This window comes from Pantherophis guttatus, chromosome 8 (assembly GCF_059756535.1).
Source record: "Pantherophis guttatus breed Tessera chromosome 8, ASM5975653v1, whole genome shotgun sequence".
Lineage (NCBI taxonomy): Eukaryota > Metazoa > Chordata > Lepidosauria > Squamata > Colubridae > Pantherophis > Pantherophis guttatus.
The window spans coordinates 12,343,724-12,415,812 of record NC_142070.1 but is presented as its reverse complement, the minus strand read 5'-3'; the positions used below and the strand labels follow the sequence as shown (position 1 = coordinate 12,415,812).

Here is a 72,089-nt window from a genome sequence, read left to right as displayed (position 1 = left end):
ATCACATCTCTGATGCAGCTTTATTTTTGAAATGTGCAACCAAGGACAATATGGTTGACTGTTCTACAGTGGGTCTATGACAATTCGCCACGGCCAACTCATCATGGCTAACTTGCCACGGCCAACTTGTTGCAGGACAACTTGCTGCAGGACAAGAGTTACACTAATAGCAAAGAATTGGTGGAATAGAATCAGTAAAGAAAGGATGCGAAAGGAGAGACAGAATAAAATGTAAATGGCAAAAATTAAAATATTTTTTATTTATTGTAAATAATTAAATAGAATTGTTGAAATTGTCCCACGGTGAGTTTTCCCATGGCGAGTTGGCTGTGGCAAGTTGTCCCACAGCGAGTTGGCCGTGATGAGTTGGCTTTTGCGACTTGGCCATGGTGAGTTGGCCGCAGCAAGTTGGCTGTGGCAAGTTGTCCCATTCCTACCTCATACATTTGTAGGCATTTGCACAGGGGTCACTGAGAAATCCTCTCCACTTTTACTATATGTATCATCATCATTTTAGCCATTGTCTATCCACTGTAGGTTGAAGGCCTCGTCTACATGTTTCCAACCAATACCGTCCTGAGCTTTCTTTTGTCAGTTGGGCCCGCAATACTTGCTGATGTTGTCAATCCTTCTTGTTTTAGGTCTCTTTCGTGGACACTTTTATCAAGTGGGGATCCATTCTATGACTGCCTTGGTCTACCTGCCATCAGTTCTCGCTATGTGACCAGCCCATTTCCACTTCAATTCTTTTACTCTCTTGATGATATTGTACACTTTCATTTGTTCTCTAGTCCATGTGCAGGTCTTTCTATCTTGTCTTGTAATGCCGAGCATGTATCTTTTCATGGCTCTTTGCACCATTCGTAGCTTTTGTGTCAATTGTGAGGTAAGTGTCCATACTTCACCAGCATATGTTAGAGCAGCTAGCCCACACTGATTGAAAACTTTTCTCTTCAGGCATAGGGGGAAATTGAAGAGAAAAGTATATATGTGTATAATATGTATTATATACCCTGTTTCCCCAAAAATAAGACCCAACAAGAAAATAAGCCCTAGCATGATTTTTCAGGATGCTCGTAATATAAGCCCTACCCCAAAAATAAGTCCCAGTTAAGATTGTCAGCAGACGGAGGCGGTTAGTACTGTATTTCCCCCAAAATAAGACGTAACCAGAAAATAAGCAATAATGCATCTTTTGGAGCAAAATTTAATATAAGGCCCAGTCTTATTTTAGGGGAAACAAGGTACATATATAATAGCTGTTCTGTATGGAGGCAACTTTGTGATTGAAAGAATTGTCACAGCTATGATGGAGGTGGCCTTGGGTTATTTAGCAGAATATTCCACTCTGATCCTGATAGACTTTAACTCCCAATTCCTTCATCAAGGATGAAACATAGAATGACACACCAGTTGGGGTTGCTGGAAATGTATGTCCCAACACAGCTGGAGGATATCAGGATGGAAAATGTTTCTGCAGATCTTTGAACAGCCAGTGCCCAGGAGAAAGAGTAGCTTTCCTGTCGGAAGAAAATGTGTGCCTTTGTGCCAGTGCCTGTGGTTTACTTGGCAGCAGTTTCGGAAGTGGTTTGTCCTTGTGTTTTGCCAAGTGTCACGGCAGTGAACAAGTGCCTAGACCATTGTTCCTTTTGGATCCAGAGACAATAAGCATATCAGTAAATAAAGGAATTTTGTTATTATTAAGTAAAAGCATAACACAAAAAGCAAACTTTATCAAGCAAGATGATACCAAACTCTCTTACAAGCTGCCAGGAATTCCATAATAATGATTCATTTCCCCAGTGCCCAACATTCATCTCCCTTCTCCTTTATTCAGTAAAGAAAGAATAAAACAACCAAGCAGGTTACGTCAGAATGAGCTCCAAACTTCTAGACTTTTCTCAATCTGAGGGATAAATCAAAACATATCACTAAACTCAAAGTAACAATGGTCTTCCTTACTGCCATACACCTTGCCTTTTTCCTAAGGCTAGAGGCATTGCACCCAAAGCAGGGCTAGAACTCAAGGCCCCATTTCTAGCCAAATGCCTTGACTACTACACCAAACTCTACCCTCCAATACTATACAGGTAGTCGTCGACTTACAACAGTTCATTTAGCGACCGTTCAAAGTTACAGCAGCACTGAAAAAAGTGACTTGTGACCATTTTTCATATTTACGACAATTGCGGGCATACCCATGATCACATGATCAGAATTCAGATGCTTGGCAGCTGGTCCACAATTTTGGTAGTTGCAGTGTCCCAGAGTCAGCTTTTGCGACCTTCTGACAAGCAAAGTCAGATTCACTTAACAACTGCAGTGATTCACTTAACAACTATTGCAAGAAAGGTCATGAAATGGGGCAAAACTCACCTAACAAATGTCTCACTTAACAACAGAAATTTTGGGCTCAATTGTGGTCGTACGTCGAGGACTACCTGTACTTCTGAAAAGCTTTCATTTAAGTTTTTCAAAAGTGTCTGAGTACTTAATCTGGTTACAGAACCTGGACTGATTAGGGTTTGGTTACGAATCACAAATCAGGTTTTTAAAAAACAAACCGGATGACCTACTTATGGGGCTCCCCCAACAGTTTTTACAGAACTGTAGACAAGTGAACATGTTAAATGCATAAGAAGTAATCACATAAAATACCTTCAGTCAAACAAATCTTAATCAAGCATAAATTTAATTAAATGTAATTCATTTCCTGGCTCCACCCACTTTTGAGCATGCAACCTCAAATTACAACTCAGGGACCATCTGCATCTTTGTGTTTTAATCTGTTTGACAGTTATTTCTTACTTGTTCCTTAATTACTCAGGAGCTGGCATTTTCTAATCAGCTGATGTTCCCTCTCCAGTAATATACATCTGTATTATTGCGAAGCTACTTAGCTGCCTCCACAGGCCATGTGAAACACACCCACAGTGCAGGATTTGACATGTTTTGGTATTACATATTCATATGAAGTTGCCCTATACGTTTTTAGATGTTTTTTAGGGCACACTCAAGATGCTTTTGGGCAACATCTGCCAGAATTCCCTCACAGAATGGCCTAAGAAAGCTTTAGTTCAAGAGATTGGGAGTACATGGGTAGATATGTAACCATGGCACACGTAAATCCAACCAATTGTGCTTAGCTTAAAAAAATGACTAAACAAATTATGCTTATTAAACTGTGCGTACCCAAGCCATGTCTAAAAGAGAGATTCCGAAACCTGAACATTATCATCTGTTTTAAGATTTATCATCTTAATCATCTCTGAACATCAGCATTAAAAACAGCAACAAGGAAAATGGACAGTAGATGGCTCAGTTGTAACACAGAATAAAATAACTCATGTTTAGGGATGCTTTCCATGCAAAGCTTAATTATACTTTGCGAGTTTTAATTTTGCATGAGTACTGTACAAACTAGTCAAATCTTAGAAATGCCTTTTAAGAGCAAGGAAAAAATAATAGCATTAAAAATATTATTATTTGGGAACTCACTTTCTGGATTTCAATTGAATGAACCTCGATGCCTTTTGAAAGACATTACCTGCAAATATATATTTGATCACTCTCTCCCTCTCATTTTTGTTGCTATTAAAAGCTGAGTGACTAGTAAAGATTTAACAAATGCAGAAAGAGACTTATGTATAATCTTCCTTCAGTACTTAAATAATGTAATGGCCGAGCCAATTTGCTTCATCTTAATTTCTTTGTATCACAATCTTGAAGATTTCACAAACTTCCACAATCAAGCCTCTAAATGAAATTACATCTCCTGTAGCTCTTGTCCAGCTAGTTACTTTTGAAGATAAAACATCCTGACTCATGCAACAGATAAGCAACAAACTTACTGATCTGGCTTATAGATTTGTTGATCCCTGATCCCCATGTGTAAGATTCTGACACTTGAAACCTCACACACCTGTAGGATTGGGAAAGACAGGATTAATATAGCCCCCACATGGCCCTATGAAAACAGACAAGTACGTAAGAGTGTAAGCAGAGCTGGTATTCAACCAGTTCGAACCCGCAGCAGAAATTGTGGGTGGGCCTGCCTACCCGCCCCGGCTCTATGCTATTCTATTTAGGCAGGTTTTTGAGGCCGGGCGCATGTGTGGAAGGCGCGTGCCCCAGCAAAGCTCATGCGCAGAAGCCCAGGCGCACACATGGACATGTGTCTCACATTTGCAAACTGGTAGGGAAAGTAAGTGAATACCATCCTGGAATGTAAGAATTATGTTGATGGATTGGACCAGGGGTGAAATCTAAAATTTGTTACTACCAGTTCTGTGGGCGTGGCTTGGGGGGGGTAATGTGGATGGGCGTGGCCAACTTTTTTTTTTTTACTTTGAAAAGCATTTTTTCTACAACCTTAAGAGGTTGCAGAAAAAAATGGTTTAAGAAGTCTCTGACGATCAGGCAACTCAGCTGAGATAGCCAGAAGCTTTTAAAGGTTTTTTTTTTCTACACCCTCTTCTGCCGAAGAGGTTATAGAAAAGATGCTTTTAAAAGCCTCTGACGATCCCAGCTGAGCCACGTAATCATCAGAGGCTTTTTTTTTTTACTTTTAAAAGCATTTTTTTGGCCGAAGAGGTTGTAGAAAAAATGCTTTTAAAAGTAAAAAAAAAACAGCCTCTGATGATCGCGTGGCTCAGCTGGGCTTGGGGGGTGGGGGGCGCAGGGATTTTTGCTACAAGTTCTCCGAACTACCCGCCACCATCGCTACCGGATCAGGTGATCTGATCCGAACCGGGAGCATTTCACCCCTGGATTGGACTATTGACCCATTTAGTGCAGGAGTTTGTTGTCATAGTGGCCAACCAACTGCACAAGAAAACCCACAAGTCTCCCAGAAGCTGGCTTTCAGAAGTCATCCCACTGCCGTCAAGGCTATGAGCCATAGATTGCCATGACTTTCATGAATTGATCTAACTTTTTTTTTTAAGCCAATCCAGCTGGCAGCCAACACAGCATCTCAGGGTAGAAAATTGCAAAGCTGAATTATGTGTTGTACAAGAAATAATTCTTTTGCCTGTTCCGATTCTTTCAAGATTCAATTTCATTAGGGTGACCTCTGGTTCTAGTATTTTTGGAAAGAGAAAAAATAGCTTCTCCTTGCCCATTTTATCCACAGCACAACATAATTTTGTTTATCTCAATCACGTTTGCTCTCATTTCTAGACTCCCAAGAAGCCAGCTGGTAATCCTTAATATTTATCCGTAGTGTAAAACAAACACCTCAAGCTTCTTGCCTTTTTAAAAATCATCTGTAATAAGCAAAACATGGGTTTATGATTTAGTCTAATAATGCTGATTAATGACTGCCTTTCCCTTTCTGATCAGAAACTTTGATTGGCAAGGAAAATGCTGAAATATGATTTTTTTAAAAAAAGATCACATATGCACATCATAACCACATTTCTCCAAAATATCACTCAGATCATAAATTAAATGAATTCCAGGTACCTGGCACCAGGACTCAACCTGCCAAAAATTTCTAAAGAGGAGGATTCAGTTTGGAGTTCACTGCGGGGTTACCTGTAAGACTGATGATATGAAAAGACACACAACATTCTCATCAGATAGCCAAAGGGAATATTACCATTTTCCAATTTGCTTACTTTAATTTCAGAATACTCTTCTATTAAACTGAACTGGGGGTGTGGAGAGGGGAATGGCTCAGCATACATGTGCCAACATTTATTTCGGTTAAGAGACTAATCAATAGCTGGCGTGCTACTTTGGTACAGGTTATGCAGCCTTAGCAAATTGCAACACAATACCATCTTCTTGTTGGCCACACAGAAGGACTAATTCATGTAGTTGTTTGGGAATAAAGCCTATTGGAGCCAATAAGGCTTTCTCTCCGTAAACTTATCTACATTGATCTGGGAAAAGTTCAAATTCTTTTAAAAAATATTGCTATAGTACTATGTGTAATTTATTGATTATAGCGTCTTTATTATTTTTTCATAAATGAGACAATTTTTTCCCACAGCAATAATCCTGTAGGGTGGTTGATCTGAGAGACAGTAAGTGACCCAAAGTCATCTAGCCTAAGACAGCACTAGAACTCATCATCCCCCAGTTTGTAGCCTGGTGTCTTAACAACTGGTGTGGCAAAGACAATCCTTGTGATCACCGAGCCACCATTTCTGGGTTGCATAAATCCAGACTACCGCTAGGTGCTACCAAAGGGATTGAGATTTATATCTCTCTTTGCTGCCATCTGGTGACCATTTTGGAATTTTGCAGGGCAGTTATGGTCACCTTACTGTAAACAAAAGTACTTGCAGAGAAGCCTCCAACTCTGTACAGTACAATTACACCTAAATGTACTCAATCAACCAACCATCATTTCAGCTGGTGGTATCACCCAGTTAATCTTGTGCGAGTTCAGAAGCTAAACAAGTTTGATTTGGTTTGTGTTTCATTGAAAAACCATAAGATACCATAATACCAGAGATACAGGTTAGACTAGAAAGAAGAAAGCAGTGGATAATTACTTCCCTACTATTGCCAGGAAAATTACATGGACGTGAAGTCACTAGGCATTGTCTTAAAAGTGACTGTACATTTACCATAATCTGTAAACAATGGAGTAAAACCAAATCCAGTGGCAGTCTAGACCGGGGGTCACCAACTTTGGCCACTTGAAGACTTGTGGACTTCACCTCCCAGAGTTCCTCAGCCAGCTGGCTGAGGAACTCTGGGAGGTGAAGTCCACAAGTCTTCAAGTGGCCAAGATTGGAGACCCCTGCTTTAGAGAGAGCCCCAATTTACTGCTATACTGGTTTAAGAAACAAAAGACTTGCTCTGTCCATCTTCCTTCAGCATCTAGAGGCCCTCTGGGGAATGAAGATTTCTCTTAGGCTTTGCCTCTAACAAGTTAGAAGAAAGAAGAAGAAAAGATCATTGGAGGAGAGATGATGGGGCCAGGGATACCAAACCCCTAGGACTGTGATGGCGAACCTATGGCACAGGGATATAAGATCAAGACTCATTTCTCCTATTTCCCAGAAATTCCCTGGTTCACCTGATATGTTCAGCCTTTATTTCCTACTCCAGGACGCAGACCCCAATATAACTCTAAAGGTGGCAAAAAATTTTGCTGCAGTCGTGGCTGGAAAAAAACGGGAAAAGAGATGGGTAAGCCCGACGACAGAGGATCACTAGTATTGACAGTATAGATTGTATTTGAGGCAGTAGATGGTGTACTGTCCCATGATCTATCCATAATTGTAAAATATGCTCCCTTTCTTTGTCTATTTTAATTTGGTCTCTGACTGCAATAAAAGCTTACTTACTTACTTACCTATGGCACAGGTGCCACTGGTGGCACGCGGAGCCATATCGGCCACACGTATGTTGCCCTAGCTCAGCTCTGACGTGCGCATCTGATTTTTGGGCCTTCCGGGCCCACCAGAAGTTGGCAAATCGGTCATTTCTGGCCTCGGGAGGGGGGGAAGGCCCGTTTTTGCCCTCCTCAGGCTCCTAGAAAGCCTCTGGAGCCCAGGGAGGGCAAGAAACGGGACTTCCAGTCCCACCGGAAGTCGGCAAATGGGCTGTTTCCGGCCTCCGGAGGGCCTCCGGGGGGGATGGGGAAGGCTGTTTTCGCCCTCCCCAGGCTCCAGAGGCTTTCTTGGAGCCTTAGGAGGGCAAAAACGGTCCACCATGCCATCGCGTGCCAAAAGTGGGGGGAGCGAGGGGGGGCACTTTGAATTATGGGTATGGGCACACTCGCACATGACCCACCTGCACCCCCTCCGCTTTTGGCACACGATGGCAACAAGGTTAGCCATCACTGCCCTGGGATGTGTCGAAGCAGAGAGTGTCATAGCTATCCCCCTCTCAGTCTTGTTTGCACTATTGGCTACAATTGTGTAGGAGTGGGATAATTGGCTGGCCAAGCTTCTGATGGACCTGGACATTTTAGCAAAGCAGGCTTAACCAGGCAATACTCCTGGGAAGACCCTCTCCCTTAGAGTTCTTTGAAGTCTCACTCAGCCAAATTTCATGAGCTGGCTTAGAGCAGAATTTAAAAGTTTGCGGTATTATCTTGCAACAGTTTGCCATGGACTTTCTGAAATGTCTGGACACTGATAGTAACAGTAGGCAGAATTGCCTGGCACAAACCCACGGATACAGGACCCCCAAAATCAGTAGCCTAGTGGAGGTCCTCTCCTGCCCACTACAGGCAAGAGTAAGAAACTGTAGCAGTGCTCACTTCATCACATATTTCATGGCACATGAATCACAAGCTAGGGGAACCCATTTTAGCCCTGTTCATGGGACTATTATTGCATGAGTTGGCATCCTATGTAAACCCAGATAATTGGTTTCATTGAATAAACCATGCTTAAATGTCCAATAAGGCTGTGGAAAGTCTGGATTTGGGGGTCATGCGATCACCTTTTGACAAGCGAAATCCACATGGAAGCCAGCTTCGCTTAACAGCCCTGTTATTATCCGCTGCAGTGATTCACTTAACAACTGTGGCAAGAAAGATCACAAAATGGGGGCAAAACTCACTTAAAAACATCTCAACAACAGAAATTTTGGACTCAATTGTGGTCATAAATCTGCTACATGTACAGAGTTGAAAGTTCAGCCTTGGAAAGATGCCTAGATACAGAGATGTTATCAAGTTTCTACTGGGTTTATTCGTTTCCCTATTTTGTCTTTCTCCAGAACATTTTTTTTCTTTCATACCCTGGTTTTTCCATGGTTAAAAGGGCTGCTGGTGGCTCAGCGTTGCACAAACTCAGGCTGTGTGGTTTATGATATGTTGTAGGGACCTAGAAATGGAAGAAAAGCCCTTGGCCAGTGTGTTTACAGTCATGCCTTCCCCACTCGAGTTCTGCCCCACCCAACAAAAACAACAGGGTGCAAAATTAACAACTTTCCCAGCTCCAATCTTGATTCAACCACATTTCATCGGTTTCCGAGGGAGAGGTAAATAATCCTTCCTTTGCACCGTCCTCCGTTTCCAGAGCTTGTACGCATAAATTCCTCCTTCCCAGACATTAGGCACTCCAGGCTGCTCTTGTCCCCAGGGAAAAGCAATTAAAAGCCGCCGAGGAGAATTCTACTTACATTTCCAGTGGTTTTGTTTTCCAAAGCTATTTTGGGCTCACTGCCCGACTGAACAGTTTCAAAGTTCAATGCCTGCTCAAAAGAGCCTTTTGATAGTACTCCAAGTTCTATCTATTCCATTGCGGCGGGGTTTTTTCCCCCTTCCACCACAAGGGGGCGAGCGCAGCTCAAGAATTTCCTGTGAAATACTTCCCGGTTAACTGTCGGCCGAAAAAAAGTCTTTTTTTCTGTTCAAGCGGCAAATTGTTTGTACTACAATCGACCGATCACCCTTTAAAAGCAAACTGCAGTCCACCGTAACAGGCTTACACGCAGCTTACGCGATAGAAAGCTGCTTGGCGAATGAGGCGGCGGAAGGAACAATCATCCTGGAGATTAGCTGAAAAATGAAACATCGTGATATACTTTTAATTGTGGAATAAAATCAAGACGGCAGTAGCGCCCCTTAACACGCTCAGAACTGCCCAAGCAGACTTCTAGTCATTCTGTCGCTCCATTCTCGATCTCTAATATTTGATTTCGCTTTTTCAGGATTACCTGAAAAAACAAGACAATAATGATCTTTTATTTACTTACTTCTTTTCGGACTACAGTAACCATCAGCCACCCCTGTCAATTCGACTGTGCTATCGAATTCTCGCGGCTTAATTTCGAGGAAAAGAATTTCGAAAAGTAACTTTCCTTCCTTGAAAAGAACTCGGAGAAGTTTACACCTTCCCTGCTCCTCCGATGAATTCCTTTCAACCCGGACCGGGTGGACTCGCTGCCCTTTAAAGGCTGATTCCCACGTGTTGTTTGTCCACATTTCTCTAATTTTGCCTTTTTTCGGTCCTCACGGAAAAGTGCCGTGCGTTCCCCGGGGCCGATCGGGAACTGTACCAGCTGTCCTTACACGCGTTCAGACTCCGGTGTAACTAACAAAATGCACGTGTGGACGCAGCTCGATGGGCGATCTTTCTTAAAACATTAGCTCTTTTTCAAATCCAAAAGCTTCTCCCTGGCCATTCCTTTAAGGACATTTTGTCAGGATGGCGAGGAGAACGAGGGTACATCCCAGACAGTCCATCTCTCAGCTCTCTTTCCCCAAACGTGCCCGTTCACCGGGTCAGCCAAACACGAAGCGGCAGCATTCGAACGACCTGCCGAGCACGGATACTTTTAATGTTGGCTTAGTTCCTTGGTGGTTTCACGTTTTAAGCCCAACCGGTTCGGTTACAATATCCCGAGAGAAGCCAGGATTAATTCACTAGCAAGCAGGATTTAAACGTGTAATTTTTTATTTTTTTAAAAAAAAAAGGAGGGTTCAAGTTGACTAACTAGTATTTAAAAAAAAAAAACCCAGCGCGCCTTCAGACGACGAAGTGTCGCGGTCTGCACCACGAAGGTTAACGAAATGGGCTGAAACTCTTTGATGGGCGTCTTTTTCGGCTCCTTCTTTTAAAGTCATTCGCATCACTTTCTCAGCGATGGCCACGGTTTTATTAGCCCAGGCAAGTCGAGGCGAGCAAACAAAACGATTGCTCTCCATGGGTGGCAGCCCCGGCCCGTTCTTCTCAATAGGGGGCGCCTGTTCCCTTTGCCAGGGTCCCCCTTTTCCTAACTGCTTTCTTTAAGCCGTGTCAGGACCGTTGGGGGTCCCCCCCCCGTCCCCTTGGGAAAAAAATTCTGCCCATTCAGATCACTTCAAACGGAGTCCCATCTCTCAGACACGGATGCGCCGCACTTCGACGTTAGATCCCCCCCCCGAGTTTCTCATCAATGAAGGTGACGGGGCAGGAGTGTTTCGCTTTGGGTTTTTAGGGCTTGTGTGAACAAACCGAGGTTAAGCACTCGGCATTGGGGGAACCCAGTTTTAACTTTATTTGCGTAGCTCCTAAATTCGAGCATTAACCAAAGGCTTCGAAACGAAGCGCGGCCGCAGTTCATAAACTGAGCAGGAAAACAGGCCTAATCCGGAGTAGATAGAATGTGGATTAGATCGCACGGCAAAGGTATTCTTTGAGCTTTTTTTTTTAATTTGATTTATATGCCGCCCTTCTCCGGAGACTCAGGGCGGCTTACAATGCGCTAAGCAATAGCCTTCACACTTTTGTATATTTTATACAAAGTCAGCTTATTGCCCCCACAAACTGGGTCCTCAATTTACCTACCTTAGAAAGGATGGAAGGCTGAGTCAACCTTGAGCCTGGTGAGATTTGAATTTGCAGTAATTGCAGGTAGCTGGTGTTAATAACAGTGCTTTAGTCTGCTGCGCCGCCAAAGCTTGAGCCTATTTTTTTAAAATAAAGTCATTTGTCCCTTGTGGCTTTATGAGCAGGTCTTATAGTTTGTGGGAATTGATAGCCATTACTTACTTCCCCAAATCTGGGGTGGTTTTCCACTTCCGACTTAGCCTATCCTACAATTGTGATTTCCTGGTGGTGTCCTTTTCCAAATATCTCCTTCCTGCCACAGCTATCCTCTTGTACTTTCCCTGGAGCTGTGCTGTTGTTTTGGTGTGTGGGAACAACAATGCAAATATAGGCCGACCTACACACACACACACACACACACACACACACACACAGCAAGCTGACTGAAAATTAAATCCTCCTCCTTCCCAGTCCGGGTGCCCTGTATGGGTTTCCGGGAGTTTCTGTCACTCTGGTTGGCTTCACTTCTTTGGAAGATTGTCCAGTTTCCCACCTAGGAAATGAAACGTGCATTGTTGGTGTGTTTTTTTTTTCCACACTGATTTGCCTGCACATATCCTGGACCTGCAACCTGCCACAGTCGTTGAAACGGAAAAGATGACTCCACAAAGAAATTGGGGGGTTTGCCTCCAACCAAGAAGTGGTGGCTTGCCTTTGGATTTTCTCAACCTGGTCTGGTCTTTCTTAGTGGTCTTCCATCCACCCAAGGCCCGATTAGCAGCTCAGGAGAAGGAAGAAAACAGATTGGATAACGAGATGGTCCCAGCATTCTAAACCAGGGGTCTCCAACCTTGGCAACTTTAAGCCTGGAGGACTTCAACTCCCAGAATTCCCCTTTGCTGGGAGTTGAAGTCAGCCAGGCTTAAAGTTGCCAGGCTGGGGGATTCTGGGAGTTGAAGTCCTCCAGGCTTAAAGTTGCCGAAGTTGGACGCTCTTGTTCTAAACTATAAACTAGACATTTCTTAGCCAAAGATTTTTTTGCAAACGCGGCCTCTTTTGTTCCTTTTCATCAGCTTTTATATAATTTTCAGACTCCAGGTTCCAAACCTTCTCTCCTCCCCCCCACCACCCCTCAAGCACCAGGAAGAGCCTGATGGCTCAGCAGACTAATAGCCTGTTATTATCATTCAGCTGCCTGCAATTACTGCTAGTTCGAATCTCGCCAAGGCTCAAGATTGACTCAGCCTTCCATCCTTTCTAAGGTAGGTAAATTGAAGACCCAGTTTGTGGGGGCAATAAGCTGACTTTGTATAACTATACAAAAGGATGAAGGCTATTGCTTAACGCACTGTAAGCCGCCCTGAGTCTCCGGAGAAGGGCGGCATATAAATCAAATTTTAAAAAAATTAATTTCCCCCTCCTCGCCGATTAAAATGCTCATCAGTCGCCTTCCCGTCCAAACGGCCAAGCGTCTCTTGGAAAACCCTCCGGCCCAGTCTCAGCTGCTAGCAACCTCGGGACTCGCCTCTTGTACAGCTACTTCCCGCCTAGTAGGTGCTGTTAAACCAGCAAATCACCTCCGACTCCGTAAGAAAGAGCTTGGAGTAAGATGCACTGAAGTGGGCCCGGCCCTTTTTCATTTCGGGACTTTGAGGTCGGGGTCGGTGACGAAGCTTTGGAGGGGGGGCGGCCCAACCTTTCCTTCGGGGCCAAGAAAGGGGGATTTTTTTCCAAGCCTTTCGAAGCCGCGGAGAATTTGGAGATGAGGGGGCTGCCGGCCTTCTGAACTGGCCTCCCTTTGACCGCAATGTTTATCAGGAAGCTGACCATCATCATCATCCTCAGGATGGACCGACTGCAAAAAGAATAAACGCAGTCTTCTGACCTTCGTTTGCACAATACGCATCATCCAAGACGGAGTGGGTGGGCATGTTTTGTAGTCCAATATATCTGAGGGGTCTAAAGTTGGGATATGGGGGGGGGGCGCAAGGGGAGGTAAGGTCTTACTAACTAAGTGATCACCGGGTACCATTGCGTCAATTTTCAGGGGTAATTCAAAGCAATGATTCGGAAAGGGAAGGGAAGGGGAAGGAAGGAAGGAAGGAAGGAAGGAAGGAAGGAAGGAAGGAAGGAAGGAAGGAAAACAGTCCTAATCCTATTTTGTGATCCTAAACTGCTTCTAGTGATGATGATGATGATGATGATGCTAATAATAATAACACAGTTGACTGAGTTTCATGTTTAATGAATAATAATAATAATAATAATAATAATAATAATAATAATAATAATAATAATAATAATAATAATAATTGCACAACCCATCTATCTCTGAGTAAATTGCTGCGGCCTCTGTTGGAATCCAAAGCGCCACCCCCTTCCCCCTTTCTGGGGGTGTTTGAATAAAGCTTGCGGTAAAAGCACCTTGGGGGTCGAAGCAGGAAGGGGGGGCGATCGGAGTCCGGGAGCGTCTTCCCTGCCTATCACAAGAGTGCTAGAAGCTGCCAAGGGACCGGAATCCTAATTTCGCTTTGCCTTCAAACCCAGCTGATCCTGCAGCGCCGCCGCCGCCGCCGCTGCATCTCGAGGAGGTTCGCAGGTTAAGCAACTCCTCCGCCGCAGGTTGCTTTGCACCGGCCCAAGAGACCCAGAAGCTTCCTTGATTCCTGGCTAGAATCGGAGAAAGCAGCGAAACGCACCAACAAGCCACTTAAGAGTGAGAGGAACTGCCTAATTGAATTCTGCAGGATTTAAAGCAAACAAACAAGGCAGATATTCCACAGGTTTCTTTTTCTTAAGGCGTGGGGGGGTGCCGCAGTAAAAAGAAATGCCCCCCTCCCTCTCTAAATGATTTCTGCTTACCGTGCAACCCAAAGCAACGAACGCCAGTTTAGGGAGAATTTTAGCTTGCAGTCTCAGGATGAAAGAGCTTTTCCGCCCTTAACCCTGGTTCCTTGGACTCCATTTAATAGATTTGCCCTGCGAGACGGACTTCTTAACTTTAAGCAGATGGACTGATTTCCAACCCCCCCCACCCACCCCCACCCCAAAGGGCCAGGCTGAAAGGTGGTTGGCTACGTTCACACAATGCAGTTTAACTCCAAAAGTGTTTTAAGGCAATGGCTGAATTTCCCACACTCTCAGCCCCTTCCCTTTGCTTTGTTATGGACATGCAGTGAAAGACGACAATCTGTCGACCCTGCAAAAAAAATAAATAAATAAAAAATAAAAAATGGATAAGATTTAGGAGTTACCGTGACCTTGTTCATTCAACACGCTAAACAAGCAGGAGTTTGTTTAACCACCAAGATTTATTAAATATCAAAGTATGGTAAGCCACAAACAAACACAGAGTGATTTATATGCTCGGGTTTCCTTCAGTTTAGACCAGGTGCCTTCCATATATATATAATTGTACTTCCAGGCAGAATATATATATATATATATTCTGCCTGGAAGTACAATTTCCAGAACTCTCAGCCAGTGTGGACTTCGGGAATTGTAGTCCATGGATACCCGGAAATGATTAAATTAGGAAAGGTTGCAGTAGGACCCCCAACTGAGGAGGAAACAGAGAGCTCCAAACTTTAACAGAAAAGCCAAATATAAATGGGTAGGTTAGGGTAGAGTAGGGTAGGGTTGGGTAGAGTAGAGTAGGGTAGGGTAGAGTAGAGTAGAATAGAACAGAATAGAATTGAATTCTTTATTGGCCAAGTGTGATTGGACACCCAAGGAATTTGTCTTTGGTGCATATGCACCAAAAGACAAGTACAACACTTAATGATATTGGGGTACATAAATTTACCTGGTCAGTTTAGGAAAAGGGCTTAGGGCAGATATCTTAAAAAGAATACTTTTCCATTTTTAGTTTATTTAACCAGATATTTTGTGGGTGAGGTGACTTTCTTGGCCCAGATATAAATGGGGCCGCTGAGTTATATTTTCTCCATTTGTCTCTGCCAGGGCTTTTTATCCCTTCAACCAAGGCCAAGGGAAGCCAAACTCCAGCTTCAATGAGCCTGTCGGGGAAATCACCATTTTAAGGGAGTCTCCAAGGGATGGCCTCTCCAGGTTATTAAGCCTAATGTGCGTAAAGGGTCTCGGAGGCTTAATTGGAGAGCTATCCGAGGAATGCCACATTTCTATCCAAAGTAACAGTAACAGAGTTGGAAGAGGTCATCTAGTCCAACCCCCTGCTCACGCAGGAGACCTATACTAAGGATTCGAACCTCCGACCTTTCTGATCGATAAGCTCAGCGTCTTAGCCACTGAGCCACCTAGCCAGGCTAAGTGTTGCACGAACCCAGTATTTAGCCCCCTGTGCTTAGGGTTCAGAGTTATAACCAGGGTCAGAATAAAGGATCAATTGAGCGATTCAAGGTTCAGTTAAGCACAGGTATGTTCATGGCAACTACCCCACCGTTCAAAAACACAGCTTGGAAGTCACTTCGGCTTTGGCCCGAACTGTTGCAGGGAGAGAGAGAGAGAGAGAGAGAGAAAAGAAGCAACTTCGATGAATCAAGAGTCAGCTTTATTAATTTATTTAATTGAGCTTCTAGCGGGGAACAAAGGATCCGATAAAGTCATATTTTTTTTCTTTCTCCCTCCCTAAGTGTATAACAGAAAAGGCGACGCTCTCAAATCCCCCCCACCCCCACAACCCCGTTCGACTTGTTCTTTTCCCCCTTTTACTGCCATCTTGTAAACTATGATACATTGTGTTTATTTTAAAGCAAGTTTCAGTACATCTCGATGTCTCTAGATCAGGGGTGAAATCCAGCAGGTTCTGACAGGTTCTGGAGAACGGAAATTTTGAGCAGTTTGGCGAACCGGTAGCGGAAATTTTGAGTAGTTCAGAGAACCGGCAAATACCACCTCTGGCTGGCCCCAGAGTGGGGAGGGAATGGGGATTTTGTAGTACCCTTCCCCTGCCTCACCCACCAAGCCATGCCCACCAAGCCACGCCCACAGAACCAGTAGTAAAAAAGTTTGGATTTCACCACTGCTCTAGGCGATGTAATTAAAAGCAACTGTAATTAAGATCGTACTGCCAGAGAAGAAGCTTAAAAGAATTGGAAATTGGAAAATTGAAAAAATTGAAAAATTGGAAAGAGAAAGGTCAAAACGCTATCTAGCTAGAGACTCTTATTGTCTCTAACGCGTTTTGATAGAGGCGAGTTGCTTTCCCTAACAGCGATGCAAGATAATAATAATAAAAAAAGCTCATTCAAATCCAGCAACGAATTGTTAAAGAGCGCCAACAGCTCAAGTCACTCGGGGCGCCCGGCGTTCAGTTCTTTCTCCATCCGTGCTTGCAACACGCGAAGCTTTAAGTGTTTTGCATTTGTAGACCGCTGATGTTACTCAGCCGCCGCTCGTTCGGCCCCCGGGGCTTGAAGAAGGGGGGGAAAGGGCTTCGAGCTATTGACTTCAAACTCTCTTCGCCTCTTCGTCTGCAAGCCGGATTCCTGGCCCCCTTCCTTGGGGATCTCTTCAATCCACGGATGCTTCGAAACGGGAGGCGAAACGCGTTTCGGGAAAGGGAGGACCACGGGCCAGCCAACCCGGAATCCTATCCCCTCCCCCCTTTTTTTTAGGAGCGAGGCCTCTCTCGGACCGCCTGGCGTTTCGATTTGAAAAGCAAACTTCGTCATGGCTGGTTTCGAGCCTCCCAAATCTTGTCTTTCGAAGGAAATGGGTGGGTCGCGGGAATAGAGAGGGCAGTGGTGAAATCCAAATATTTTTTACTACCGGTTCTGTGGGCGTGGTGTGGTGTGGCTTGGCGGGCGAGGCTTAGTGGACGTGGCAGGGGAAGGATACTACAGAATCTCCATTCCCACCCCACTCCAGGGGAAGGATACTGCGAAATCTCCATTCCCACCCCACTCCAGGGGAAGGATACTGCAAAATCTCCATTCCCACCCCACTCCAGGGGAAGGATACTGCGAAATCCCCATTCCCTCCCTACTCCTGGAGGAAGGATATTGCAAAATCTCCATTCCCACCCCACTCTGGGACCAGCCAGAGGTGGTATTTGCCGGTTCTCCGTACTACTCAAAATTTCCGCTACCGGTTCTTTAGAACCTGCTGGAGTTCACCCCTGGGAGAGGGGAAGGAAGGGAGAGAGAGAACCCCGGGGAAGGGGAGGGAGGGGACATGGTGATGCCAGGGCAGGTTTTCCTTAATAAAACCAACAGCTGGAATAAAAAAAATCCCTGCCTTGCACAAACAGCCCATCAAACGCCAGCAGGCTGATGCCCGGGGACTGACTGTGTTTAGCTTCCTTGTTGTGATCGAAAGTCTTACACACAAGCAAGCACGAAACGGCCGAGAGGAGAACGGGAGGAGGGGAAAGTGGGGGCCGGGGAGGGGACCCCGGGAAACTCCGCTCAGAAGGCGTAGCGGTGGGAAGGAACAGCTTCACCGCCCGGCCGGCGCGCAGGGTAGACCAACGCCGCGGATGGGGGCGGTGGTGGGGGAGAATCGTCGAGCATCTCTAAGTTTAACAACAGCAGCGCCTCCGTCGAGTCTTTTTTTTTCTCTCTCCCCCTCCGAGCGTCAAGGCGGTTCAATAGGAAACCTTCGCCAGCCCTGCTCTCTTCCCCAAGGCGGTGCAATCTTGGGCTGCAAGAGAGCCGGAGTGGGTTGGGGACGATGGGAACTGGAATCCGACACCAAGGATGGGGTGATCGGTCTTTTGACCTGCCGGAGACTTTGAGATCTGATTGGCAGGAAGGGGGGGGACAAAAATGGGGGGGGAATAGATGACCTTTTAGGAGGGACTCCGATTTCGGTTTTCACTGCCACGGGGCAAGTCCCCTTCCGAGCTCGCTCGCTCTCCCTCCCTCTCCCCCCCCTCTCTCTCTCCCCCTCTCTCTTCCTCCCTCCCTCTCTCCCCCTCTCTCTCCCTCCCTCTCTCTCCCTCCCTCCTTCTCTCTCACCCTCTCCCTCTCTCCCTCTCCCTCCCTCTCTCCCTCCCTCTCCCTCTCCCTCCCTCCCCCTCTCTCCCTCCCTCTCTCTCCCTCCCTCCCTCCCTCTCCCTCTCTCCCTCCCCCTCCCTCTCCCCCTCTCTCTCCCTCTCTCCCTCCCTCCCCCTCTCTCTCCCTCCCTCCCTCTCTCTCCCTCCCTCTCTCTCTCCCTCCCTCTCCTTCTCTCTCTCCCTCCCTCCCTCTCTCTCCCTCCCTCTCCGAGTCGTCCCCAAATCTGTTGCAGTTTCTTGGCGCGCTCTGTATGCAAATGAAGGGTCTGGTCCGGTCCCGCCCCTTGGCTTTAAGGGAGGGGGGGCAGGGGGGAGCCGGAGATGCCGGTTCGGCTTTCTGCGTCGCCTCGTCTTTTCTTCTGGTTCCACGTTTCTTCTCTCTCTCCCCCCCCCCCCCGACGAAAAGGCAGGGCCAATAGGAGGCTGGGGTCCGGCTCCGTCCCTCCCTCTGCTGTTTTATTGACACCTCCTCAAAGTTCTCTCTCTCCCCCCCCCTTCCCCCTCCCCCAGCCGTCTCCCCCTCCCACTAGCCAAAGGAGAGGGGGCGGGAGGTGGGGGGGAATTGAAAATGTTTTATTACCTCTGAGTGGTTGTTTGGGATCTGTCAGAGGAAGGCGAGCCGCGGAAAGAGCGCGCCACGAAGGCAAAGACGCCCCGCAGGAGCCCAAAGAAGGCGGCGGAAAGGTGAGCCGCGCGATTCCCCCACCCCCATCCCCCCAAAAAAGAGGAAAGCGGGAAAAAGCCAGGAGCCAAACCGGAGAAGACCCAAAAAAAAAAAAAGGGATCTGCCCAGCCAGCCGCAGAGGGAGCGCCCGGACCCGCCTTGCCTGCCTTTAGGAAGGAGGGAAAGAAAAAGAAAGAAAGAGAAAGAAAGAAAGAAAGAAAGAAAGAAAGAAAGAAAGAAAGAAAGAAAGAAAGAAAGAAAGAAAGAAAGAAAGAAAAAGAAAAGAGGGTAGAAATTCTTCTACATGTCCGAAGATCGGGGAGATTTTCTCCGCAGGCGACCCGGGCTAAAGGAAGAAGAGGGGGAGGAGGAGGAGGAGAGGCGCCGCTGCTGCTTTCTCTCTTGGGATCAAGCGATCGCGTCCGGAGGGAGCGCAGGATCTCCGAGCAGAACCCGAGAAGGGGCTCTCCAGCCGCGGAGGAGGGAAGCGGCGCCCAGCAGAGTCCGTCCGCCCGAGGCTCGGAGCCTTCGACGGGGCAGATTTCCGCGCTCCACCACCCGCCAGCCCGCTTCATTCTTGCCGCGCCGGGTGAATGCCGTTTTTCTTCCCCGGGAACTTGGCTCTGGTGTCCGTTGGCCGAGTGGCTGGCAAGGGAAAGATCCGGCCGACCCGCCCTTCGCCCTGAAAGGGGCCAGAGAAGAGCCCGAAAGAGGGAAGCCACAAGGCGGACTTTACTCTCCCCACTCTCCGTTGATCCCGCCGGTAGATCTTCGCCTAGAAGTTCCGATCCTTCCACGAAAGTTTCCAGCCCCTCCGGTACCCCACTTCTTTGAGGGCGCCGGCCAAAGTTTGGAAGAGTTTTTACCCCGCTTTATTTATTTATTTTCGGGGACGGGATAGTGCCTCCCTCTCGGGATCCCCCGAAGAGATCCTTTCTCCTTCAAAAAGATCCACTGAACTCCTCTCTCTCTCTCCCGACAGCTTCCCAACCCGATCCGAGCAGGATCCTTTCCCGGCTTCAATCCTGGTTTTCTTCCAAAATCAAAGGGAGGATTTGAGGGTGGGGTGGGGGAAGACACCCCTGAGCCCAAGGAGAGGCGCCCGACTCGCTTCTCTCCCCCGCCCTGCGCGAAACCGTCTCGGCTTCCAAACTCCGGGGAGCCTTTTCCCGAAGTTCTCTTTCCCACGTTCCTCAAACTCCTCTCGCTCCAGGCAGGCGGGCCTTTTTTTTTTTCCTATTCCGACGTCTCTGCTTCAGTCTAAGAGAAGCCAAGGAGAAACTGGGCGCTCTCTCTCTTTTTTTTTTATTCCCCTCCAAGCTTGGACAGGGAATAGATAGATAGATAGGAGAGAGAGAGACAGACAGACAGATATATAAATAGATAGATTAGAGAGAGAGAGAAAGAGAGAGAGAGAGAGACTGACAGGCAGATAGATAGATAGATAGATAGATAGATAGATAGATAGATAGATAGATAGATAGATAGATAGATAGATAGATAGATAGATAGATAGATAGGAGAGAGAGAGAGAGACAGAGACAGACAGACAGATAGATAGATAACTTTCCCTTTTAATGCTGGCCTCCTGAATCCAGTTTAGTCGCTCTCACTTTCTTTCTCTCTCTGCTCCGGGCAGCTCAGTCGTTCACCCCCCACCCTTTCCTCCCCCCCAACCACAGCAGAACACGCTCCCCCTCACCCCACTTTCCTATACCCCCCCTCCCCCCTCCCGCCATCTCTGCCCTTTTTTGGAGAGGGGGGGGGGAAACCTCCCTTGGCGCCTAGACGCCGTCCCAAGAAGGCTCGGCGGCTTCTCCGAAGAGGGACCCCTCCACTCCACTCCACCCCCCCAGGTCCAGTTCCAAGCCCGCCCTGCCTGGGCTTCCCGTCCTGGGGATGCTGGCGGTGGGGCCGATGGATGGCACCCCCCGGCAGAGCGCCTTCCTGCTCAGCAGCCCGCCGCTGGCCGCCCTGCACAGCATGGCCGAGATGAAGACGCCGCTCTACTCGGCAGCAGCAGCAGCCGCCTCCGCCGCCTACCAGCTGCCTCCCCCGGCCGCCTCTGCAGCCAGCGGACCTTCCTCCCTCTCCTCGGCTCCTTCGTCGTCGTCTTCCTCCTCCTCCTCTTCCTCGGCGTCCGCCTCGCCTTCCCCTCCGCTGGGCTCCCCGACCGGCCTCAAGCCCCACGGCGCGGGGGCTCTGTCGGCGCTGGGGTCGCCCCCGCAGCAGCACTCGGCCGCCACCCCGCACGGCATCAACGATATCTTGAGCCGGCCGTCCATGCCGCTTCTGGCCGCCGCCTCCGCCTCTTCCTCCGCCTCCTCCTCTTCTTCCTCCTCCGCCTCGCCGGCCGCCGGGCTCCTGGCTGGCCTGCCCCGGTTCAGCAGCCTCAGCCCGCCGCCCCCGCCGCCCCCGGGCCTCTACTTCAGCCCCAGCGCCGCTGCAGCCGCCGTGGCCGCCGTGGGGAGGTACCCCAAGCCTTTGGCCGAGTTGCCCGGCAGGACGCCCATCTTCTGGCCGGGGGTCATGCAGAGCCCCCCTTGGAGGGACGCCCGCCTCGCCTGCTCGCCCCGTAAGTATCGCCTCCTCCCTTCCCCCCACCCACTCCATTTGGGACCCCTTTTGCCTCCCCCACCTCCTTCCCTCCAAGCCTTGGCCCTCAAACCCTGGCTGGGGAGGCTGGCATCCCGGAGGGCTCCGGGAAAGGAAGGCTGAGCCGCTTTAAACCGGCTCTCCTTTTGGTCGGTTCTTTTTATTTATTTATTTATTATTATTATTATTATTATTATTATTATTATTATTATTATTATTATTATTATTATTAGTAGTAGTAGTAGTAGTAGTAGTAGTAGTAGTAGTAGTAGTAGTAGTAGTAGTAGTAGTAGTATAGTATTAGTATTATCATCATTATCATATATGCCTTCTCCGGAGACTCAGGGAGGCTTACAATGCGTTAAGCAATAGCCTTCATACTTTGTATATTTTTACAAAGTCAGTTTATTGCCCCCACAAACTGGGTCCTCAATTCACCCACCTTAGAAAGGATGGAAGGCTGAGTCGACCTTGAGCCTGGGGAGATTCGAACTTACAGTAATTGCAGACAGCTGGTGTTAATCACAATGCTATCAGTCTGCTGCGCTACCAGGGCTTGCTTATTTATTGGTTCGATTTATATGCCGCCCTTCCTCCGGAGACTCAGGGCGGCTTACAATGCGTTAAGCAATAGCCTTCATACTTTTGTATATACCTGCTTAGTAGGGCTTTTTGGGTCCCCCCTAAGCGGTGTTCTTGTTTATTCAAAGTCAGCTTATTGCCCCCACAATCCGGGTCCTCATTTTACCTACCTCAGAAGGATGGAAGGCTGAGATATTTGAACTCGCAGTAATTGCAGGCAGCTGGCAGCTAAGTGCTACTTAACAGCACTTTAGTCTACTGCGTCACCAAGGCTCTTGCCTATTTTTTAACCTCCAAAGCGGTTCCTTCTACCCACCCCGGGATTCATGATTGTGCTACCCCAATTCTGCAGGGAAGAAGACTACACCCCCCCCCCATCCCACCGTCCTACCTTTGCTGCTCTCCTTGGACATTGGGCCCACCCCACCCCACATCTGCCCCCTCTGCCCAGCTGTGCCTTCCCTACCAAATCCTTTCCCTGGGCCGGAGAACCTGGGTTGGATAGGGAGGTCGTGAGTTTCATTCTCCACCCCTCCCCTGCATCCCCTCCCTTTCCGAACTCCGTAAAGCAGGGGCCTCCAATTTTGGCAACTTTAAGCCTGGAGGACTTCAACTCCCAGAATCCCCCAGCCTGGCAACTTTAAGCCTGGCTGACTTCAACTCCCAGCAAAGGGGAATTCTGGGAGTTGAAGCCCTCCAGGCTTAAAGTTGCCAAGGTTGGAGACCCCTGCCGTTAGAGGACTGGTGCCCTCCAGCTTCTTTGGACCACAACTCCCACAATTCCTAGCCCTGGGCTGGTGGGGAGCTTAATGGGAGTTCCCTGCCCCACCGCTGGAGGGCAGCCGCTTGGCACTCTCCGCCACTCTGCTACTTTGCCCTTTTTCCAAGTTGAAAGTCGGAGCTTGTCTGGGGGGAGCCCAGGCCGACAATCCAGGGCTGGCCATTCGCTCGAGAGCCTTTGCCCTCTTTCTGGCTTCGACCTGCTGCCCTCTCCGGATGGGTTGCGTTATTTTGAAGGCGGGGAGGGAGGGTTGGGGGGGTGAATCATGGTAGTTGTAGTCCCAGCCATGCTAGTAGGCGGGGAACAGGCTCTGCTTTGAATCCTACTCAGTGCCCCCCACCCTCCCACCCAACTCTGCAGGGGAGAAGAGCGAAAAGAATTTAATTTAATTAATTCAATTTATATGATTTATAAGAAAGAAAGGGCCTTGTGGCTCAGCAGACTGATAGCATTGTGATTAACACTAGCTGTCTGCAATTACTGCAAGTTCGAATCTCACCAGGCTCAAGGTTGACTCAGCCTTCCATCCTTTCTAAGGTAGGTTAAATGAGGACCCAGATTGTGGGGGCAATAAGCTGACTTTGTATAAATATACAAAAGTATGAAGGCTATTGCTTAACGCATTGTAAGCTGCCCTGAGTCTCCGGAGAAGGGCGGCATATAAATCAATTTTTTAAAAAAAAAACGCTCTCGGAATAAAAAAAACCTGGGAGTCATTCATTCACACGTGAGAGCAACTGGGATCCAGGCGCTTCAAAAGAACCGCTGCCTTCAGAGGTCGTTTAAAGTCTAAGCAACCGCTAGAACCAGCAAACCCTCCTCGTAGCTCCCCTCTCTTGCTTTCCTCTTAAAGCGGGGCGCCTGGGGTTGATGCTTCATTTAGCAACGGAGCTGCCTCCCCCGATTCCTGCGGCTTCTTGGCCAACCCTTCCCCGGAGTCGTTTTAACGCCCCCTTGTCGTTTTAACGCTTCTTTCCCCTGGCCTTTAAAGAGCGAGGCTCAAGTCCCAAACTCTCCACGAACATTTGGAGAAAAAAGAAATTGGTCCTTTTCTGGCTATTGGGGTGCTTATAGGCTGCTTCTTCCACCCCCCACCCCCCACGAAAGCATATCCAGGAGGTGGGGAGGGCGACGCACTGAACCCGGCAGCCCCATCCCTTCCGTGGGGGGGGGGAGAGACTCGCTCCGAAGCCGGTTCCTTTGAAAATTCGTGGGGTTCACATTCTTGAGTGAACTTGGTTACGGTGGCTTGCTATGAAGGCCGGCCGCCGGGGCGCTTTTGTTCTGGCTTCCTTTTTAAAATCCTTTTCTTTTTTTGGTGGTGGTGGTGGGGGGGGGGGAAGCAGTGGAAGGGGAAAAAAGGAGACCCCCACTGCAATATCTTCTTTGCCTCAAGCGAGAGAACTTCCAGTCCTAATGGAAATTTAGACATCCGTCTCAGTTGAGGGGCCAAATGTTAGTATTTTAAGTAATAAGTCTGGCTCTTTATTTAGTCACATTTTCCCTCTAAGGGAAAACTCCGGTCTTTAATATAGATAGACCATTTTTCCTTTCCTTTCCTTTCCTTTCCTTTCCTTTCCTTTCCTTTCCTTTCCTTTCCTTTCCTTTCCTTTCCTTTCCTTTCCTTTCCTTTTCCCTTTCTTTCCCTTTCCCTTCCCTTCCTTTCCTTCTTTCCTTTCCTCTTTTCCTTTCCTTTCCTTCTTTCCTTCCCTTTCCTCCTTTCCCTTCCTTTCCTCTTTCTTCCTTCCTTCTTTCCTTCCCTGCCTTCGTTCACTGCCTTATCTTCTTCATCTAGCCCTGTAATATTTTTCTAAAAAAACTTCTTAAACCCTGAATGCCAAATCCAAAAAAAGGAGGTTTCTAGTAGTACTCCCCCCCCCCCCCGCAAACTAACAATTCTTGCGAACTTCTTACTCCGAAAAGCTGTTCCGGATATCTTCCGTTTTCGGGTGTTTTTTTTTTTTTTTTGGTTGTTGTTTTTGTTGTTTTGCCCCCGAGACAAGGCGAGTCGAATAGGCATTTGATTCAGCAACGGAGCGAGGCCCAAACCCATCACTGCTGTTTCACAAACGGCGCCGGTTGCTTCAATTTCCGAGTGCTGAAATTTCCCCTTTCCCGTTGAGCAAAAACGCAGCACTGGGCGGAATATATACATATATTTTTTTGCTGTTGTTACCCTTTTGAAGATTCTGTGAGAACCTCTCGCTATCTCCGACCTTATATTGTGGTCCCTTAACGTGGCATCTTCCCCCTTTCCCTTTTTCCCCCTCCCTTAGATCAAGGCTCCATTTTACTGGATAAAGACGGCAAAAGGAAACACACGAGGCCGACGTTTTCCGGCCAACAGATCTTTGCTTTGGAAAAGACTTTTGAGCAAACCAAATACTTAGCTGGGCCGGAGAGAGCGAGGCTCGCCTATTCGCTGGGAATGACGGAGAGTCAAGTCAAGGTGAGCGGTTTGTGCGGGCAAAGCAAAAAAGAGACACACACAGAGAAACGGTCCCGATTCAGACGTTCGTTCGCTCGCTCGCTCGCTCGGGGCGGGCAAGGCGGCTTATGGTCGTTCACAGACCGTGGGGGAGGTGGGCGCCCTTTAGTCCTCTAGTCCTGGGCAAAAAACCGAAGGGGACTGCGCTCTTAAGTCGTGATAAAGAAAATTAAAGTCCGGTTCGTGGATTTCTTGTACAAAACACCTTAGGCAAAATAGCGATTTTTAGATAGATAGATAGATAGATAGATAGATAGATAGATAGATAGATAGATAGATAGATAGATAGATAGATAGATAGATAGATAGATAGATAGATAGATAGATTCAGCTCTTCCTGTTTCTAACTCACTTCCCCAAACTGTCTCGAAATTAATGAGAAAAATAAATATTTTCGCCCCAGCCCCAGCCCCCCCCAAGAACACCCCCCCTCTCTCTCATACACACACACACACACACATACACATACCTGACCGTTCCTTCTGTCCAGGTTTGAATCAGCAGGATTCAAGCGTTGTGAAAATGAACGGCTGGTAAAATAACCTTTATGGATCTGTGTTGATGAACTAAGCTGGAGAAGTATGTTGAAAAACAGCCGATCTGCAAGACTGGTTAAAAACCAAGATTGAATTTGCATTTAGTAGCGGGGTAAACTCAACCTAATGATCAAGTAAAAGAGGCTAGGAGCTTAGGGCAGCTTTTTAAAAAGCGCAAGGGCTAAAAGCAAGTTCCAGAAGGGTACCTGGCTGTGTAAATAGGAATTGTTTGGCATTTTGCGGTAACTATTCAGGAGTAGGTGTCAATGAGTGACCCTCAAATCCTATGCACCCACACACAAACCTAGGGCAATCCTAAACTCTAGGCCTTTTTAAAAAAGTGGAGAAGATCTAGCCAGGTGTTCTTTTATTTTAAATCCTCTGCCCAGCGTTCCCCGACTGGATTCGTTTTCTTTCTCTACTGGCCCATTGAAGTCGATGACTCAGAACTGGAACAAGGCAGGGAAGCCTAAGTCAAATTTGGGGTTGTGTTTTAACTGGTTCTTGTAGTGAATCTGGAATGAAAAATATCCACTCTATCCGATCCCTTCAAACACTCAGCCATCGCTTGGGTGGTCTCCCTTCTCTATGCAGATGCTCCCATCCATCTCCCAACCTTTGAAGGGGACCCACACTTCTGTAAGAAGGCTGTGATAGGGTTGTCTTGTGAACTGTGGACAGTCAAGGCCAACGCTGCGAGAGGCACACCAACTTGTGCGTTAGAGTAGTGTATTTGGCAATGTGTTCCTGCGTTGAAGACCTAACTCTTCTCTTCCCCTCCCCCCCAATCATCATTGACTTAAGAATCCCCGAGACATCTCTGTTACTCTTTGGTGTAAATTTGTTCATTCTTACCCTCCTCTGAAACTCCTGAGAAATGCACCCTGAAGACAAATGTATTGAATTTAGTAAAGCCTAAAAGGTTGGTGGATTAAAATCCACCTACAGTTGTAGTTGAGCAAGAACCCTCTACTTCTCTAAAGCTGAAGTCAGGATAAACAGAACCATTTTAAGATGCCCTTGGAAACCATTATTTCCCTTGCCTTCGCTGTGTAGTAATGGGGGAAAATATTCTGTATCTCAGTGCACTTCAAGGTTTGTGATTATTTCAATTGTTCATTCATACTGCTGGGATTTCACAAAAGCAGAATTAAAGCCAACTTTTCTGTACAATTATGGGCATGCATATCTCACACACACACACACACACAAATTGTGTAGTATACCTAACAAATTCAGACATTTTTGGAAGAAAATTTCCTGTTGTACTTTCCATATGTGGAAATAAATCTTATCAAACTCATTACAAATTTTGTTTGGGGGGGGGCATCTCCAGGACTAAACTTTACCTTATGTTGACCCCAGCAAGGAGCAAAACCTAAGTAATCATTCTCTTTCCCCCCACTCTGTTTTATAATTCCTTTATAGGTCTGTATAAAAAATAGACTGTTATAGCTGCCCTCCTGTATATTCATGTGAATATAAGTGTTCCCTACAACGGAATCATTTCTGAGCAGACCAACAAAGGTTTACACTGGAAAGCTGCAAATTAATTCAGTTTTTCATTTATTTGGAAGGAATCATTTTTTAAAAAAACTTCTAGATAGCTGTAGGAAATAGATCCAAATTTGAGGGATAGAAAATAAAGCTTAACCAGTCCAGCTCTCTGACCAGTTCATCTGTTTCTACTCTTGATGTTTTGTTAAAATTCAGTTCTGATTATTTACTCACTTTTCAGATAGTCAGTCACTGAGTCAATCTTTCTAGTAGAAGCATATAGGATTGTACTGAGCATAAAAGTGTAAATGGGGCTGTTTGGATTGGGTACTTCTGCTTGTGGGTATTTTCGTTTTGCAAGTGGGAACTCGGGAGAGCTTTGCAACTGTTTGAACAAGAAGGACCTTTTCTCTGGGTGAAAAGAACTAAATGAAGCATAGAGGTCGATCTAATTTGGTGGTTGCTCAGTTCCTTGAATTGATTTCAGCAGAAAATGAAATCTTGTCTGATGGAGCAACTGGGAATGTTATAAGAATAGCAAATCTTTTTTCTTTCTCTCTCTCTCTCTCTTTCCCTTTCTTTCTTTCTCCTTCCTTCCTTCCATCCATGAAACCAATGAATCTTTTTACAAGCTGTTTCTTTCTGGGTATTCAAATGGATGAGGTGGGGGGGGAGGGGAGGGGGAGGGAAGGGGAAGACTCCCTTTTACAAATTGTCACTTTATTCCAAAAGTTATCCAGAGACCCTCATTTGTCACTGTAAATATGTGGGAAAGGCTTTGAATAAATGACTGCTTTTTCCACTGATAGCAACATGCCTCACCATTTAGTGCAGTGTGTTTGAGGAGGTGGGGGTATTTTTTTTTTTTAAAGGGTGCATTGTGAATCGGATGTTAATTTGCCCCACGTTTGAACAAAACCGTCTGGTCCAGAATGGGAAATGAAGGTTTCATATGTGTTTTGTTTCTTAAGTCCACCAAGCGGAAAATGCCACACTTTTTGTTAGCACTGTGTTTACTCTGAGTAAGTCCCGTCCGTAGTGAAGGTGGTTTACCACAGAGCAGGAAATTTTAGTCTGGTCTTGACATTTGTTCAATACCTTCCATCTGATCTCAAACTCAAGCTCCAAAAAAGTTTGGTGCAGAGCTCATTTAGGCGGCCTTGATGTCAGCAGGAATGAAGTGCAGTCAGCTCTTATTTGGTTGTAATTTTAAAGTTTTAAAATTATATATTTATATATATATAAAAAATTTGGCCCTCCTCCACTGTCCATAGGAAGTTTTTGTCTTTCAACAATAAATACTATTTTCTGTATTTAGCTTTGTCCTACGGTATAAGAATATATTGAGTGGCCTGTAATAATACATGAAGAAATAACAAATTAAATCCCCAAAAGGGCGTGTAAAAATAAAAGGCAAAAAACACAGCACATATGTCTATTTGGAGCAAAGCCTCGTTATATCTATATGGTTTTCTGCCCCAAGTCTCCAGTTTTATGAGTTTCTTACTGACAGTAAATAGCTTTTCCTTCTAGGGGGTTTCCTCCCGAGTAAACAGCATCGCTTCTCGCTTCAAGCAGCCCCGAAAAGTTGCACTTAGACTCGGTTACATTTACTTGGATGCAGTTTGTCACAAAATGAAAACCAAGGGCTATCTCCGTGCATTGCGTTAAACCATTACTTAACCCAATTGCAACAAAGCGTGTACGGTTTATTTAGCACGGAGTATGAATGCAACCGGTTGACTTTATGGTGTGCAAATGTATTCATCTAATTTCGAAGTCATAAGGGTGGAGGAAAAAAAAGGAGAGTAGCAACTTGTTTGTTTCCACCCCGTTCTGCTTGTCTAGTCTCCCCTCCGGCCATCTGGCACTTTTGACTTAACCAACGCTAGGTTTCCACTTTCAATTGACTGAGAGGTGAGGAGGAAGCAAGAATAAATGAAAGAAGACGCATCTAGAGATCAGGGAAGGAAAGCGGGAGGGACAAAAAAAAGGGGGGGGGTGGAAGAGAGCAGGAAGGGGAGAAAGAAGAAAGGAAGAAGGTAGAAATAACAGGTTGTAGCAGGGAGAAAAAGAAAAGGAATCTAAAGGCGAAACCAGTCCAGCAGTCTGTGCAAAAAGTTAATTGAGTCCGTTTGGGCTGCTATTGTTGCCATTCTCCACACAGTGGGGCTGCTTTAATTTCCATAACTATATTGGGATTAATAATTGCAAAACTTTGTGTGTGTGTCTGTGCAGAAGGACGATTCACTTTAACTTCCTGGGGCTTTTTTTGATTTTGAAGCATGCCCTCTCCCACACTTGGCTTTTCGCTGCAAATACTCCCTTCTAGCGAAGGACTGTGGCCTTGAGCAACAGTCTACACAGGATTATAAAAAACTGACTCACACAATCTTGTTAAAAAGAGGATAAAATGCCGGGAAGCCAAGTCCAGATACAAGGATGGGGAAAAGTATTGAATTGGTGAAAGGCAGCTTCATCTTTTTCTGCCTGCTTTCAATGCTGGGTTCCATGCAAGGCAAGGCTCAGCTACTACTCAATCTTTACAACAGCCGTGTTACTCAACCAAATGCTCTCTCTTAGCTGGGTTGGCATGCCCTTCTCCTGTTGTGTGTGGATGGTGGGCATTGTAATGAACCCATCTGAAAGACACTCGTGCAGGAAAGAGCTGTTTGGCAGCATGGTCTCAACTGTCTGAAGTTTTGGTGGCATTTGGGAAAATGGGAGGTAGTAAGTTGCAGGGAATGAATATAATAAGCAAATGCGGCTCAGTCCAGGTAAAGTTTTATTCTGTGTGCTTTTGCTAATACACAGGTCCTTTCAGCTCAATAAAGAGTTCTTCTTCAGCAAATATACTTAGCATCATAAGCAGACTCTGACTACGTGTTGGGTGTGAGATAATTTAGCCTTGTAATTCATCCTTTCCTTGAGCATCAGCCTCGCTGAACACAGAAGGGAATGTTTAGGATGGCACAGAGGAGGCTGTCCTTGCTAACTGTGCTACAGGTAGATCTGACCTAGTCAGATGTGACTACTTAGTGATGATGTGGGGTGGTTCAAGAGCAGGACATGGTTTGAAGAGACAATGAGAATGGATTCCAGGCGCAATGTCTAAATGTGCTTTCTTGATTGCGGAGTGAATTAAGTAGTGGAATCTTACACCAAAGCTTTGTGATGGTAGTCAGGATGCTCTCAGAGAAGATAATAGTGGTTGAGAGGGGTTGCTAATAGGAAGAGCAATTATATGCAGCTAGTTTTAAGTGAATCTTTGTGGTGAGAGTACAGTAACTTCTACCGCCACGCTCCTATTAATGGCTCATTTGCATTTTGATAGTTGATAGACTCGCATGATTGAAATCCAACTGACAAATATGAATGGTTAATTGCACTCATATACCCAATTACTTGGGAGTAGGCTCTTTTGAGCATAATGGGCTTACTACATTCACTGCTGTGAACTGTAGCAATGAGAATAGTCAATTAAATAGGGGGTGTAAAAATAATTTTGGTGAATATAAATAATCCTATATGATGGACTGATTTAACAGCAACCTGTTGGCATTAAAAGAGTGGAAATCATAGTGTTCAATCACATTTCTTTGAAATAGCTAGCTCCATTGCTTTAATAGGACCTCTGAGATTTTGGAGCTTAGTAGTATCTAATCAATGAATAGATTTAATTCCAGGATGATGGTGCAACCCTGGAAGGCCTGAAGACCTGTCCTTGGGATAGATCATTCTGGAGATAGTCTATCTATCTGGTTGCTAAGAGTTGACATCAACTTGATTGTATATAAACAATTGTATATAAACAGTCAAGTGTCTAATCAACTAGACTGAACTCAAAATACTACGCAAATTATTTCTGGGCGATATTTGAACGGAAGACCACCAAGAAGTTTTCAAGGCTGTAAACTACACTGGAAGTTGGGGAGGGGGGGGGAGAAACTCCTTTCATATGATTGTCAAGAAACATATGAACACTTCTGGGCTTGACTTTATTTTTATTGGTCCAAGAGAAAGTGAAAAAGTTATCAGAATGTATATTACGTTGGAGATGAGCATATCACTGGACCATTGATATGGCACCGTACAGCCAGTAAACCTTAATGACACCAACATGATGGCAGTTATGTGGTATCATCACACAGATGCCACTGAAGGCATGTGGCATGACACTTGGTTCCTTCCAGGACATAAATTGGCATTCACATAACATTTGAGAGAGAAAAATAGATGCAGGAGTGTATGTGCTCATGCATGAAATAAATTTTTGCTGGATTGGAGAAACACAATTAAAATTGCATCAAATGCAGGATAACTACTCTGGGGATATCAGTGATAATACAGTAGTATCTATATTGCCATAGGAACTAACACTAGTTACTGCAGTAATGCAGAGTGGAATTTAGTGCAGAAGGCAAAAGTATAATAAGCCCTATTGTGCAAGATGCACTGAAAAATGAAAGTTAATGCAAATTTTCCTTTTGTACTTTTCCACTAGTTTTGCATGGGAGGATGTTTGAAATGATTATGTTTAAGTTTTTAACAGTAGTAGGAGAAAAACCTATCATGAGCCTGTTATAAATGTGAGCGTAGTGAAAAAAAGGATGTTGCAGCTACCACTGTCTTAGAAAAGACATTCTCTTTTGTGTGTGTAAAAAAAAACCATGGCTCCAAAACAACTCTAAAATAATGATGCCAAACAGATCTTAAAACTGACTTTGTACATATTTAGAAGTGTTTATATATTATATAAATATAATATATATTTAGAAGCAGACTTATTGAATCATTGATATTTTAGGTAGAAATGGTTTATTATTAGGTAGAAATGATTTATTATTGGTTCTGATAGGTTTACTTTAAGCCTGGCTAAATCTGGATTCAACCACACAGCTAACTACAGAATTATTTCCACTCTACCTGAAATGAGATGGAATTAGACTGTCCATTTTTCAGTTAAGTTGATCTGGATCATAAAGCCAGTTGGGGGTGAAGAGTCTTTTTGTCCTGTATTTCCATGAAACATTAAAAAAATGTACTATCACACTAAGAATTGTCTGCTGGGTATAGTTTTTTTAAAAAAACACCCTCTAGAATGGTGGCCACAATAATGTGATCGCAGCTCATTCTGTTTTTATGACCTTCAGTTGTAACCATCGTAGCCATCATACTAACTTTTTTTACAGGCACCACTGATCACCACCATGACAATTTTTCAGTAAATTGCATTTTTGGACAGCAAACCTTTTGGACTGCCAGTCCTACAGCTTGGAGCAAATTCTGTCAATCTCAATGACATTAACTCTGAAATAACCAGCTTTAGAATCTAGTTCTAAAACTAGTTTATACTATATATCAAACCCAACTACCACCATTAAATTTAATTTACCCTTCATAGCTCTATTTGAGAACCTTCTATCTATTATGCCTGGGCAGGAAAGCTGGGACTGTGGAACAGACAACATAATTTAAAAGTAGTTTTTTTTTCCATTACAGTAATAGAAAAAAACAATTACTTCACAATGATTTGACTATGAGAACTTCTTCAAAATTAGCACAAAGGAAGAAGACAGGCTGCCTGACTGCAGGCCAATTTTATTTATTTTTTTTAAAAAAGATTTGTATGGCTGCCCACGTTTTATAAAATTAACTCTTGGATGACTAACAGCATATAAACGAATAGCAAAATATCCCAAATTAAAAACCTTATACCACTAAGCATCGTAACAATACCATCATAAAACCACAAATGCTGGGCTCTCCTGCCCTCCTGAACTGATAATACCTGAGAGAGAAGTCAGATCTTCAGAACACCTTGGAAGGTGAGATGGGTAGTGACGCCCTGAATCTCAGGGGAGGCTGTTTCACAAAGCAGACACAGCTATGGAAAGGCCTCAGTTCCTAGATCCCCACAGATAACTGCATTTTAGAGAGGAGACATGGTTTGGACCTGTAATAGTATGTGGGAATAACCTTGGCAAATAAGGGGAAGAAATACTGAAAAAAGGCAGGAAGGGGGAACCCAGAGCTGCAAAATAAGCAGAGGGGGAAACTTAGAAAGAATCCAACTGAAGGAAGTAAAGAGATGGTGGGAGATTTGTACTTTCAGACTTGCAAGATTCTCTTAATAGAGCCCTATAACAAAGTAGAATTAACTCATGTTTACCTACCTGTGAATAGGTAGATGTCCACAGAAGGAAGCAGTCCCAAAGATAACTTGGCCCTATGCCATGCATGCCAGACCCTTGAATTGGCCCCGACTTTCAGTTGTCCCCCTTCGTTAATGTGTCCTACACAGTCAGTATGTGTACCCAAAACAAGACATTTTCCATGGTGTGTTTATGGAGATTCAGGGTCCCCTCAGTCCAAATTGGAGGAGTATGCAGTACATACTTGCTTGCAAAGCAGTTACAGCAAATGGCTGGGGAATTCTGGGAGGTGAAGTCCACACATCTTAAAAGTTGCCAAGTTGGAAAAACACAGAGTTATCACATTCTTGGGATAAGCTATGCGATTCCAGGAAAAGTTGAGGTATGTTAAGAGGTGCAAACGTGTGCTACATTTGCGGTCCTGCAAACATTTGATTTGAGACCTGGTGCCTTCCTGGAGGATATGAAGACCCCCTTTTCAATACATGTACACAAATTAACGATGCTATGAAAATAATTTCTAAAATCAGGCTTTTTCTTTGAAAGGTGTGCATATCAATTTTATATACTAGCCTTCTTTCAAACCAAGTGTAGGCATATGTAATTCCTTTAGAGAATGGGCTTCACTTTGGTAATTTCAAAGAAATATCCATGTTTTCTGGAAATAAACAATAGAGATGTTACTTCTTTGGAGTTTTTTTCCCCTCCTTTACTATCTAGTCTACAGCTCTGCAATTTTCCAGTGTTCTCCCATCTCTCCAAGCCCACCTTTATAGAGCCATTCTCGACTGGCAACTGTCAGAAGTCCCTGCAATTTCTTTGGCAAGGTTTGCCATTGTCTTCTTCCTGGGCCTGAGAGAGAGAGAGACTGGCCCAAGATCACCCAGCTGCTTTTGTGCCTAAGGCAGGACTAGAATTCACAAATCTCCCAGTTTCTAGCCTGGCACCTTGAATCACTACACCAAACTGCTTCTCATATCATATTCAACTAGAAATTGTGTATTATCAATGCCTGGGGTTTTTATATCAGGGTAAAAGCAAACAGATAATGGTCTGGAATAAAAGTTTTTCAAACTTGGCAACTTTTACCATAAGATACATGGACTTCAACTCCCAAAATTCCCCCCACCTCAAATGCTGGCTGGGGGCTTCTGGGAATTAAAGTCCAGAAATAATTGTGTATTATCGGTGCCTGGGATTTTTACATCAAGGTAAAAGCAACTAGATTATGGTCTGTAATAAGAGTTTTCAAACTTGGCAACTTTAAAGATGTGTGGACTTCAACTCCCCAAATTCCCCCCACCCCACCCCAAATGCTGGCTGGGGGCTTCTGGGAGTTAAACTCCACTTATCTTAAAGTTTATTTATTAAATTTATATACCGCCCTATTCCTAAGTTACCAGGTTTGGGGGGAAAATCCTGCTTCTTCTGGAAGTAATTAGAACAATTACTACCAACATGCCTTCCATTGAGGACCTGCAGGAGTATACTGCAGGAGTCAAAAAGAGGGCTGTGAAAATATCTACAGACCCCTCACATCCTGGACATAAACTGTTTCAACTCCTCCCCTCAAAATGACGCTATAGAGCACTGCACACCAGAACAACTAGACACAAGGACAGTTTTTTCCCAAACACCATCACTCTGCTAAACAAATCATTCCCTCAAAACTGTCAAACTAGTTACTAAGTCTGCACTACTCTTAATCTTCTCATCGTTCCTATCACCCATCTCCTCCCACTTATGACTGTAACTTTGTTGCTGGTATCCTTAAGACTTATATTGACTTTTTCCCTATGACTATCATTACGTGTTGTACCTTATGATTCTTGATGAATGTATCTTCTCTTTTTATGTACAATGAGAGCATATGCACCAAAGACAAATTCCTTGTGTGTCCAATCACACTTGGCCAATAAAGAATTCTATTCTATTCTCTATTCTTTCCTTTCCTTTCCTTTCCTTTTTTTCTATTCTATTCTATTCTATTCTCTATCCTTTCCTTTCTCCTTTCCTTCTTTCCTTTCATTCTATTCTATTCTATTCTATTCTATTCTATTCTATTCTCTATCCTTTCCTTTCTCCTTTCCTTTCCTTTCCTTTCCTTCTATTCTATTCTCTATCCTTTCCTTTCTCCTTTCCTTTCCTTTCCTTTCCTTTCCTTTTTTTCTATTCTATTCTATTCTATTCTATTCTATTCTATTCTATTCTATTCTATTCTATTCTCTATCCTTTCCTTTCTCCTTTCCTTCTTTCCTTTCATTCTATTCTATTCTATTCTATTCTATTCTATTCTATTCTATTCTCTATCCTTTCCTTTCTCCTTTCCTTTCCTTTCCTTTCCTTTCCTTTCCTTTCCTTTCCTTCTATTCTATTCTATTCTCTATCCTTTCCTTTCTCCTTTCCTTCTTTCCTTTCCTTTCCTTTTATTCTATTCTATTCTATTGCTAGTCTAGTCTAGACTATGTGAAAATGCCGCCGAGTGCTCCTCTCGTTTAGCACCGAGTGCGAATCCTCCCAAAGCTTTGAAACCCATCTTCTTGTGGGTTTCTGGCCTTGCGAATAGGAGAGGAAGTAAATGCCGATCCGGATTCACTCCTCCGAACGGGATAGCTGGGAGCCGGGCAGAAACTCTCGAGCGAAAACGGGGGGTTCAGACAGCAGGCCCTCTGGTTCTCCTTTTCACCGGCCTTCTTTTCTCTCTTTCCTCCTTCCAGGTCTGGTTCCAGAACCGGCGGACCAAGTGGCGGAAGAAACACGCTGCCGAGATGGCGACCGCCAAAAAGAAGCAGGACTCGGAGACGGAGCGGCTGAAAGGCGCCTCGGAGAACGAGGAGGAGGACGACGACTACAACCGGCCCCTGGACCCCAATTCGGACGACGAGAAAATCACGCAGCTGCTCAAGAAGCACAAGGCGGGCGGGCCTAGCGCCGGCCTGCTGCTCCACGCCTCAGAGAACGAGGCCTCCTCCTAAGCGGCGCGGGGGGGAAAAAACGCCGCGCGGCCGCCAAAAGGACGAGCTCCACAGAACCAGTTGCTTTTTCCGACCAGAGAAAGAGGAGGAGGAGACCGGGCGCCGGGCGGCCCCCTCAGAGCTGCCCCTGCCCGGATGGGTATCTTGAGGAAAATTGAGGCGGGGGAGCCTCGACGGACAGGCCCGGGGCCTAACGCCGCCCGGCTTTTCCCGCCAAAAAGGGACCCGCTACTATCCCGAGTGCGGCCGAGGCGCCTCTTTATTTGTAAATAAAAGCCACCGGACTTTATTCTACACAGCGAATATTTAAACCTAATAATCTTTTAACTCCCGGCTAATTCGCAAGTCAGAGCGTCGGCGCTCGGGAGACTCGCGCCTTGTTGAGTCGCCACCTCAGCCTCCGCTCCTCAAACTCTTATTTTTTTTTTCTTCTTCCTTCGGGGAGTTTTGTGACTTTAAAAAGCGGCGGTTTTTTTTCTTTCTCGTAGTAGCCCCATGAGTTTTCGTCGCTAGTTTAACTCCCAACTTTCCACATTTGGGACGCGAATGATCTGCACTGCGAAGGGGCGTGTGGGTTTTAAGGGAAATCGGGGAGGTTTAAATGTCATTGGTTTCCTTCAGCAAAACCTCTGTCTTTTTTTTATTATTATTATTATTATTATTATTATTTTTCCATCGGGAGAATGGGCAAGCTTTTAGAGCAACGCAGGAACTTTCGTGAAGAAGCGGTCTGTGTGTAACCTGGACATTAAAAGGCCTCGGTTGCCATTTCAAATTGGAATACCTGAGCCCTGGTCTTTCCCTCAAATTGACTATATTATAGGGCAGTCAAGCTCCTTCGGAACAGCTGTTTAAAAATGTAACCTAGATATTGTAGTTTAAAGCTCCTTTTAATTTTCTCTCTAAATGAGTCCCGCCAAATGAATAACACCTTACATACATACATACATACATACATACACACACACACACACTGTGGGGGGAAGAATGCTTGATTCTAACTCTTGTATTTTGCTTTAGAAAGCAAGAAGTAAAGCGAGAAAAGAGGAAACCGAGCATTCGGGATAAAAATCTTCCCTTTTGCAAATAATAATAATAATAACAATAATTGCAAGTAAACTTTTACGGTTGGTTTTGAAATCCCGAATTCGCGCGCCTGGTTGGATAGAATTTGAAATGTGGAATGTCGGGGTTTATTTTTTATTTTTTAAATGAAACGTGTACATTGCTTTCTTATATTATTATTTTTTTTCTAAAGCTAATAATGTCGTATTAGCCTTTTAGCCTTTGATTAATTTATACGAAGACATTTCAAGTTTCGTGAACAAAAACAGCCCTGCCAAGACCAGTTTTAACTCAATGCACTTTGTTTTTGTTTTAAAAAGGAGGAATCAATTTAAGTCAGTTATATTCACTTCTGTTGCCTGGATGAAAAACTGAAGGGTGCAGAAAATGTCTCATCCGAGATGAAATAAAATTGGTCATAAATAAATCAATAAAAACTCATTACAATCGATCATTTTAGTTACTTTATTACCAAATACTGTACAGGCAGTTCTTTTTGGGGTTTTTTTCCCTCTAAGGCTAAACAGAAAGGTTTTGAAAATATGAATTATTTTAAAATCTCCACCTCCTTTTGGATCTATCTATCTATCTATCTATCTATCTATCTATCTATCTATCTATCTATCTATCTATCTATCTATCTATCTATCTATATAGAATTACACATTCCTTTAAACAGAGAATAAAAAACTTCCTGGTTCCTCTAGTTATTCGCACTTTGCTGGGTGATTTCGGAAGGATGGGTTCCTAAAAAACGAACAGGGTTCTAGACAATGCGAGAAAGAGAAGGAGGCAAAAGGTGGGGGGGGAAACGAAAAAGAAGAAAAAAAGAAATGAAAAAAGAAATGAAAAAATAAAAAAGGTTGCGAAGGGGGGAAAAATGGAGAGGGGAAAAAAAAACCCAGACGAGACGAATTAAGCTGCGTTATCACGAGACACGAAACCTAGACGGCTTGGCTAATATTGTTCTGCGAATAAAGCACCGAAACCCAATTCAGCCAACAATGTGTTGGCCCCGTGGATTGTTCCGACTTGCTTCGGGTGGTTCGTTCAGGGTTCGGAAAACCCTGGGGACCCAGATAATTGACTTGATTGGATAAACTGGGGGGGGGGGGGCACGTCTTCCGAAGTCAGCCAATGATATTTGAGAAAAACAGCGCCCGCCTCTGCTTGTAATGTATAAGAGGACACGATTAAAAGCAGACCCTTTAAGAATAGCGATCCACACGGTTTATATTGTCCTCACTTCCTACCCTTTCAAGGCAGTGGCTAAAAGCCCCATAAATTACAAGTCTATCCTGTAGGCATCATGCAGTCTAATATCTTAAAATATCCTCCTCCCTTAAAAAGAGACGATTCTTCTGTCTAATAATAATAAAATCTACAGCTCACAATGGTTTCCTGCTTTCAAGATTTAATGATGCCCACATGTTAGGTGTCTACATTTGCCAGTTTGCATGGATAACTCAAATGGAGAGTTCATGGCCAGTGGCAGTCTACCTTGAGTCTATCAGAAGCTATCATGTGCAGGCATGCTAAAGAAGCGAAGTATTGGAGTAGATGGAAGACAATCTAATCTCCATGTGGTTTCTATTTTGTTCAGTTTCTGAATTAAAAGTGGCAAGAATAAACTGCCTTAGAAAAGGGGGATGCATGGTTCGCTCAGCAAAATTAAGGTTGAGTTAGGAATTGAAGCCCATTTAAAATATTTTTTTAAAAAAAACTTGTGTATGTACCTCATGTTTGCCTTCAGCAAATGATAAAACTACCATTTTAAAACTACTTCCTCCAGCAGCAGAACCCAACAGGACATTTTAACAACAAAATGTTAAACTAGATTTTTTTTTTTTTTTGGCATTTGGGTATTATGATTGAACCCCTCAATCAGACATACCCTTCCCAATAATTATGTGTGTGATCAGGATAGGGATGAACACACGGAATAATTTAACAGTCTTCCAAGGTACAAAAACTGTGGCGAGACTCAGAGATTGAATAAATCCTATTTAATAAACTCTTCTAACAAGCCATTTCAGATGTTGTAATTTTGGGAAGAGATTGAAGATGCTTTTTTTTTTTACAAGCACTTTTGCTTTTCATGAGGCTGTAATTCCCAGAGTTCTTTGAAATAATGAACTTTAGGGAGGTTATTGTTAAAATTCTTGCTTTAGACATGCCCCAGAGGGCTTTTCGTTGTGTTTGTGTTGTTGTTTTATTATTAGCAAGCAGTTCCTGAATCCCAATATTCCAGATTGTGCCAAGTTTGTTTTGGGCCTCTGAATCATCCAGTTTTCTGTGTGATTCAACACAGTTTAAATAACAGTCTGTGGGGATTGCGATTCTTTTAATTTTGTACTGCAGTTTCTCTTGCTGTAGCTATACAATTTGGAGTCATGTTCCTTCTTTAAAGAAACCAATGAGCAAACTATTTTACCCATACTCCAAAAGCAAGCAGAACAGACAATATACTTTTACTTTTGTCTTGAAAATTGCACACCTGTACAAATCCATTCTTAGAGATTCTAAAATCAGTTTAGTGATATGCCACCTTTCCCAGAATTCAGTGCTACCTACAAACTTTGAAACTATCCAGCAGTATTTAAGCCTATTAGTTAACATCCAGAAATTAAAAACCAAATTGTCAGCAAATTGGGAGAGTAAAAGACTGTTTTAAAAAAAAAACAACCTCAGCCAAACAAAGTCAACTACTGGTAGCACTGATGATGTAACTTAGTTTGGGTAACTTAATGTCTGCAAAACAACAACAACAACCAAGCTCAGAGAACACCAAGGACCCCTCAAAAAAATCCTTTCCTCAGTCAGGACTCTCAATGCCCTCTGTATTTATGGGAAGGGGAGGGTGTTCACTATAGAATCTTGATACCTTATGTACTTCATGCAAAGTTAAGGTCCTGGGAGCACGGCAAAGAGTTGGACACCACACTTCAAGAAGGACTTGGAAAAGTTGCAAAAGGCTCAAAAAAAATGGCAATAAAGTTCATCAGGGAACTAAAAGCTAATTCCTGTGAAGAGAGCTCGTGTCTTTAGCCTTGGAAAATGACAACTAAATCACAGCATTCTTCAAATACACAAAAGGAAGGCGCATACCACGTTACCCGGAAAATAAAACCCTGTCTTATATTTTTTTTGAACCCTGAAATAAGCGCTTGGCGTTATTGCCATACCACTCAGAAGCCCAACTGGGCTTATTATCAGGGGATATCTTATTTTGGGGGAAACCGGATAGAAGGTGGACTTATTCTTACTCATACCAGAATGCGTGGCTTAGATTTAAGACAGAGAAAGGCAGATACCAATTAAATGTTAAGAGAAGCTTCCTAATACTATAGTTAAGAGCTGGAATTAGTTACCCTACACCAGGGGTGTCCATCTCGATTTCATTGAGGGCCGCATCAGGGTTGTGTTTGACCTCAGGGGCCCGGGGAGGGGCATGGCCAGGGTGGGAGTGGCCAGCTCAATGTCACTCATTGAGGCTCTAATTTTGGCCACAGCCCTCCTGAGCTCCGTGTTTGGCCTTGACGGCCTCCTGCAGCCCTCTGTCCACATTTGTATTTGGCCCGCATGCGGCCTCCCCGAGCTCCCTTTTTGCTGGCAGAGGCACTGCAGGCCAGTCCTTCACTGTTTCCAGGGTGGGCCTGCGGGCCAGATATAAGCACCTTGTGGTCGGATCCGTCTCATGGGCCTTGAGTTTGACACCCCTGCCCTACACTGTTGTGGCCCGTCAGTGGCCTGTGCAGATTGTAGCTGATTCCAACAACGAGGAGGCTGGTGTGGTGCTGCGCCACCAGCCTGTACAGCTGGCGCTCAAGTCGGACAGTGAGGAGGCTGGAGAAGATGTGGTGCCAGAGGCAGGGATTTAGCCAGGGCCTTCAGAACCTCCAGAAGCTCCTTTAAGTGAAGAGGATGAAGAGGAGGAGCCTCTTCTCAATGCACGGGCGCGCAGAGCTGCCAAAAGGCAGGAGTGGCTTCTCAGGAGGAGGTCTCCTCGAGAGTAAGGCTTGGGGCTAATTGGCCACTCCTTTAGCCTATTTAAGGAGGAACGCCGATTGCAGCAAGCTGTAAGGAACAACTTTAGTTCACTCTCCTTCGCGGCTGGATTCTCTGCAAAATTGCTTCTGGGCTTCCTGCCAACTCTAGTAAGACTGTGATTACCTTATCTTAGAATTCTTGTAGGCTGTTAAGAAAGTTCATTAACAGCCTTTGCTGGAAAAAGACTGAGTTATTTGAGTAAAATAAGCTTTGTATAATTTTTGTGTGTGCTGCGTTCTTTGGGGTCCGTAGCTGGGGCAGAACATACACAGATATAAAAGTTCCCTCCATTCATATGTTCAGGCAGAGACTAGACAGCCATTTCCCAAGGATTCTTTACTTTGGATTCCTGCAAAGGACAGAAGGGTTGGATTGGATGACCTGCCCATCCCCTTCCACTCCAGGATCCTGCGATTTGTGAAAGGGAGTGCACTAGACATATTTTAAAGGGTGGTTTTCCTACTTCAAGCCACACATAACAGCAAGGCGTGACTTGTTTCTCTTTTCCTATTTTCATAATATTCCCGTGCTAAATTTCTGCCACTTTCAGAAGCTCCAGAAATGAAACGAGCAGAACCAAACACATTCCATGGGGAAGCAGGAGTGGGGATTTTATGGCTGCCCAACTCTGGCAAAACTACAAATCCCAGCAAACCCCCCATCCCCCCCACCCCATTAGTAATCATGCTATTGGGGCTATTGGGTAGTTGTAGTTCGGAGACCTCAGGAATATCCCAATCTCTTACAGGCTTTGAAAGGATGTCTTCACACAATACATAAAGAGGTTAGAGGCAGGGGTGAAATCCAGCAGGTTCTGGAGAACCAGTAGCGGAAATTTTAAGCAGTTCGGAGAACCGGCAAATACCACCTCTGGCTGGCCCCAGAGTGGGGTGGGAATGGGGATTTTGCAGTATCCTTCCCCTGCCACTCCCACCAAGCCACACCACACCCACCAAGCCACGCCCATAGAACCGGTAGTAAAAAAATTTGGATTTCACCACTGGTTAGAGGTAGTCCTCAACTTACAACCGTTCGCTCACTGACTGTTTGAAGTTACAACAGCATTGAAAAAAGTGACCCCATAACCATTTTTCACATTTCCGACCATTGCAACATCCCCATGATCAAGTGATCATAACTCAGTGAACTCAGACACCTGGCAACTGGCTCATATTTATGACGGTTGCAGTGGCCCTGGGGTCATATGATCCCCTTTTGCAATCTTCTGACAAGCAAGGGAAAGCAAGATTCACTTAACAATTGTGTTACTAGCTGCAAGGATTCCTTTAACAGCATAAAACAAGGCAACAAACCCTCACTTAACACAACTTAGCAACGGAATTTTTAGGCTCAACTGTTGTCGTACGTTGATAATCCACTCGATTAATTCATTTTCTAGATTTGCACAACGCATTGCACTGAAGCATATGCTCACCGAACGGATTAATCTACACAAAATACTTAACACAACCCTGCCCCCACTCAAAACAACAACCACAACAAAACCCCAGCAGAAGCTTGGGGGATATAATAATATTACTATGCTAAATTAGGAGTTATTATATAATGTTATAGTAGAATGTTATTTTGAAATGTATAGTATAAGGGAGATATAATAATATTATTAGAAAGAAAGGGTCAGCATATGGGGGATGGAGCAAGGGGATGGTAAAGTATTATATAATCTGTTATGAATTTGGGTTGTATCCTGAAGAAGCCACAGGGGGAGGGGAGGGCGAGGGGGGGTTAGGGAGGAGGGGGGGGGAAAGGGGGAAAAATTTGTATTTGAAAAACTTTTTCAATAAAAAAAAAAAAAACCCAGCAGAAGCCAACAGTAACCAAATGTAAATACGTTGGCAAATGCAGTGAGCAGGGTCTTATACCAGTCCTGTTTATGCACATTGGGTGAATGCCATCAATATGTAATTGGGATTGGTTTCAGCTACAAAAATCAGGCGGCCTTAAAGAACCCATTTTTGTGGGTGAAATAAAGAGGGATAAAGCTGCTCATCATTAGGAAGAGCGGGGTTTTTTTTGTTGCATGAAACACAAGAATGAACTTCTAGTTTTCCTGTGAATATATATTTTTCACTGGTGGTTGCAGAAAAGAAATATTCTAGATGAAGAACAAAAAAATAAAATCAGATGTGATTTTGCTTGATTTTGTTCCGTAGATAGATTTCTCAACTTTGGCTACTTTGCGATGAGTGGACTCCAGCTCCCAGAATTCCCTGGGAATGCTGGCTGGGGAATTCTGGGAGATGGGGTCCACCCATCGGAAAGCAGCCGAGATTCAGAAATACAGGGCTAGGCTATCAGCCAAAACAAACCCATTGTTTGCTGTAATAGAAAAGAGATTCCAATTCAGGTGTCATAATAAAATAGTTTCCATGCCACTGGCTTTAGAAACATGGGGAGGAAATGTGAGTGGCTTTCATAAGATTTATCATTTCATCTTGAATCATTTTTCAATGGTTTCTGACAAAACTCAGAAATGGAATACTGTTACGTTCTGTTAAAAAAAACAACAGAACCGCCAATCCAGGAGACATAAATTAGCTGGAGCTGGTTTTTCGAATGTTATGTTATGTTATTTTTTTATTTTTTTATTTATTTTTAATTTGATTTATATGCCGCCCTTCTCCGGAGACTCAGGGCGGCTTACAGTGCGTTGAGCAATAGCCTTCATACTTTTGTATATTTATATTTATACAAAGTCAGCTTATTGCCCCTACAAACTGGGTCCTCAATTTACCTACCTTAGAAAGGATGGAAGGCTGAGTCAACCTTGAGCCTGGCGAGATTCGATCTTACTTTAGTTGCAGACAGCTGGTGTTAAATTACAGTGCTTCTGTCTGTTGAGCTCTCCAGGCTTGGATGTTATGTTATGTTAATTTTATTTATATACCGCCCTTCTCCCGAAGGACTCAGGGCGGTGTACAGCCAATTTAAAAACATAAATATACAGACATCATCATTAAAATAATTAAAATCAATTAAATAGTTTTGGCCAATTTAAAACCCCAAGTTAAAACTCCGATTTAAAAACCACTTAAATAGACAGTCCCATCTGTCAGAAGAGCAGGGTCTTAAGGGCACAGCGAAAAACCCGGAGGTCAGAGATTGTACGTATTTCCGGGGGCAGTTCGTTCCAAAGGGCAGGAGCTCCCACTGAGAAGGCTCTCCTCCTGGGTGTCGCCAGCCGGCATAATTTGGCCGACGGCACCCTGAGGAGTCCCTCTCTGTGGGAGCAAACTGGTCGGTGGGAGGCTATTGGTGGCAGAAGGTGAACCCGTAAATACCCTGGTCCTCTGCCAGGGTATCTTAGAATCAGATCCTAAGACTAGTTTTGATATCAGATGACGGAGAATGTGGTCATTGAACCTGTAAGAAAACAGGCCAAAGCTCAGGCTATGATTCCTTATTCCAAAATAATTTAATTGAAGTGCCTGAGAATATTGCAATTTCATTGAAATTGCTCTGGAAGAGACCAGTCCCCTCAGGAATATAGGTAGTCCTAGACAAGTGATGGCGAACCTTTTCGGCAACGAGTGCCCAAATCGGAAAGTGCATGCATGTGTGTGCATGTGTGCGTGCCGGAGCGCCGGAAACCGAAAGCCCAGGTGGCTGATGTGCATGCGTGCGCAGGCCAGCTGTTTTTTGGGTTTCCGGCACGTGCATACGTACCAGCCAGCTGGTCTTCGTGCACACTGGAGCACTGGAAACCTGAAGATCAGCTGGCCGGCGCATGCATGCCTGGTTTTTGGCCATTTTTGATAGTTTTTTGGACCATTTTCAGGGCTGTTTTCACGCTGTTTATGGACCCAAAAAAACGGCCCAAAAACAGCCTGTTTGCCAGACCATTTTTGGGCCATTTTCAGGCCGTTTTTCAGACCATTTTCAGGTCATTTTCAGGCCATTTTCTGGTACTCCGGCTCTCGTGAAGACGACTTGGAAACCAGAAGGGCTGCTGGTGACGGTGCATGTGCCCACAGAGAGGGCTCTGCGTGCCACCTCTGGCACGCGTGGCATAGGTTCACCATCAAGGTCCTAGACTTACAAACCATTCATTTAGTGATTGTTCAAAGTTACAATAACCAACTGGTTTTCGTATCCATGACTGTTGCAGCAATTCCATAATCACGTGATCAGAATTCGGGCACTTGACAACTGGCATTTTTTCACAACAGTTGCCGTGTCCTGGGGTCATGTGATCACCATTCATAATCTTCCCAGCTGGCTTCCAACAAGCAAAGTCAATGAGGAAAGCCAGATTCACTGAATGACATGATTCACTTAACAGACTAGACTAGAATAACTTTATCATCACTTTGAATGTATACTAATCGGCATGTCAGCACTTCAAGCTGCATTTACTCTAGTGCTGACATAAGAAGGAGAAGCGGAGGTGTCTGGAAAGGGACGTTTGACTTTTCACCTACTTATTTTCCCTGGAGATAATATCCCCTAGAAGATGGGATGGGAAGGGGGAAATTCCTTTGAGCTGGAGCAGTAGATTAGGGGTAGAGTGACTTGGAAGATGGCCAATGAGTGCAGAGGAGTGGGGAACAGAAAGGAAAGGTTTTGGGTCTGGAAGTCAGTGTTGGCTGCGATGAGTCGGAGTTAGAATGTCGTGCTTAATAAATGGAAGTTTTTCATCAAAGACTTCGTTTGAAATGCAATTTATTTGAGACGACCTCGAAACCTGACACGGCATACATTAAAATGAAATTTCGTTGCATACAGCTCTCAAAGGGTCACTACCTCCAATATATATTACATAAAAATGACAAAATGAATAAATGCAAAATTATGCATATATCCACATATATTATATGACAGAGAAACAACACAACACAGTCTACTTTGGATGTATACGTGTGCATAGCGATAAAAACGAATCTTGCGAGTTTACCAGACAGGATGGCATAGGGAACAAAGCTGTTAACAGAATCTGGTAGTCCTGCTAGAAATACTTTGAAACCTCCTCCCAGAGGGGAACAACAGAAACAGACCGTAAAGTGGGTGTGTGGGGTCTCTAACAATGCTTTGAGCTCTAAGCACATAGCTCTTATAAGCAATATCCTGAATAACAGGAAGCGAGCTTCTTATGATCTTCTCAGATGTCCTCACCACTCTCTGTAAGGACTTTCTATCTGAGGTACTGCTACCACCGAACCAAAAAGTGATGCAACTACAGCCAAAAAGATCATAAAGGAAATTTGGGGTTCAATTGTGGTCATAAGTCAAGAACTACTTGTATTTAGATTGCCATGGATCTAGAAATAGCCCCCCACAAGGGTATTTTTTACATCTATTGTTTTTAAAGATGGCTGATTTCATTATGATAGTTTTATTTAAGTGCTGTTTTTCTTATAGACTGTTTGGGCGTCTTTCAGTCAAACACACTATATAGGAGAATCAATTTAACTCATCAGAAAGACCATCATTGTTGGGGTCCCACCATGGTTGTCTCTAAGTACAAATATATCTACACATCTTCCCCTTGTCATCCTCCAGGAGTTCTGTGTTTATCTGTTTTTCCTGTTCAACCAGACACACCACTAATCCTGCTCAATCTGGGAACGAGTGAGCATTCATCATGGCAACTACAACACAGCATAGCATATTCTCAACCTTCAGAATGTATGTGGTCCCTGGACAAAAATAGGAAGTTTTGAAAAACAGAAGTCTGGTTTTGGTGGGGATGGATAGGAATAGAATGCTGCGGATTAAAATTTGTTTCGGAGTTGTGCCAAAAGATACTCACTCCGACGGTCTTGCTCAGAAGGATCTCTCGGCTCTCTCTGAGAAGCATCACTTTATTTTCAAGGACTGCTTATGTGAAGGACCTACTCCATTTAAGTAATGGGCCATCACTGTCTGACCTTCAGCGTGGGCAGGATTACTACTCAGCAAATGCTCAAGGGGAGTTAATAAAATTGCAGCCATTTGGTTAAACTGAAGGTGACAGACATCCAAACCCTTATTCTAGAAGCAGCTTATTCTTCCAGCAAATGACTCATTGGTGGAGAGACAAAAAGGGAGGAAGAAATACCTGTCTGTCTGTCTGTCTGTCTACCTAGATCCCTATCTGTCTGTCTGTCTCTCTATTTGTCTGTCTACCTACCTAGACATCTATCTATCTATGTATCTGTGCAGAGATGGGCTTCACATAATTTAACAACCGGTTCACCCAGAATCAAAAATATGCGCGAGCGTGCCTTGCACACATGCACACTGCGTCAAAAACACAGCGATTGTATAGGACGGGATAGCTTCACTCGCTTGTGCGCCTTCCACACAGGCGCGCTATATCAAAAACACGGTGATTGTATAAGACGGGATAATGCCGGGGCAAGTGGGCGGGCCTAGCCACTGGCCATAACTACCAGTTTACCCGAACCGGCTGAATCCCACCCCATATCTATCTATCTATCTATCTATCTATCTATCTATCTATCTATCTATCTATCGATCGACCGACCAACTGACCGACCTACTTACCTTAATTATCTATCATCTCTCTCTCTCCCCCCACTCTCATCCTAAGTTTAAAGGAGGCCAGGTAAGATAAACAAATGGCTAGAGTACTCCATAGATATTCATGTCCTTCAAGTTTTTGGATTCTGATCCAGTGAGAGCTAGCTCTGTGTAGAGCTAGGCTTATTTACCTGTGAATAAACCCGCTGAATATAATGGACTGAACTTCAGAATAGACATGGATAGGGATGGGCTCTTACTAGGGAATGGAATAAATTGTATTCATTTATTTCAAGGTTCAAAGATAAGGGTGGTAAAATGGTATTCATACTGACTCCCAGATTAAGTTCTCTTTTGTTCTTCTTGTGACAGCACTTGGTCGTACAAAAAAATAAAAAAATAAAAAAAAAATAGCCAAAATCCCATAAATTGGCTAAATCTGAAGACATTTTGTTCTTCTCATATGAAATTTCCAGGGTGCGCTAGGCACAGTTTTATGAATGTTGACAACTTCATGCATTTTGATGTTATGTATTTATTGGTTTATCAGAGTTATAGGGCCACCCATGTCTCATGAAGTGACTCAGAGTGGCGTACTATAAAATCTACAATTAAAAAAGAGTGGTTTTGGAATGAGATGGGCAGCAAATAAATGTGATAAATAAAAAAAATAAATACATGAGACATTCTACAAACCAATGAACGTTCTTGAAAAACAATAAACATGGACAGAACAAGAGGGAAGATATAACTTGTCACACAAAGCTAAATAACAGTTGGATTTATTTATTCATGTCTGATATGGCTTTTCTCCTTACATAGAAAATTCCTATGACATTTTTTACTCAAATGAACCTGGAGCTATCTTTGAATGACTACAATAAATAACAAATCAAATTCCCCTCCCCCAGAAAATATATAACGGTAATCAGGGGTAGGATTGAAAAATTTTAGCAACTGGTTCTTAGCCCAGTTGCTGGGTGGGCATGGCCATGGGGGCATGGTCTACTTGGCCTCCTGCACCATGGCGGGGAGGGGCGTTTTCACCTTTCTCAGGCTCCAGTGGCTTTCGTCGAGCCTCCGGGAGTGCGAAAACAGCCTCCCCCAGGCTCTGGATGCCAGAAATGGGCCCATTTTCAGACTTCCAGTACTTCAGGTAGGCCTGTTTTTCGCCTTCCCCAGGCTCCGGATGCTTTCTTCAAGCCTCGGGGAGGGTGAAAACGGCATCCCCTGGGCTCTGGAGGCCCCTTGGAGGCTGGAAACGGGTCTGTTTCCAGATTTCCGCAATTTACGGGAGGCCCGTTTTTCACTGTCCCAGAGCCTCTGCATGGGCCCTGCACTTACCTCGCATCCAAAACGGGCTGTGAGACTCCTGGGAAGGTAGGGGCGGGATGGGTGGGATGGGACGGAGCCAGCGAGTCCTTGCAACTACCGCTTCAGTGAACCAGATGTAAAATTAGCATCTGGTTTGCCCAAACCAGTCCGAACCGCCTGAATCCCACCCCTGCCGGTAATTGGTTTGGATGGACCAATAATAAAAGCATCACTAAGAGGCTATGATTGAAGGGTGTGTATTTTTCCTCCTGTAAATCATCAGCTTCCTCCTCCTTCTCATCAAATCAAAGTCTTTGCAATTCAATCTGCAGACTTAATTCCCTCCAAATTTAGGTCTGTATGTTAATCACATTCTCCTATTTTCTCCTCTGCTGTTATTGATTCTATAAAATGCTTTCCAATAATAGCTCAAATTCCCAAGTTTCCCACTGTTTCCTGTTGCAACGTATTGCTGGATAGTTTTTAAATTTCCAAAGGTTCTCCTCCCATCAATGAACATAGAACAGATGTTATGCCCAGCTCATCAATATGCCCCATTTACATGCTCTGCTGATTTGCACATAGAATAGTGGCCCGCGTGGTACTGTTCTTACTGGTGCATATCATGTTGATTGCAAGGAAGGGGATTTAATGGAGAAATACTTTTTTTGTACATTGAAGGTCAATTTATGCAGGTATATCCTGCCTATTGTTCTACCATCTACTCATTTTGGTAGATTTTTCAGGGAATTTTGCATTCTGGAACATTCAAGCATATAAAGGACATTTTTTTGGTAGATGTGCTGCAAAATCTGGTTCCTCTTAAATGGGTAGATTGACTCTGATTCAGGACTGGGCTGCTGGGGGTTTGCAGGGGTTCGGGAGAACCGCTAGTTAAGATTCTGTGCAGTTTGGAAAACCCCCATATCCCACTCCTAGCTGGCCCCGCCCACCTCACCCCTATCCTCCCAGGAGTTCCCACGTGGCCTGTTTTAGATGCAGGTAAATGCAGGGCACGCATGGAGGCTTGGGGAGGGCTAAAAACGGGCCTACTGGAAGTTCGGGGAGGCCGGAAATGGGCCCATTTCTGGCCTCCAGAGGGCCTCCAGAGCCTGGGGAGGCCATTTTTGTCCTCCCAGAGGCTCGAGGAAAGCCTCCGGAGTCTGGGGAGGGCAAAAACGCTCCCCAGCCATGGTGGAGGAGTCCGACTAGGCCACGCCCACCATGGCCACACCCACCCAGCAACCGGGCAGAGAACCCCTTGCTAAAATTTTTGAAGCCCACCCCTGCTCTGATTGGATCTTGACGCTTCATGGAGAGTTGGGATGTATCCATCACCGTTTTTATCATAGAAAAACCATCCTAAGCTAAACTAAACAAGAGCCTGAAGATGACAGGGTTGTGAGCCTGTCGAAACATTGCTAGAAAGAAAAACTTTTAAGGTACTGGTAGGATTTTAGCTAAGGTTTTAAAGGACCTTGCAGAGTGCTCTGTAAGGATTTTTGGAAGATTTTAACCTAGGATTTTAACCAGAATTTTAAACATTTTAACTAACTTATTTAACATGACGCGGGAAAACACCCGAGATTTTAATTTTTTGCATACATATATATATATATATATATATATATATATATATATATATATATATATATATATGTCTTCTTAAGTTTTCGCGGGTGTGCATATGCAAAAAATTAAAATCTCGGGTGTTTTCCCGCGTCATTATATATATATAATAAATATTTATATTTTGTTATATATATATATATATAATAAAAATAAAAATAAAAATAAAAATCATCCAAGGCTTCTCATCGCAATGGCAGGTGGCACCGAAGTCATTGCATTTTGTCTTTAAATCTAATGCTTTTAAAAATACCGTATAATACCATCTAATATCACCCAGCAATCCATGCTGAATTTGGTTTTATTGCCAAACATTGATATTTTGAAGAAGATACAGTCCATCAATTCACAGTGATGAATTCCACCCAAAGGATTGGTTGATTAATCTCCAAGAAATTCCTTACCCGTGACAAATAAAGCTGAAGAAAGGATGTTAAAAGGAATACAAAACCTATTGTTTGCAGTTCACAATGCAAAGGAAGATACAATAGCCATCAAATGTATGGCACTTTTGCTCCCAGTCAGATTATTATGTGTTTTGCTTGAAATAATACAAATAACTTCCTTTTTAAACTCATTGCTCATTGGACAGGTTGCCAACAGTTTACCTCCTATTGTTAAAGTTACCTTTGTCAGGTTTAAATTCCAAAGTTTCCCTTAAGGACCAGGAAGGGTGACAGGAAAGTAGCATTTTAAGGACATTTCCTTTGGGTGACAGAATGTCTTGGATTGGTCAGGGCAGCCATTTTGCAAATGAGCAACTTTTCCAGCTATTTTGTGAGAGCATCTAAAACAGTCTTTCTCAACGTTGGCAACTTTAATTGGGAATTCTGGGAGTTGAAGTCCACAGGTCTTAAAGTTGCTAAGGTTGAAAAACACTTGTCTAAAATATCCTCTCAGGATTCCAACTGTATTCACTAGTCTGAAACCTCAATATTTGTTTATTGTGACCTATATGAATTTGTGTTAGTTTACACAATAAACAATTACTAAACCGGAAGAGTTTAGAATATCAAGACGACTAGATGACAGGGGTTGCAGCCAACTGTGTGAATGTGCTTAATTCACTCGTTTAACAAGGCCTAGTTTAATTAAACCTAGTGGCTTAACTCACGCAACATGCTAAGCTTGGTTATTATTATTATTATTGTTGTTACAGGATGGCTTAAAGTATTGTGTCAACTCAGCCTGTTGGATTAGTTTGGGTTTTTATTGGCAATTTACCTTCAGCAGGTTCTGACAGGTTCTGGAGAACCGGTAGTGGAAATTTTGAGTAGTTTGGAGAACCGTAGTGGAAATTTTGAGTAGTTCGGAGAACCGGTAGTGGAAATTTTGAGTAGTTCAGAGAACTGTAGTGGAAATTTTGAGTAGTTCGGAGAATTGGTAGTGGAAGTTTTGAGTAGTTCGGAGAATCAGTAGTGGAAATTTTGAGTAGTTTGGAGAACCGGTAGTGGAATTTTGAGTAGTTCGGAGAATTGGTAGTGGAAGTTTTGAGTAGTTCGGAGAATCAGTAGTAGAAATTTTGAGTAGTTTGGAGAACCGGTAGTGGAAGTTTTGAGTAGTTCGGAGAACCGGCAAATACCACTTCCGGCTGGCCCCAGCGTGGGGTGGGAATGAAGATTTTGCAATATCCTTCCCCCAGGAGTGAGGAGGAAATGGGGATTTTGCAGTATCAATCCCCTGCTACGCCTACCAAGCAACACCACGCCCGCCAAGCCACGCCCACAGAACCGGTAGTAAAAAAAATTGAATTCCACCACTGCTTCAGCATAGTCATTTCTTATTTTGCAGATAAAGGTAGAGCGGTGGTACAGTGAAAGGGCAGAATTCTGTATTTTATTACAACTTACAGACTATCGCTTTAGGAATTAGCTAACGTCACAACTTTACTTACCCTAAATGAGCAATTTGCATTTTTTTTCAGTTTATGGATTATTAAAATCCCATCCACATTCATACCTGGCAGAATTTTCCAAAGCAGCTTTCAACTTGATAAATATACACCTATACAGATCATTCTTGACATACAAGAGTTCATTTAATGACCATTTGAAGTTACAACAGAACTGAAAAAAGTGACTTTATGACCATTTTTCTTATTCTTATGACTGTTGCAGCATCCCCATGGTCACATGATCAAAATTCAGACAACTTGGCAACTGACTCATATTTATGATGCTTGCAGTGGCCCGGGGTCATGTGATTGCCTTTTGCGACCTTCTGACAAGCAAAGTCAATTAAAGGAAGGCAGATTCACTTAACAACTGGGTTACTCACTTAACAACTGCAGTGATTCACTTAAGAACTGTGCAAGAAAGCTGGTAAAATAAGGTAAAACCCACTTAACAAATATCTCACTTAGCAACCGGAATACTGGGGTCAACTGTGGTCATAAGTCGAGGACTACCTATATAGGGAAATGTATATACACCATAAACTGTATGAAAGGGAAATTACCTATATATGCACTAGGGAAAACATGAGATGTCTTAGAAGGCATGTCCTTGAAAAACTGTTTCCACGCAGACTGTTCAAAAACATAAAATTCACCAGTGGAAGGAGAAAAAGTCCAAAATTAATGTTAGAGGAAACGGGAACGAAGTGAAACCAACGTGCACTGATTTATCCATCACTGTGGCAGGCTCATTTCTTTGTGGCTGACTAGTAAATATTTGGTATTTCTCTGCAATTTATCAGTAGCAGTAGGCTTCAGAAGAGGCAAAGCTTAAACAGTGATGGTGCTTATAGATCCCAGATCGGTTCCAGCATATATTACTGGGATAATAAAGAAGAGGAGAACTCAAAAGAAGAAATACTTTATTCCCAAATTTGTCAGGTGTAAAGAATCAACTTTGTAAAGTTGTAGCATAGAAGATTTTTTTCAAACCCATACATAAGAATCTGGTCAATTAACAGCAATAAATTGGCGCTAGATAAGAGTCAATAGAATTCAAAGGGAGGATGGCCTTGGATCTCTTGTGGCAACACAGGAATTCTAAACTGATGGTGTGTTTGACTCTGACCTCCCATCTCTGCCTGCTCTTCTACAAAACTAGCTATGATGATCCAGAACAGGGGTGTCAAACTCAAGGCCCGGGGGTCAGATTTGGCCCACGGGGTACTTAGATCTGGCCCATGGGGCCACCCTGAAAACAGCAAAGGACTGGCTCGCGGTGCCTCTGACAGCAAAAATGGAGCTCTGTTTTCGCTGGCAGAGGGTTGCAGGAAGCTATCACAGCCAAAAACGGAGCTCGGGAGCCTGTTTTTGCTGGCAGAGTGCTTGGGCCACCACAGGAACCCCCGACATAAATGAGGTTGAGCTGGCCACACCCACCCCAGCCACACCCATCCTGGCCCCCTGAGGTCCAACACAACCCTGATGTGGCCCTCAATGAAATCAAGTTTGACACCCCTAATCCAGAATAAAGGCTGTTGTAATCCAATTTTCCAACAGTGCACCATCTTGGAAAAGGCCAGTTATTTGAATTAGCAGTGAGTTCCCAAAATTTCACCAGAGCTCTGGAGGCTGGGGACCCAGTGAATTGTCCAGCCTTTCCCTAATCCTCACAAGAAGGTTAAATGCAGCTCTTAGCCCCTTATTAAGTACTATTAGCCTAATCCATGTAGGGCAGTGGTCCCCAACCTTTTTGGCTCCATGGACCAGCAACAGCAGCGGTGATGAGGGGGATATTTTCACGCACACAACCTAATTCCTGCATACGTGAATGAAACTTTGCACACTCACATGCCGCTTGTGCGGCCTGATTCCCAACAGGTTGCAGACTGATATAATTGTGGCCTGGAGTTGGTGACTTCTGATGTAGGGTATTTAAGTGAGGCTGGCTTACAGTAGTTTCATCAATATTATACTGTATATTTCATAAAATCCAGGGGTAAAATGCTACCGGTTCGCTCCAGTTCGGGCGAACCTGTAGTGATTAAAAAAAAAAAAAAGCTATTGATTCGGTTGAACTGGTAGTTAAAAAAAGCTGTGGCACGTGATTTAACTTCGCTAGAAAGCAGGATTTCCTGCTTTCTAGCAAAGCTAAACTGCACTGCACAGTTGATTCTGCCTCCCCTGCTATTCTACTTACCTTCCCAAGCCTCCTTTTGGCTCATACTGTGCCTGTGTGTGCCTGCTCAGCATACACGCTTGGTGTGCACAGTGCACATTTGGTGCTCAGTGCGCATGCGCGACCAGCGAACTGGTAGCAAACCAGTTTGGATTTCACCATTGGTAAAATCCCTTACTTTAGAAGTTTCTCCCTCCCTCCTTCTTGTTCCACGCTTCTAATTCAGCCCCACCGACTCTGCTTTTTAAAATATTTATTGGCAGGCTAGCAATCAATTTTCAGTGGGTATTTTAATTTTATTTTTTTTTTAACGGCAAGGAACCTACAGAAAAATCTTCAAGAACAGTTGCCCAAGCTTTAATGAGCAAGGCCTGCATTTCCCACCACTCCAGCATAGTAATTGAGCAGATCTATTAACTTGTTACACTAGATTTGTTTAAAGAGACTATTACACAGTCATTTAATCAATTTGTTACACTGAAGGTCCTGACTTATGAGACACTTGCCGTATGATTCCTTAATGACTGAATTAATTTGTTTTAATAAAAACCAACATTGTGTACAAGCACATTTCGAGAAATGAAAATTTGGAGAGCAGAACAGTCCAATGCTTCATTTGATTAGATTTCTGCTCCCCTTCCCAGGGTCCCTCTAAAACCAAAGTTGTCTTCTTTAGCTGGGTGGCATAGGGGCACATTTTTCTTTTTTATAGCATCATTAATTTAATATGGATCATTAGTTCTTTATACACATACATGTTCTGACTAATGTACCCAATGAATAATGCACCTAATGTCCTTAGGGCTCAAATGCATCACATCATAAACAGAAATGGCTTGGAAAATAAATAATTATCATAAATAATCATCAGCGTAACAGCAATTAATATAAGACCCTCCTGTTCTTTCACGCCTTGGTGCACTAAAAAGCTTGTTTTACACACCCAAGACTCCTACGCCGAACGCAAAGCAGAGATGCTCAGCAGAACCCAAATGGATTTAAGGGGGGAATTAAAGGTAAGATGAAGAGTTCAGAAAGAAAATCGGTTTTGCTCCTGATAGAATCTGACGCCTCCGGGATAAATGTAAATAAACACCCAAGGAGGCTCAGAAATAGAACTTGACGATATTGATTATGCAAAAATAATTACCACGTTACCCAACTTAATGCACTATGTTAATGCAGTTCATCAACATGTTTATTTATTTTTTAGTCCCCCCTCCTCCCAGAAGAAAAGGGCTAAAAAAAAAGATCCATGGGACCATTTTTGAGAAAAAAGTTTTGGCATTGCGGAGATCAAAATAAGAGGGGGAAAAATTCTCATCTGCTGTGTTCATTCTAAATGCACAGGGAAATGAAATTAAGCTTTGCTTGCTTGTTTGTTTGTTTGTTTATTTATTAAATTTATATGCCATTCATCCAGGGGTGCTATTCAGCAGGTTCTGGAGAACCGGTAGCGGAAATTTTGAGTAGTTCGGAGAACCACTTCATAAATAAATCCAATTATATAAATCTAATTATATAAATCCAATTATAAAATAAAATAAACCGGCAAATACCACGGAGATTTTGCAATATCCTTCCCCCAGGATTGGGGAGGGAATGGGGATTTTGCAGTATCCTTCCCCTGGAGTGGGGTGGGAATGGAGATTTTGCAGTATCCTTCCCCTGCCATGCAACCTATTCTCCCAAGCACTTGAAGGCAAGACAAAAAGTAATGAATGGAAAGTTATCAAAGCTATCACCAACATAGAATTAAGGTGAATGTTCCTAACAGTGAGAACAATTCAATGAATGGTTTCCTTTCAGAAATTGTGGGTGCTCCAACAATGGAGGTTTTTAAGAAGAGATAGGACAACCATGAATGGTATAATGGTATCTCCTGCTTTGGGTAGAGGATTGGAATAGAACAGGGGTCTCCAACCTTGGCCACTTTAAGACTTGTGGCTGGGGAATTCTGGGAGTTGAAGTCCACAAGTCTTAAAGTGACCAAGGTTGGAGATCCCTGCATTAGAAGACCTCCACGTTCTCTTCCAACTCTGTTATTCTATATTCTATTCTGTATTTTTTAAGGTCCCCCCCTTTTTTTTGTTTTAACCATGACAGCCTTACATTGGAGCCAGAACTACCATGATTTCCCACTTAAAAATGATAACTTTGGCAACGGGCTTTCATAATTATAGTCCAAGGAGCTCCAAGAATTATTAATTGGAAATTCAGATGATCTGTCCTTGTATAAAACTAAGAGCACTTTAGGATATTCCTATCCAGGTCAAAACCAAGAGGAAAAATCATCACTTTCCTTCCTTCCTTCCTTCCTTCCTTCCTTCCTTCCTTCCTTCCTTCCTTCCTTCCTTCCTTCCTTCCTTCCTTCCTTCCTTCCTCCCTCCCTCCCTCCCTCCCTCCCTCCTTCCTTCCTTCCTTCCTTCCTGTTTTGTTTTTGTTTTTATTATATTTATATACTGCCCTACTCCCGAAGGACTCAGGGCGGTGAACAGGCACAAAATAAAATACATAGCTACAAAAGTTAGAAACATAATTAAAACCAGATTAAATAATTTAGCCCAAGACAATTAAAAATCCCAATAATTTAAAATTTAATTAATTTTCCTCTCTCCCCCTTTCTTATTCTTTTTTTTAATCTCCCAGAAGACATTTATTCCATACATAACATTACTAGCAAAAACAGGCAACAAACTTTCAATTTATCTCATTTGACAAATTATTCAGAAGACTCTGGAGTGCCCAAAATATTTGGCCAAGACCAATGTATCTTGCCATTCCCTACTCTATCTTCCAGAAGTTCACATACTATCTGGAGCAGCTTTTCTGGAGGCATAAGAGCTATAAAGGGAAGGAAGAACCACACAGATGACCTCCATTCCTTTTGGCATAAGATTCAAACTAGAGTAAGCCCAGACCTTAAACCAGATTTAATGTCTTGAGTTCTTGGTATATATACACTGTAGAACTCATAGTCAACACTGGAGTTTCAAATCTACTCCTTCTCTTGCCACACTGTATGAGGCTGTCCAATCAGCCACGTGCAGTCCAGTTATCTTAAATGGATTTAACCTTTCATCAGTTTTAACAGATGTTGTTCATGGCCATCTCAAAAAGCTTGCTTAAAGTTAACAACCTGCAGCGTTGGAGGTCACCGGGCCAACTGAAGGTCATTTTAATTCTGCCAAAAGGTTAATTGGATCACTGCATTAAAGCAAGAATAGCATGCACCAAGCTGGGCATTAAGGATTCTAGGCAGCTTTGTCCTCTACCAGATTCAACTACCACTGCTAATTCAGGAAGCTAAACAAAAACACTTTCCATAAAGATTGAGCAAATAGGCTTTTTTTAGAGGGAAGAGATCTCTCTTGGTCCAAAATTATCAGGTGTGTTTTGATGGTGGGGTTGCTTGAAGCTGAATGTGATTCTTAACGCAATTTTATTAACTGATTTCTTATGGTAAACAGAACAATAAGAATGATACCCTGTTTCCCCTCCAAAAAAAGACCCAACTGGAAAATCCTAGCATGATTTTTCAGGATGCTCGTAATATAAGCCCTACCCCAAAAATAAGCCTCAGTTAAGTGTCAGGTTTCGAGGTCGTCTCAAATAAATTGCATTTCAAACAAAGTCTTTGAAGGAAAACTCCTATTTATTAAGCACGACATTCTAAAATCTGACTCCATCGAAGCCAACACTGATTTCCAGACCTAAAACCCTCCCTTTCCGTTCCCCACTCCCCTGCACTCATTGGCCATCTTCCAAGTCATTCTACCCCTAATCTACTAGCTCAAAGGAATTTCCCCCCTCCCATCCCATCTCCTAGGGGATATTATCTCCAGGGAAAATAAGTAGGTGAAAAGTCAAACGTCCCTTTCCAGATGCCTCTGCTTCTCCTTCTTATGTCAGCACTAGAGTAAATGCAGCTTGAAGTGCTAACATCAAGATTGTCAGCCAGATGGATGCATTTAGTACTGTATTTTCCCCAAAATAAGACCTAATCAAAAAGTAAGCCCTAATGCGTCCGGGCTCTGGAGGCTTTCTTTGAGTCTCCGGGAGGGCGAAAATGGCCTCCCCAGGCTCCGGAGGCCATCTGGAGGTGGAAATGGGCCCGTTTCTGGCCTTCCCGAACTTTCAATAGGCCCGTTTTTCGCCCTCCCCAAGCCTCCATTGCGTGCCCTGCACTTACCTGCCTCCAAAATGGGCCGCGTGGGGACTCCTGGGAGGGGAGGGGCAGGATGGGTGGAGCCAGCCAGGAGTGGGACTTGGGGGTTCTCCGAACTGCACAGAATCTTAGCTAGAGGTTCTCCCAAACCCCTGTGAACCCCCAGCAGCCCACCCCTGCTTTCCATCACATAAAAACAGGCAGAGCTCCCTTTGTAACCGCCATCTTTCTTTCTTTTAACCATTCTTTGAGGATACACCTTGACTGCAGCATGAATCAGCAAGTTCCATTACGCATCAAACTTTGCCTCTCTCTCAAAAACGAGTGTTCCCATGTTCAGAGCCAGCAGCAGTCCACCCCAACCTCATGGTCAGTTTTGGGGCGAGTGGGGCTGCTTTGGCTGTGACGTGTGGGGTGAATTTTTTTCTTCTATGAGAGTCACCGGACTGATTCCGTACGAAAGCTCCACAGTGCCGGCTTTGCCAACATGTTTTATTGATTCACTTGCTTAGGGATTCCGGTCTTGATCAGCCGGCTTTATAAATGGAATAAATAAATAAATATTAAAAATTAAAGTTGAATTTAATAAGGCAGCCCTGGACCGAGATTTTCTTCTAGGTAAATGCTTTAGCTTTTATAGACTGATGGGATCTCTCCTGATTCTTGGGAAGCCATGAATTATAATTCATTTATCCAGATGTATTAAAAGGACATTTCTCACAACTACCAAGCCAGCCTCTGAAATCTATAATTAATGGAAAATATTCATACGGAGATTTCACTTATGCACTAAGGGAGAGGGTGTTTCAGTGGGAGATTTGGACAATTTATAACTTGATTTATGACCACAACTGGGGCCAGAATTTCTACTCTTATTTAAGGCTCTTGTTAAATGAGCCTGGCCCGATTTTATAACTTTTGCCACAGTTGTTAAGTGAATCATGCGGTCGTTAAATTAATCCAGTTTCCCCCATTGACTTTGTTTGCCAGAAGCCAGCTGGGAAGTCACAAATGGTGATCACACAATCCCGAGACACTACAACTATTATCATAAATCAGTGGTGAAATTATAAAAAAATGTACTACTGGTTCTGTGGGCGTGGTTTGGTGGGTGTGGCAAGGGAAGGATACTGCAAAATCTTCACTCCTACCCCACTCCAGGGGAAGGATACTGCAAAATCCCCATTCCCACCCCACTCTGGGACCAGCCAGAGGTGGTATTTGCCGGTTCTCCAAACTACTCAAAATTTCCGCTACCGGTTCTCCGAACTACTGTATTTTTCAGAGTATAAGACACACCTTTTTACCCCCCAAAAGGGGGTGAAAATTTAGGTACGTCTTATACACCAAATGTAGCCCTGCCCACTCACTGGCCCCCACCCTTTGGCCTGTGCCTCCCAGCAGTTACCTTCTTGCAAGCAAACAGCAAGAAAAAACAGCCCCTTCCAGCTTCAGCATAGGTTAATTAGCACAAGTTGATTAGATCGGCCTCCCGACTCTCAGCTGATTTGCTCTCAGCTGTTTTGCACAGGACTCTCCTGCTTGCTGCAAAGAGTGCTGGAGCAGATTTTTTTCCCCTAGCTATGCTGAAAAAATGAAACTGAAAGTAAAGCAGGCTCTTTCCTGCAACGTGACAAAATGAGGCAGAGAGAGATTTCTTTTTCTTTTTCCTCACCAAAAAAGGTAGGTGCAAACAATGGGAAATTTAGGGCAAAAGAGGAGAGTTCAAGATTTTAAAACACAAAAGAAAAAAAGCTCTATTTAACTAGGGAATTGTAATAATTGAGATACTATTAATTGTATATTGTGCTGAAAGCAGAAATGGTTAAGTTGTGGTTTGGAGGAATATATGGGGGAAATTATTTGGTTTATTATTATTGGTAAATATAATTAATTGATTTGTAAGAAATTGGATTGCATGGAAATAATTGGAATATTCATGTTCATATTGATTAATATACAAAAAAGATAGGGATTCGAACCGCTTAACTGCCGACCTTTCGATCGACTAGCTCAGGGTCTTAGCCGCTGAGCCACCGCATCCCTCTCCTTTCTTGCATGCTCAAATGCAAAAAAAAAAAAAAAGAGAGAGGAAATTCTCCTTTTGTTTTTAGTTTGTTTTGATAGCCATCTGCCAGTGAAAAAGGAGCTTGGGGGCAAAATGGGGCAAAACTCGCTTAACAAACGTCTCACTTAACAACAGAAATTTGGGGCTCAATTGTGGTCGTAAGTCAAGGACTACTTGTAGTGGGCTTGCAGCTGCGTATCATAAAGTAGCACCATGGCACCGGTTCTTCCCTGAGCAATCAGCTCTCCGCGCCTTCCAGCCAATATACAAGCCTGCTCTTACTTAAACTACAATTTTATTCTGAATGAGAAGATTGCAAATTGGTACCCACCCCCCATCCTAGCATTTTCTAGATGCCAGCCCCTTGCCTGCTGCTCCTTAATCTAGCAACGCTGATGAAACGGAGCCAAAGCTTTCGTTGCAATTTCATTAACATATGCATGAGTCACACTTTTGCAGTGTTGCAGAAACAACACAAATTAGTTTGTGGATTGTAAACTCCCCATTCTTCTTTTATTACCAACTTCTTCCATCCCATACCTGGTGGTGCAGACATTAAGCCGTGAAAGTTTGGTTCGGCCCTCCTCTTTCGTGGATGCCTATATCTCTGTGGGACCTGCTCTGGGTTCAGGTTGCTGAAATAACTCATGGAAATTGAAATTGAACACACACACAAAAAAAATCAAATGCCCAGTTCATAGATCTTTTATTTTTCTGCTTCGATTTCAGAGTGCCTTAGGATTAATTTCCAAGGATTTTTGATTGTTGCAAGACGACAGGAAGTTCTGGTGTTGTGTTTTGGTTTTCAACTTCCTATCTCATTGTTATCTTGTCATCTTGCTTTTTCCAAAAGGCAACTGGACTTTCTGGTTTTTGTTTGAAGACATTTTGCTTCTCATCCAAGAAGCTCCTTCAGCTCTGACTGGATGGTAGGGAATGGAAGGGTTTATTGGAAGAATCCTTCCATTCCCCACCATCCAATCAGAACTGAAGAAGCTTCTTGGATGAGAAGCGAAACATCTTTAAAGAAAAACCAGAAACGGGCCAGAAATGGACCCGTTTCCAGACTTCTGGAACTTCTGGGAGGCCCGTTTTTCGCCCTCCCAGAGCCCTGCACTTACCTGGCATCCAAAACGGGCCGCGTGGAGACTCCTGAGAGGGGCGGGGCGGGGTGGGGTCAGCCAGTCCTTGCAACTACCGGTTTGGAGAACTAGATGAAAAATTAGCATCCAGTTCTCCTAAACTGGTCCGAACCAGCTGAATCCCAGCCCTGAATATGTACTACAGGCCACATAATCAACCAGAGGAAATAGATGAACTTTTTGCTAATCAATTAACTAAGGTGTGTAGGAAACACACCACAATAGTTATGGCTTTTCTTTCTTTCTTTTTTTTACTACCCCAACATCAACTGGAAGACAAACTCTGCACCTAGTGGGAAACCATTACAAAGCTACCCAGTGGGCTTAGTACTTTGGTGAATGCAGACTGTGGATCAAAGGGTTGTAAAATCTGTGGATATAGTTTACTTCCAAGAAGTAGATTTTTAAAAAATGACATGACCCTTCCCCAAAAAGAGAAAAAACAATTATAAGCACCAGGAATAATTCTTTCTTTCATGCAAGATGGAATATGGCAAACGCGAAGGATTCTGGGAGTTGGTGTCTCTATCTATCCCATAGTACAGAATGCTGCTGCTTCATTTAATTTACTCTGACCGTTTGTAAAAATTAATACATACCCTGTTCTAGGGCAATTACCCTCCATCATTAAGCTTATGAAGGCAGCCTGTGCGTTACATGCATTAGCCTGGATTCCTGTAATTAAATATTAAAATAAGGGGATTTATTAACTTGGCAGTTTTTGTCACAGAAACCATTAAAAAAAAAAAGAAAAGCAAAGGGGCTTTTCTATTATCTCAACCTTAGAGAAGAGGTTAAAATGTATTCTCTTTCAGAATAGGATTTTTGGCCTTCTATATTTAGAGAGATTCCCCGCTCTCATTGAAGCCATTAAGAGAATAAAAGCTGTTACAAACATCAGATGTGGAAATACATTGGGGATGGCAGACTTCTCACACCGAGCTTAATTTAATTTTTCCTCATGGAAGCGATCACTTTTGACTCACATTGTTCACGTGAAATAAAGAAATCCTTTGCTGATTTAATTAGAACTCCGTTTGCTTCCCGGCTTCACATTTCTGTATTCTGGAAATTGCTTTGAGTGTGGGACAAAACTATCAATAGATAAAGCAATTTTTTTAAAGGCACTATTGTAACGCAAGCTCTGTTTTGTTTCCCCCCCCCACTTTCCTTTCCTTTTGCTAGCTTCGATGCATTGCTCAATTTAAGTATGGAAATAACCTTTGTCAAAGGCTTTGTGGCATATAAATGTTGCCCACCTACCCCCATGCATGCAAAAATGAGTGCAGTTACTGCTGGGATTTCGAACCCATTTATTGTACAATATACAGGTAATCCAATCTACTGCCAGGAACATGGTGTGTGGAGCTAGGCTCTGTTATATTACATCAAGCTTGTTTTCAGCTGGCTGGTTTTCTCATATTTTGCGTTTCTCCTTCAACTGAAAAAGACCATGGAAAGACTCCGCTGATGGAAAATGTTTCTCTATTTAGAAATCCATTCCTCCCCGCCCCCCACCCCCTAAAAAAAAACTGTTTGGGGCCATGTCAATCTGACTTGAACTCTGGACTGAGTTTCCTAAATCATACATAATGGGTTTAAGAGATTTCGTTCAGCCCCCAAGTTATAATATAATTGGTTTCGGGGAAGGAGGTGTGCCACTTGGAAGGAGCAAAGTTGGTCTAATTTCATGCAAGCATCAACGTTAATTGAAGTTGCAACCTGTTTACTTCGGAAGAAAACTTTTAGTTGACTGTTGATGGTTTATCTCCTGTGGCAAACATGAAAACATCTGGCTTGTGCCTAAACATTAGGGACAATCTATTGAGCTCGCACAACATGCGGAGACATATGATCATGGTTTAGTGCAGGGCTGTCAAACTCACGACCCGCAGGCTGGATGCATCATGCGCTGGGCACACCCACACCCGGTTTAGCGAAAGGGGGAAAAGTCCCTATACGTCACGTGACGACGCGAGTTTGACACCCCTGGTTTAATGAATAAGACACAAATGGTTAGATTCCCACATTATCCTATGCTTCCCTTCCCTTCCCTTCCCTTCCCTTCCCTTCCCTTCCCTAACCTTCCCTAACCTTCCCTTCCCCCCCCTTCCTTCCTTCCTTCCTTCCTTCCTTCCTTCCTTCCTTCCTTCCTTCCTTCCTTCCTTCCTTCCTTCCGTTGTAGTCCGCCAGCAGCCTGCGGAGCTGGCAGAGGAGTCGGACAGTGAGGAGGCTGGGGAGGAACATGGGCCAGTCCTGGAGTCTGGGGAAGGCTCGGATGAGGGCTCTGCATCGGAGGCAGAGATGGGGCCAGGGCCATCTGGGAGTTATGCGTGGACTCCGGAGCCTCCAGAGTCGGACATCAGAGAGGCAGAGGAACAGGAGGAGCTTGTTCCCAGTGTGCACATGCGCAGAGCTGCCAGAATGCAAGAACAGTTAAAACTAAAGGGCCCTTTGCAGGAAAGCAACATTGTTAATTCTGTTCCCAGTCGGCATCTCTGTTTGATTCTGGACTCCATATGGCTTTGCCAAGGACTTTGGCAGCTAAAGGTTGGTGACTATCCCGAAGGACTTCTCCCAAAGGACTTTTTGCAACTAATTAGGACTCAGCTGTGAATGAACGTAATTCACAGCTGTTGCAATAAGAGGTTCTTGGGACTACTCATGTGTTTTAATGACTCAGGAAGCCTAGGTCACAACACCTTCCTCCTTCCCTCCCCTTCCTTTTTCCTTTCCCTCCCTCCCGCCCTCCGTTCCTTCCTTCCTTCCCTTCATCCTTTTATCATCAGGGACCAAACCAGAGGTAGTATTCACCAGGTTCTGACCAGTTCTGGAAAACTGGTAGCAGAAATTTTGAGTAGTTCAGAGAACTGGTAAATACCACCTCTGACTGTCCCCGCCCCCATCTATTCTCTGCCTCCCAAGTCCCAGCTGATCGGGAGGAAATGTGGATTTTGCAGTAACCTTCCCCTGGAGTGGGGAGGGAATGGAGATTTTACAATATCCTTCACTTACCATGCCCACCAAGCCATGCCCACAGAACTGGTAGTAAAAATTTTTGAATCCCACCACTGGATGAAACTCTACTGAAGAAGTACAGTTTTCAGTCGATTTTGAAATACCCAAAGAAAGGAGGTATTCCCCCCCCTTGGAAAAAGCAATGTGGCTGTATATAAAATACTGTATTTCGGAGGGCCCACTACTAAACACTCCATAAACGGTTGATTTGCCCAGAAGAGGATGCCAAAACAAAACAAACCACAATATATTTGAGCGTGGTTTGGGAGTCCAGCCGCTGCCTTAAAAGTATTTTTGTTTAATATACTTTCTTTTTTTAAAAAAAGAAGAGCCGGTTTCTCTCGTTCTCTGTGTTGTGGTCTTGATGAAAATTACCCACATAGCTGCTTGCTATGGGGAGGGAGCTATTTTTGATCAATAGTGTCAGTTGCCAGGTCACATCTCTATGGTTACTCCAACCAGTAGATAAAGCATACTTAGGTTTTCCGACGGAGCAATGGCCATTTTAGCATTTTTTTTTTTTACCTTATTGTCGGATTTTGTAGCGTTCCCAAAAAATTCTATGTTTTTTTTTTTTATCCGCTTGTTTTCTCCTTCACTTTGTCAGGAATAATAGCTTCCCTTGCTTCAATTCAACCCAAAGAAAAGACTTCAGGAAGGAATTCCCCCCATGTCTTCCCCTTCCCTAATTTACAAAGCTTGGGTGGCCAAAGTGGCTTTATAATAATGAAGAGATGCGTGATAAGAAGGAAAAAAAAAGAAAGAAAGAACATGCAACCATTTCAGAGTAGGAAGCATTGGGTAGTCACGGAGCTCACGGACCGTTAGAGAGCATTGCTTGTGAAAACGGCAGCAATTAAAATAGCATTCTCGCTTATCTCACAACAATGTCTGGGTAGTAGCAATACCACCACCATCAAAATGAACACAAAAGCAAAAGTTGTTTTTGCAAAAGGGTTTTTTGCAAAAGGCAACTGGATTGCTTTTTTTTTCTTGAGGAAGAAGAAGAAAACATTTCACTTCTCATCCAAGAAGCTTCATCGGTTCTGGCAGGATGGTGGGGGAGATGGAAGGATTAGTTCTGACAGGATGTCCTTCCATCCCCTCCACCATCCTGCCAGAACAGATGTTGTCTTCTTCTTCTTCTTCTTCTTCTTCTTCTTCTTCTTCTTCTTCTTCTTCTTCTTCTTCTTCTTCTTCTTCTTCTTCTTCTTCTTCTTCTTCTTCTTCTCCTATTATTATTATTATTATTATTATTATTATTATTATTAATAATAATAATAATAAAATTTGTATACCGCCCTTCTCCTTTCGGACTCAGGGCGGTGAACAGCCAAAATAAAAACATTTGTACACAAAAGTTAAAATAATTATTTAAAACTAATTAAATAGAATTTGGCCCATAATTTAAAACGTATCAATTAAAATCAATATCAAACGTTAAAACCAACATGGAATCAGGCCAGCCCGGCTAGCTGAAAAAAGTAAGTCTTCTTCTTCTTCTTCTTCTTCTTCTTCTTCTTCTTCTTCTTCTTCTTCTTCTTCTTCTTCTTCTTCTTCTTCTTCTTCTTCTTCTTCTTCTTCTTCTTCTTCTTCTTCTTCTTCTTCTTCTTCTTCTTCTTCCTCCTCCTCCTCCTCCTCCTCCTCCTCCTCCTCCTCCTCCTCCTCCTTTTCCTGTCCTCCTCCTCCTTCTTTGAGACAATTATGACCCGGATGACTGAGAATCTCCACGGACAATTTTGACCTCCTTGGAAGGAATGAAAACTCATAGTGAAGAACAGGTTTTGTCAGCATAGTTGGGAAAATTTGCTATGCTTTTTGTTTAACTGGATGCAATATTTTCCCAATTCCCTGTCTCCCCCTTACCCTCTTGTTTATGGCCAAAACACAAAGGATGATGCTTGGTCCAAGAGATGTGACAGCCGGCCTTAAATTATTTCCATAGTAGGTAAGGTATCTATATCACCCTGGTCTAGAGAAGAAGGCTACCATGGTCGTTGCTCATATTGATTTACACAAGGCATTGTAGTGAGCACACAATTAATACTTAGCTTCATTGGCAGCCAGCTGTTAGGCTCATAATTTACAGTCAGAATGGCTTAGTTTAGGGAGGGAAAGGGTTCTATATTATTAGGAACTGTATTTTTAGCGCTTCAAAGGTCACATCCAAGTTTCATGATTTTTGAAGACTATAATTAATGTGAAATACTTGCTAGGGAAATCTGACCCACCCCTTACATGCTAAATAAGAATGTATTTTTTGGCAATTTACTATCTAATTTAACTTTCCCCAATCATGTGCTGGGATGGAGCTCCACGTTTTGTTTATTGATTTAATTTATACACTATTTTTAGGAGTAAGCCTGTTGATGGCTGGAGAATTCTGGGATTGGTAATCACTTCAACTGCAGCTGTGATGGGTGCACCATTGGGAGATCTGAAGTCTAGTCAGGGGACAAGTCAAGTATGAGAAATTCCAAATATACCAAATTCTCATGTTTCCTATTTTTGCAGGGTGGTTGCAGTGAGAGTGAGTAACTGGGCCAAAGTCACCCAACCAGCATTTATGCCTAAGGGAAATGTGAAATTCACAGTTTCTAGGCCAGTACTTGAAGCATTGCACTAGACTGACTTGATGACTTATAATCAATCAATCAATCAATCTCTGAACAGACCTTTAGGTTGCTAAAAGCTTATCTAACTGATTCAAGACAAGGAAGTAATCTAACTGGGTGGATCTTACGGGAAATTTTTATATCCGCCTGAAATCAACAGTAAAATGCCCGTTAAATGCTTTCATGATCTGGATTGCAATGCAATCTTGTTGAATTTAGGACAGATTTCTCTGCAAGGTGGGTAGCATCTAACAAGGAGGAAAAAAATCTAGGTTTTTTTTCTTCAGACACCATGCAAATTATTATGAATAGGAAAAATATTTTCTTTTTTTATTGGTCTCATTCCAAGGATGGATCCATACTAATCCCATTAGCGGTGGGCTTTGGTTCCACCAAAGGAAAAAAAACAAACAATTGCAATCTGTGGCCTGAAGACAGTCCAGTTTCTGTGTTTGCAAATCGCGGATTCACTTACCTATATAAATCACGCAAATCATGGCCATATGTTTGTTCAGCACGAGTTCTGTTAATTGTGGGGAACGGCAAAAAGCAAATAGGATATTGAAGCTCTATCTTCTAACTCCTGGTGTTTTATTCATCTGACCTATAGCTTTGTGTGAGTTCAGAAAGCATTGTCAGAAAGCATCAGGGGTGGGCTTCAAAAATTTTAGCAAGGGGTTCTCTGCCCGGTTGCTGGGTGGGCATGGCCAAGGTGGGCATGGCCTAGTCAGCCTCCTGCACCATGGTGGGGGGGGCGTTTTTGCCCTCCCCAGGCTCTGGAGGCTTTTCTCAAGCTCCGGGAGGGCGGAAACGGCCTCCCCTAACTCCGGAGGTCCTCTGGAGGCTGGAAATGGACCCGTTTCTGGACTTCCCAAACTTCCAGTAGACCTGTTTTTTCACCCTCCCCAAGCCTCTGAGTGCACCCTGCACTTACCTGCATCCAAAACGGGCCGCGTGGGTACTCCTGGGAAGGGAGAGGTGGGGTGGGCGAGGCCAGACAGGAGCGGGATTTGGGGATTCTCTGAACTGCACAGAATCTTAGTTAGAGGTTCTCCCAAACCCCAGTCTCCAATGCCTTCTCAGCCATAAGGACCAGGAACTTTGCTTTTCTAAAAAAAGAAAGAAAGAAAGAAAGATTTTTTAAAAAGGAAACATGGATCCACAGGAATCCTAGCAATCTGCCCAAAAATCTATTTTGCAGATTTTTTTTTTCTTCATGTAGAATCACTACATACACACACACACTCCTGTCAGAAGCTGTTTCTTGGGAGCATCAGCTGATAGTTTTTGTTAAATTCCGTGAGGCCCAAGAGACCCATTCTTCTCAAGACCTTTAAGATCTACATGTCTAGGGTGAATCAAGACAAAGCAACATGCTCTTTTTTTCCCCCCAAAATAATCTTATAGCAGGAAAGAACATATTAAACGATTTTTAAGAAGACTGTTCCACATCTGCGAGGGGTACAATACAGCCCTCGTTTGCCAAAGGCAACAAGTCTTCTAAGAAACACAAATTCCATGAGGTTGTGTCGTTTCTCACAGTTGATGTTAGAATGAGTCATGCAAAGAGTTCAGGACTAAATTAAGCCGAAGGAAAAGAAGGTTGTTGACTGGTGCTATACCGCTGGCCATGTTAACTTTAAAATGTAACTTTAAATGCTACTGTATATTGGTATATTTTTACTAACACATAATCTGAAAATCAGGGGGAAAGAAAAGGCCTCTTTTTGACTTCTATAATTTGAGAAAGGTCGAATGATACTGAGAGATTTATCCATGATTTATCCTTGTTTGGATCCCATAATCAGTTTTATGAATGCCCTAAAATGGCTTTCTAAGAAACTGCAGTTTATTCTCTGGAAAAAAAAAATTCAAGAGTCACAGAATAGAATAATTGAGTTGGAAGGGAGCTTGGAGGTCTTCTAATCCAACCCCCTGCTTAGGCAGGAAACCCTATCCCGTTTCAGACAAATGGTTGTCCAATCTCTTCTTAAAATCTTCCAGTGTTGGAGCATTCACAACTTCTAGGGGGGGCAAGTTGTTCTACTGATTAATTGTTCTACCTTGTTTCCCCGAAAATAAGACATCCCCTGATAATAAGCCCAATTGGGCTTTTGAGCGCATGCGCTAAAATAAGCCTCCCCCCCAAAATAAGCCCTCCCCGAAAATATTTGAATGCAGAGCTGGAAATCAGGTAAGACGGCATGAGGATCCCCATCTTGCTCCACGCGCCCCAAAATAATAAGACCTCCCCGAAAATAAGGCCAAGCGCTTATTTCAGGGTTCAAAAAAATATAAGACAGGGTCTTATTTTCGGGGAAACACGGTAACTATCAGGAAATTTCTTCTTACTTCTAGGTTGCTTCTCTCCTTGATTAGATTAGAAAAGACTGCTGTTCCCAAAACTCAGTTGATCTAGCTCAACTGACTGCTATTAGTTTCATTATTCACTAAACGGAAAAGAGAAAGAATATACGTACTGGACAATTTTCTCTAATCTCTTTTAAACTGGAGTACTCTATTGCTTTGCTAGCTACTCAGTGATATAAACGGAGCTTCAGCATTCTAAATAAAGCCTTTAGATTAGCTTTACTTGAAGTCTTAAAGGTCTGATGCCTTGTTTGCAACCACAATGGGAGTTAGGCGCAAAAGTAGCTGGACGAATGGAGCCAGGTACAAAAGAGTGACTAAAGGGCAGGATCCATCCCAGTGGTGGGATGTAACTGGTTTAACAACCGGTTCGGGGAGCGCATGCTTTGCGCGCGCACGTTCCTAATACGCGTGCGTGCAGCGTTCAAAATACAGCAATTTGAAGCTCAGCTGCTTACCTTCTAAGGCAGCCCCAGTAAGTAGAACAGTGGAGGTGTGGAAATCATCTGCAAAACAGCTGAGCCAGAAAGAAGGAAATAAAGGACAGGACAGGGCAGGGGTGGGTGGGTGGGGCCAGCTGATCGTTGGCACTACTGGTTCACCCGAACTGGTCCGAACCGGCTGAATTACCACCTCTGATCCATCCTCCACAAACCATAGTTTGAAAGGCTCCGAACATGCCTTTCATCAGACTCCAGCTACCAGCCCTGGACGACATCTTCGAATCTCACTGTTTGAGAAAATTGTATAACATTCTCAGAGACTCTCCCCATCCTGCTTACAATCTTTTTGGACTGCTGCCTTCTGGCAGAAGATACAGAACAATTAAAACTCGGACCACACGTTTTCTGAACAGTTTTTATCCCAGAGCTATAATTGCACTCAACAATGAACTAAAGGGCCACCATCAGTGAGCTGTTGGACAGCATTACTTGGTCTGTTGTGTGGATCTTTGGGTGGTTTAGGGGTGGGGAATTGTGGTGGTTGGGAGTGTGTTTGGGGATTGTTATGTGTGTTGGACCTGGTCTTTGGGTGTTAAGTGAATTTTGTTGTATGGGTATACTGTGTATACACATACAATGACAATAAAGTTATTATTATTATTACTTCATGTTAGTTGAAACTTGATCTGTGTTCCCACAAGTCAAGATTTCTAGCATGCTGTCAACTCTGGACAGCAACAAAATACTGTGAAAAGATATCGTGAATCAACACCAATCCTGGTGCAGATAGAAGGTAGTTAGCGGGGTACATTGGTTAAGATAGTGGACTAAGACTGAGGAAGCCAAGGTTTAAGTCCACTTCTTCATTGACACTTGGGGCCAGTTATTCCATCTTTCAGTTTGATTTACATCATAGGGTTGGTGTTGATTGGGGAAAAATTGGAGGAGAGGTGGATTTGTACAGGAAGTCCTCGACTTATAACAGTTCGTTTAGTGACCATCCGAAGTTAGAACGGCACTGAAAAAAGTGAATTATGACCGTTTTTCACACTTACAATTGTTGAGCCATCCCCATGGCCATGTGATCAAATACATGGCAACGGACTTATGATGGTCGCAGTGTCCTGCGGTCACATGATCCCCTTTTTGTGAACTTCTGACAAGCAAAGCC

At 43.8% G+C, this 72,089-nt stretch overlaps 1 protein-coding gene and 1 long non-coding RNA gene across 2 annotated transcripts; both read left to right on the top strand.

Moving 5' to 3' along the window:
• Window positions 1–657: 657 nt before the first annotated feature.
• LOC132710530 (uncharacterized) lies at window positions 658–1,700 on the top strand. The gene is made up of 2 exons (XR_009621239.2): window positions 658–834; window positions 1,389–1,700. It is a non-coding gene; the product is annotated as an uncharacterized LOC132710530 (long non-coding RNA).
• An 18,922-nt stretch (window positions 1,701–20,622) lies between these two features.
• Window positions 20,623–37,996, top strand: NKX6-1 (NK6 homeobox 1). Its single transcript, XM_034431146.3, has 3 exons — window positions 20,623–21,446; window positions 25,106–25,278; window positions 36,223–37,996. Exons 1-3 carry the CDS (start codon window positions 20,771–20,773, stop codon window positions 36,478–36,480), a joined length of 1,107 nt encoding a protein of 368 aa, XP_034287037.2. The 5' UTR covers window positions 20,623–20,770; the 3' UTR covers window positions 36,481–37,996.
• The last annotated feature ends 34,093 nt before the right edge of the window (window positions 37,997–72,089 follow it).

Coding starts and splice junctions, on each gene's coding strand:
- NKX6-1 (XM_034431146.3), top strand. CDS start 20,771: ATGCTGGCGGTGGGGCCGATGGATGGCACCCCCCGGCAGAGCGCCTTC. Junction 21,447..25,105: donor CCGCCTCGCCTGCTCGCCCC/GTAAGTATCGCC, acceptor CCCCTCCCTTAG/ATCAAGGCTCCATTTTACTG. Junction 25,279..36,222: donor TGACGGAGAGTCAAGTCAAG/GTGAGCGGTTTG, acceptor TCCTCCTTCCAG/GTCTGGTTCCAGAACCGGCG.